Raw genomic sequence first — 72,089 nt, forward strand, 5'->3', positions numbered from 1 at the left:
TGCTGAGAGCATCAAGTGGCCTGGGGAAGCTCACAAAGGCGGCAAGCCTTTGAAGCTTCCCTTTCGTTAATCTTGGCTATCCTGAGGGAGGAGGTTTGGCACCTTGTCCCAGGATGTGCATTGTTTCAGGTCCCAGAGAGAAGCAGGCTCTCGACCCAGGGGTCCAGAAACACTTCTGGTGGTGGCAGCTGAATGCTACCACTACTTCCTGAAATTCGATGAGGCAATACTGATTGAAAGCTTATTGCTGTATGACGAGAACTTTGTTGATTCATCATTCCATTCCTCACTAACCGTATGGATAAGAAGCTGTTAAATTGAAATGTCTTACCTTTGGAATGGTTCAAGTTACCTTCACCCCCTCTTTTTAATTTATTCGGAGATAAATTCTCTTCAAGCAGCCCAAAGTTGTGTGATTGCTTGGTCAAAGAATTTTAATACATAACTTTTTTGACGCTCATTGAATACTTTAGTCCTGATGATGACCGCGTAATTCAACAGTGGACAAAACGCCGTAGACGTTTATGTGGCCAAAAATTACCAGAGGACACATCATTTTTGTATATGTTGTTTCTTTATTGTAACATATTTTATGTTTGCCATTTGTCTGGTTTGTGATATGTATTGTTTGTATACCAGCAATTATTGTTCTGAGCGTGATTGTCTTAACATTTTTACTTATAATAAATTTGTGATACTTTTCTAATAATTTTGCTTTGTTCTTTTTCTTGCATAAGGTTCCTGTCTTTCCCCCATTCTCTTTTCTTCTGAATGAAAACTTGTTTTTTATTGATTGATTTGTGATTTTCATTATGTGTAGATAGTGTGTTTTGTAAATTAATTGTCTCTTGAACTGTTGTTAGGTATATATACTGACTGCCCCTGGTTCAGGCTGGTTGGGCTGCCCCTGTGGTTGTTAAGTATCAGTCAGGATACTAGTGGTAGGTTATTTTTTAGGGGGCATCTCTAAGATGCCCTCTGTGTGCATTTTTCACTAAATCCCACACTGGCATCAGGGTGGGTTTAATGTGCTGAGAGGTTTGATACCAAACTTCTCAGTTTTTAATGTAGCCATTATGGTGCTGTGGAGTTCGTAATGACAAACTCCTGGCACCATATACTCTTAATGGCAGCACTACACTTACAATTTCTAAGAATAGACTTAGACACTGTAGGGGTACAGGGCTCATGCACCTGTACCCTCACCCTTGGTATAGTGCACCCAGCTAGAGGGGTGACCGACCTATGCCAGGGCAGTGGGTTGTAGGCAAGACACACAGAGATGTGTGCCATATCGACTCTTCAATTTGTTCTGCACCAAAACACGCAGCCTGCAAAGGCAGTGTGTCAGTGTAGTGGTACAGGACCTCTAAGGGTGGCACAATACGTGCTACAGCCCTTAGAGGCCTTCTCTGGTCACAGTGCCCTGCGTACCTGTGATACCATTTATCAAGGGCTGAGTTGTGGCCAGAGATGCCAATTGGATTTATGCTTCAATGCAGTTCTAGGTAAAGAACATAGGCCCTGGGTACCTGATTAGCAGGACCCCAGGGCAAACTCAGTCAAAGTACATCAGCAATTCAACAGAACGTGGGGCAACCATGCAGAAAGAGGGCACGTTCTCACACCTTGACAGTGCCCTGTTGCAGTGCCCTTTTCTGCATTAGAATTGTGTCTTTCCAGCATTCCCTGGATGCGTATGCTTCAGGCACTCTGAGTGTTGTTCTTATCATGTGGGAGCACATCCGGTTCGGTGCTCTCTTTTGCTTAGGCTCATGAGCGCTCTTAGGTCGTTTAATTTCAATGCAGACTAGAATGAATTGAGGCATTAATAGTGTTGCTGATTTGGTAAAACATAGTAAGGGTGTTAACCTTAAACCAGGGTCTCCTTCCGTTTTATGTAATAAATGTGCAATGTGCACTGAAAATCGTTGTGAGCCACTAATATCATTAGTGTTGTAACAGTGACCACATTGGAAAAGATTAAAGTAGTGACCACCAAATGCAAGGTTAGCAATAGTGAAGGAAGTGGCTCTTAGGGTCCACCTGGGTTATCTACAACCTCCTGATCGCCTTCCAAACAAATGAAGAGTCGGTCAGACAGTAGAGAATACAAACAGTTGTTTATTAGCAATACTCTGCAGAGGAGTCCAATCTGACCTACACCCTATGATGTCTGCTGAGGGACTGACCCCCCAACAGTCTGCAATGCTAACCATTCCTCCCAATAACCTCAAGCCACGCCCACAGTGGAAAGTTACCGGCTTAGGCCGAACATAAACAGAGGAGTCACAGAAGGATGGGCTACCACCTGCTAGATGAGTACACACAATCACAGTCTCAAGGTTGCCGTGCTGGGTCTCAGCTTCTCCTAACGTGGGAGCAGAGCTACACAGATGGATAGGTATGCAAGGGCAGAATGGCCTAATCGTTAGTAAGTCAGAAGGCAACCTTGAACAGGAAAGAAAAGAATAACTAAATACAGTGTTCGGCTGAGGCAAGCAAAACGAATATCGGGGCTTAGTTCAGACGGAGCCTAATAGGGATTACGAAATACAAAATGGAGTCACACTCGCTAACTGAAGCTGGCACATTTCATGGATAACTCAGTGGGTTGCATAACATAAATACGAATGGTGTCTAATTTAGCTGTACATTGCTAACCTACTATAACACGGAACAAGTGCATAAAGAGAATGAGGTTTTCAAAACTAACAATAGTGATCCCCTCAGTGCATTAGGCAGGGTTGCAAGTAGTAATATAAAAAAGGCTTTGGAAATTTGGAATGACTCTACGTAGCTAATACATTTTAGCCACAACTGAAGTCCCTTGGGCAGGAAAGTAATAATATTAGTAATAAGCCTCCCTACATGATTTATCTCTCAAAAATCAGCTTTAAATATATTTTGGAAAATCTAAATTTTTTCTCCAAACATCAGCTTCGGAGTTCTGAAAATAAATAAATGTTTGTCTTGAATACACAGTTTTGGCATACATATATAAGTTAACCAAGCAAAAGGTTCCGGTTTCATAGACTGGGATGCACACAGGAGAGCTACTTATAGGTAGTAGGAGAGCTACCAGTAGCTCATGAACTACTCGCTGGAGAAGCCTTACTTAAAATAACCAGATCACGACTACAAAATGTATTCAGCATCACCAATGACAACATCTCCCAAGTGCAGCAGGAGGCATAGCTCCCAAAGAGTCACTCTTCATAGGATGGTTAAACAGATCATACCCAGAAGTGGGAAAGAGGGACACAATTAAAAGGAGATAAAGCATTCCTCTTGTCTTTTGAAGAATTTGTTGTGTTTCGATTTAGATTCCCTACGCACTTACCGATTCATGCCCTTATATAGGTATAATTCACATTGCCCTTATATAGGCATAGAAATCCAGTCCTTATTTAGGCACAGCCCATGCTACCCAAATACAGGCATGGCTACTTACATCCGTTCATCTACATCACAACGATTTCTTGCAAAACCAGTCTCTTAAGCCTCCCGCTTGAATATTGATTTCTCTAAGAACTAAGTTATTATACATGAACATCTATTCCTTAGGGGTTCATTCATGACGTTGATATGCCCGACTTTTACGTCACTACTGGCATTCCTAGACACCTCCAAGGTATAAATCTACCTTCACTTGCTATGGAAAAGCACGGTGTGGTTCGATGCAGTTCGACTATCTACTTGCACGACGCAGCTTGCCACAGCAAGTGCCGAAGGAAGCCAACTCCCCAGCTGACACACTGACCAGAAGCTGACATCCTTGTGCCGAGAATCCAGCTCCAGTGTTTCTGACTCCCCTTGCGGGGTGTTGGGAAATCGAGTCCCGGGAAAGAGATACCAACCTCTCTCATTCTAAGGTATGGAGCTGATTAGAACCTAGAGAAACCTTTGGCAGTTCTTGGTAAAACTAAACCAACACCTACTTCTTCCCTCGTACTAAACCTAGGTTAGGTACACTGGGGTTGAGTATTTTAGCCTGTGGTATTTATGTATGTTTTTTATGAATAGGTAATAGCTGCAAACCATGCTATTACAATATTATTTTATATTACTGCTAACGCTGTACACATTCTATTTCGCATTCTGTCTTACGATTGTAGCAGTTTATATCTCTTGCATGAGAAATAAGACTGCTCAATAAACCCTTTTATTGAAAACGCCCGTCTCACTATTTCTATGCAACTCTGTAGAAACGAAGCATGCACGATTGACTGAGTGAAATAGTTATCTGTTGTTTCCACGACTCTGAAGATATTATTCTATATCAGGGGAAACAAAAATGTCATGTTTATGCGGTTGTCGGAGATTAATCCCTTCTTGTTTATTCGAGAAAGTTTTTAGTGATTCTGAGTTAGCTGGCACACACAATTAAGTTTAGCATACTCGATAGAGACATACTGACCTCAGTCCTATGTCAAATCTATAGTGTATATTATTCCAATTCGCAGAGCCTATTAGGGATATAGGAACTACACTACATGGCGCCCAACGGTTTGGTAAGGCACTAATTTAACGCTAGATACTTAAGTAACTCAGTCGTGCTTTTCTCAGAGACCCTTTACTCATAATACTCCAGTAGACGTCTGGAGTGGGTGAAGGATAAATATCCGCCATAGCTGAGTAGGACGGAAAATCCTATGTATTAGCTTTTTGGTTTATTCAACGTTGAAGGATACAGTGTTCAAAAATATTGTGCACCTTTTTTTGTTTCCTTGAAACTTGCTCTGCAAAATTTCTGTCAACAAAATGGCCGACGAGGATACTCCCGGGGCCAGAGGAGCTACAGGCGACAACGCCATACCAGCTCTTAACTATACAGGTTTCCAAGAAACTGACTCGAATGCTATAATCATTCCTCAAAACTTAAGGAAAGTCATCACTATAAAACATATAAAACTTGGCCTAACACTAAGAGCTGGTAGTGCAGTTTTTGTGATAGAGGCCCATGAATATCACCAGACAGAGCTATTCTATTCGTTGATAGTCTTCCCTGAAGCAAATCCAGTAACAAATATGTTTCACTTCTACAAAGAATATGAACCACCTATGGAATATATTCCTTTCGAGGATATTGAAATTCCACTCACATACCAGGAGCATGAGCTCTGGTTTAAAGGCGCCCTAAAACATTTAAATCACATTACCAGGCTCGGTCCACTAGGTAGACCAGGAGCAACATGGCCGATTTTAGCCGGCTATACACCACATCCTGACATTGAAAAAATGTCAGATGAAGATTTACTCACTCACCTCAAAGAGTTAATAAAAATGTATAGACAATTGGTTCAATAGGTCATGCTGACTTTCACAGTCCAACCCCCATTAGTTATTCCACAACAAACCTCTCACCAGGGGAATAATCTAAAATTGACACCACAGACTTTACACGTAGTCATGGGTAAATTGCCCACAAAACGTGAACAAATTCCGTTCTGGATAGCTGAGAAAATTACTCAAATCGAAGCAGTATTTCCTAATACTTCAAACTGCAAAAGAAAAACTTTCCCAATCCCAAGGTAGGTCTCCTCAAAAGGAGCCCTCTGAAAGGAGGTATAACCTCCGGAATAATTTGAGAAAACGTGATAGATATCAAGATACGGATACACGTTCCTCTCGTACCTTTCAGACTTCTTCACAGAAATCCGAAAGAAGGGGACGGTCAGAAAACAAGAAAGAACGTGTGAAGTCCAAAGACGATCAACACGTTCAGAAAAACAAAAAACTTCAATTCACCAAAAAGAAGGTAGCAGGTCTTAAGATCAGACATGCTGAGGATCTTGAGGATACAACTCAAGAATGGCAAATGGGCTCAGACAATGTTGGACAGCGCAGCAGAAGTAACAATAGCTCACCAGAACCTGAAGGGACTTCTGGAGACAGTGGACTTGAATGAAGACTTTGAAGTTGAAACTGCAGACACCAGGGTTAGTTCACCACATAGGTTATATGAAATAACACTCCGGGTGGAGGGAGACATACCACGAAAAGTGAAAGCACTATTTTGGGAGCGACTTTTCAAAGGCTATGATATACTTCAGGCTGAAAAGACTGGCCACCAGAATTTGTCAGGGAGTGCTCACATTGCGAAGACATCATTATGCCAGCCTCCTCTAATCATATTCCTATATATTTAAAGTATACTTATGCCAGGAAATGGGCAGTTGCCCAAGCCCCAGCTTTATATAAAAATCATGTAGGATGGGATGAGGACTCACCTCACCATAAATTCCAACTAAAAAATGAACCAACTGCACAAAGGCAGTATCCAGTTAAGCAAGAAGCTAAAAAACAGGTCAGGGAGAAATTAGATCAACTGGAATACCAAGGGGTGATTGAAACATGCACCTCATCAATGAACAATCCTTTGTTTCCTGTATCCAAACCAGACAATACATATTGTCTAGTATTGGATTACAGACATCTAAATTCTTTTTGCAAAACATTTGCAGTGAAAAATGCACACAGTACAGCATTAATGAATAACATTGTGCGTAAAAAATATAAAACCACATTAGATATTTCTAAGGGTTTCTTTTGTCAAAATATTGCACCTGAAAGTAGGCATTTGACTGCTATCTCAATAATGGGGACACAGCGTCACTTCTGTTGTCTCCCTCAAGGATTCAAGAATAGTCCTAGGTTATTTTCAGCAAGGGTAACAGAGTTACTACAAACTTATGATGACGAGGCATTTTCATATATCGATGATATATATCTGACAGACGATGACCTGGACAGGCACTTGAACAGGGTGAACACCATTATACTGGGCTTCGCCTCTGAAGGGTACAAATTAAATTAAAAAAAATCTAGTATTGCACATCTCAACGTCCTTTTTCTAGGATATGAAGTGACAGCAAAAGCCTGGCAGCCAACTTTCTAGAAAAGCGTGCGCTACTCCACCCTCCAAAAACGCTGAAAAACTTACAGTCGATTCTAGGTTTCCTGAATTTAAGAACTTACAATCTAAATTACGCAGAAAGGGTAACCTCTCTACCAATTGATCAATACTGATTTTAAAATCACACATTGGAAAAAAGAACAGACAGAAATTTTGCGTTCACTCCAAACAGACATGTTAGCAACTAAACATTTGCAAACACGCGTAAACGTACGCAACTTAGTGATATGGATCATTCTGGGTCAATGCGGATTCACCTACTTAACTTTTAATGAAGGTGAAAAAGTACCAATCGAAGTCAAGAGCAAACCTCGACAATTTGCAAACTTTGTCGCAGGTTAAAATTGGGAACTTTGCAAAAGGTCAGCGATGAAAAAGAAACTACGCACACTCCTAGTTGTGGCGTGCCCATCAAGGATCATATGGGCTCTCACTGACTCACAGCTTGTTTTTGGACATTCCTTGGAATGATGGCCTGGTACACCCTATGGAACGGTACTACTGAGTCAAAGACGTATTACAGAAGAGGAGGAGCCATGCTAAGTGTCCCTAGCTGAGAGATGCTCTACTCCCACAGGAGGAACCATAGATCGAGGATGGCTCCTGTAAGGATACCCGCTTCAGAAAAAAAGTTAAAGTAGAAGGTCATTCTCAATACAAACATGCAAACTCTAGAAGACACTATTCAAGCAAAAAATGATGCTCAGCGATCTCTTGAAAGTCAGAAAAGCAATACAACTTGGATCTCCCCTAACCATGACTCCGGCTTTAGAAGGGAGAGGATGTAGCCTTAGGGCTAGAGCAGCCGACCTCTGAAGCTGGGGAACTTGGTTTAAGTCTCGGCAATGACCCCCAACGTCCTGGGATTCGGGACAAATCACTCCATCTTCCGTGCCTAACAGAAATGAATGTGTCCATGTGTAATGAAACTGGTGCTCATGTAAAGCCCTCTGATATTCAGGTCTAGTTCGCGCTATATAAAACTCTGAAAAATAAAAAAAAGAAGACCATATAGCATGTCAAATCAAATGGGGGTAAAAGGTTGCAAGTGGATTATCAGCTGTCCCAAGAAACCATGTCCATGGGATACCAGTAAACTATTGGAGGGTGATCTGTGGAAACAAAAGAACCACTGCGACAACCTATACTTAATAATCACATCTATGAATAACTGGTAATTCCTCACATGCGCTACTGCATCTATGCCTCAAGCTTTTCTGTACCATGTTCTTTTAGGCTACGTTTCATGCCCTTGTAACACCATTACTTTAACTTCACACAAAGCACCCTTATGTTCTCCCACATATGATAAGATAAGACCATCAGAACTTCAGCCATGCCCCCAAAGGGCACCCAGGAAACCGAGGTACTCTTGCGTGCCTTGCACGGCCCACATAATGTTATATAAACAATAGATGTAGAGTAGGAACTTATTCCACTCTCAAGAACATTCTTTAGGTCTCTCAAGGGGTCTGGAAAGTGCTATATAAGTATATCATAACTAAATATAATTAAACAATAATATAATACAACACAACATGAGATACTCTCTCTGAATGAGTGCCTCCAAATTTAATTATTTTCTGAATGCACAGGATAGGCGGAATGTGTTTCATTCTTACTTCAAGGCACTATAAGCTCTCCTTCGGTTTTTTTCCTTTGTGCTTTCAGGTACAAACTATGGACTGGACAAATCACCAATGCAAAAGTGGAGGTGCATAAATTAAAAATGAAGTACACCTGAGAAATAATTTTTGATTTCAAGGATTTATATCACCTGGCTTTAACGTATGCACATACAAAGATCTTTTTAATATGTGTGGAACTACAGCAAACCTGTGAGGCATGAGTAGAAATTGCAAAAGCACAACATTCCAGGTTCCATCCAGGCATATAACACAGGCCCCTGCAGCCCACGTGGCACAATGGACCCCTTAACCATTCAGAGGCCCTCAAACCCTTCAGAGGGACCTCATTCGACATAAGGACAATGAATATGTGTGAGATATGGGAGATTCAAGGACCCCTCCTCACATCCTGCAGGGGGGCCCCCACTATTTTGCAATTCGCCCCTCGCTCCATCGTGTGTCCTGCTGCAATCTTGACTCCGTTGCAAACGTGAAATTTCTCCAGGTATTGTCTGGCTGAGTTTGTGTGGAGAAACCACTAAAAGGTTCCAAGTTTTGAAGTCCTGAACAGGAGAAAAAGCATGGTACTGTCATGGTTTTGCCTGGTACACTGCTGAAGGTGGAATGAGGAGGTAATACATCAAATGCCACACTGGGTAAATACAGGATCCCTCTGTATTGTTTATTACCACTTATCGGTATGGTATGACCTCCCCTAATACAGGGGCACTCGACAAACGGTTAGTAAGGGCCATATTTATGATCCCAATTGCTTCACACTAGCACCAATCAACATGGCACATGCACAATGAAACTGAAAATTTTAATTTCTGAACCCATGCAAGACCACTATGCGTGGCCCAGAGAGGCTTCTTAATTCTTGAGTAAAGGAACGCAGCGCAAATCACTGCGTTACCTTATTCTGCACAAGAGGTGTTCCATTGGCGTTCCCATGCAACTCCCATGGTTTTTTATCTATTCCCAAATGTACCAGAACTGGTAAACATAGGTATGCGCCAAAAAGGTACAATTTCCCAGAAGAGGCGTAACAAAGAGAAATATTTTCATTTCTTCTTGTTACATCCTCTTTCTATGTGTGCTGCATTTTGCAGCACACATAGAAAAAGAAATATGGCACTCAGGATTGTTTTTGGGCAGGAAGGTGGCCGTTCCTGCACAAAAACTATCATTAAATGCAACACAGGTGCCTGTGAGAATGCTCTGGGCCATTTCTTCCAATCAAACTCTGGTCAATCGACCTTTTTAGCAGCCTGAGAGGAAAAGAGGTTAACAACAGTTTAAATCTCCAAGTGCCGTGTGATCATTAGGACCACACAATAAAGGTCTGAGTCTGTAACTTGAAGTTAAAAGTTTTATTACAAACTCAAAGCCAAACTAGTACAAATCAATCTCAAGAACATACAGTAAAAATATAAGATTATATAAGGAATGCCAAATTGGTTCACAACATTGGTCCTCAAAAAGAGAGAGCATATAAGGATCTCTGTTGCAGCAATTAAAAAAAATGAGGATAAGTACTTGATGACTGGATGAATGGTTTCGATCCTTCTCTCCATACATGAAAAAGATTTGTAGCATCAAATGTACCCCACACTAAACTAAGGAAAGGGAAAACACTATTGAATCCAGGTAGCAAGAAAGGTGTCAGCATCAGAACCTTTGTATATGTTCTTTAGGTAAGGAATCATGAATTGTATGAAGCCAAACTATCAGAGAAGGGAAAAGAGGTCCTTACCTCTTCAAGTCTAAAGATAATCTGACTAACCGCAAGCTGAATCCATTAATTAAAATGCACAAAGAACATTTGAGAATCAGGATCTCATACACATCACAGTATCTCTTCAGTTCCCAGGAAAGAACTTGGCGCCTTGAACACTACTCCCATATTCCAGTTCCAATTTCAAAGCTTTCTTTGGTTCCTCACCTCGTCTGATAGTACCAACTGCTAACATTTGTTCTTCATTAAAATTGTTCAACCTTGCCAGTTCTTCTTCACCTCACTATCTCAGAAATACAATGTGCTTTTCACTAAATAATGAATGCCTTTGGTCTGCACCTGCAGTGGAGAAAACATGCAGAAAAATAACGTTCATGTTAGTATTAAATGTCTCAACTGTAATCTTAAGATCCACAATCATTCTAACTTAACAGTTTCCTTTAAATGCATATTAGTTCTGCAACCTACACATAACCCAATAAATGAAATATTTAATATGGAAATCAAACTATATATTTTTATATCCTTGTATTGTGCACTATAACTAATAGATATATTCTTAAACAAAAATGACAACTGGTCACAATTTATAAAATACGCTATGAACACATGTATGATTCATTTTCACTAATCGCTGCTGCATTCACTGCATTAAATGCATTTTATCGCACCACCTTACAATCTAAACCAATAGAAGACATTTCTGAAAAGGAAAACGTTAACATGCTCACACATATAATGCACTTGCTATATATTTGGTGCATCAAATCCCATTGTTATTATTACAGCACACAAGTAAATAAGGCCAAATGTAAATATATATGTGGCCTACCCTAAAGTAAAATGATGGAGTCAAAATGATGTTACTCCACCTGCAGTGGCATTAGGGAGCCCAAACGACACCAGCTCAGGGGAAAGGCAGGCATGTGCTGTATTCTTTCACATACAGCACTTTCCTGCCCTTTCCCTGCCACGCAGCAAGGTGACTTGCTGCGCTGCACTGAGTCACAAAGTACATAAATAAGCCCCAAAGTGTCTGAGGCCAAAGTGTGTCTGATGTGATCTTTGTGTGGTGGCTAAAAAGCTAGAGGCCACAGTGATCAGAGGTGGCTATTAGATTATAATTTAGCATCAACTCAATAAAACAGTAATTGCTGTAGCTTTTTTTTATTAAGGTATGGAAACTAAGAATAACAGTCACAGTGTACATTTCTTATGAAAATATTTTGTTAGTGTAACATCCATATACATTAAAAAAAATATAATTGTCATTATTATTATTACTATCATTATCATTATTATCGTTATTATCATTATCGAGATTTACGTAATATAGTATCCTGAAACATAGTGAATCATGCTCTCAAGGTTTAGAATATCTGGATTTCCTTAGCTTTAATTACAACAGAACAGCGAGAACCAGAAGCATTATATGGAAAGAAGACCTTCCAGAGACCTGGCTTATTTGTTCACCCGGAGAGGCGTTCTTTCTTATATCCCTCATTGGGGAATTCTGAAAATTCACCCATCAATGTCTGTTCGAAACAAGCAAAGGGTGGGAAGATGCAACCTGTTCAACCCCACCAATGAGTAGGAAGCAGAGGACAGGAGCCTTTATATTAATGATCCATCTTTAGCTCAGCTCAGTAGGGAATGACAGGACAGCCTGTGAAAGGAGATGAGGAGAATGAGAATGAGACTGGAGAAGTGTGGCTCAATGGTTAGAGAGGCAGACCCTGATGCAGAGGTCTAGCCCGGGACCGGGGTTCAATTCCCCGCCTCGGCGGGTCTTGGGCTAAAAAATTCCACGGACCTGATAATTCTCGCCTCGGTGCCTATTCCAATCATGGAGTCCCACTCTGCAACTCTGGGCACTAGCTTGCTTAATCTCCACAACGGCCCCCACAACGCTAAGGATGCCTGGCCTCCACCTTGGGGGTGCCCAGGAGTGGACACCTCACAGGGAAAGCCAGGATGGGTTCCACAGCGGTATTCGTACAGGTGAGTAGTGCGCTATACAAGTATCAATTTACAATTTTATAATGAGATACTATACCCTCTTTAGTATGGGTATATTCTAAGATCTTAGCCAGTCAAGGCCCCCGGCCTAACCACAATATGCCAATTGCAGCCATCATATGCTGGGTACAGACTAATATGCTCATATACAGCAAGAAGAGCCTCAAATGAACGGCTATACCCATCAAATGCATTGGAACAGCCCCATTTGCCCAGGCGCAACCTAATGTGCTTTTGTACAGAATTAGTTAGTCCAGTTTAGCCTCATATACCAACGCATATTATATGTGTTCGAGACGCACAGACTCATACGCACAAGAGGAACAGAATTAGGGAAATCCCACATCTCTTTGATCCCCTAGAGGAACATAGGGGCATATTATCAAGGACCGGTGTTAAAATTATCGCAGTTTTATCGGCAGGAAACTGCAGATAAAACGGTGATAATGGGCTTGATAATACGCCCTTATTAATTCCTATAGAAGCCCATGTTAACACCAGAACATGGGTTTCGATGGGAAATAACAAGGGCGTATTATCAAGCCCATTATCACCGGTTTATCGGCAGTTTTCTGCCGATAAAACGGCGATAATTTTAACACCAGTCCTTGATAATATGCCCCAGAATGTGTCCTCCTGGTCAGTAGATGGAAGCGGAAAGTTGTCTACCATTTGAAGGAAGCATGGATGATGTGAAGGTTGTATATGTCAAATAGGATTCAAATCAAGTTTAAATGTTCAATACCGCTGTTGGCTACTCCATTTTATTAACATGCAGCTCATATAGACTAGTTTCTTCATTCAGGTTTAAAAGTTGCCGGTTTTAGCTTTCCATCCTTCCACAAGTGGACTTACACCACTTCCTTCTTCTATTTCGACTATTGTCAGTAAAATTGTGTCCATTCATTAATGGTTGCATTTTGAGGGCATTGCTAAATTATTTGTTGGACAGACCATGTTCCTCGGAGTACCCCCCATGCACGTCTCTCATTCTCAAGTTTGCCATCTCCTTCCAGACTATCCGCCATTAGGAATGTAGCTGAAAAGTTTTGTTTTGACTGCAGATCTTGTTTTTCTTCCTTTGCACTCTGTGAACCTCCTTCCTTGCCACTGAAAGGCACTTTCCGTCCATTTCCTCACTCTCATTTCTTAAAAGCCAATTGTATTGCTCTTAACGGGTCAGCCACATGCTTAGATGACCCTAATGCTTCCAAATGATTATAATTTGATGCATTTATCATGTTTTGCCTGTTAGAAGCACTTTTCCCGCCTTTACCAAGGACTGTCTATAACAGTGTTCATTGATTAAACCATGTCTTATGGACACCACTAGATCCCAAGTGGGCTCAATTTGTTTTGGTTGAAAACAGATTTGGATTTACGATTGAATCTGACAGATTAATTGTGATGAAATTCTGATTTAGCATGGAATGTTGATGCTGACGGTACCACCCAAGGTGCCTATAAACAGATCTATTTCTTGCTTCCTTTACGATGGGAGGGGAGAGGACCACCTACAGCCTCTTTGACCCACACCATTGTATTACTTTTCTAACTCCAAAGCACTCCTGCACCACCATCCAATTTTTTTCTGATGGTAGGACGCCTCTCTAACACCCCCATGCTCTGCCTCGTTCTTCATTTTATCAGTTATCTCCTTTTTACCAATTGACCCCTGCTCCCGTCTTTTATTGACCTTCCTTCTTATTAGTTAAAAAGTGTTTTTTGTTACTACCAACATAGGTATCTCATTCCTTTAAAAAGTACTGTCTACTGGCTTGCAAATACTTCTTTGGACATTCTGAAAGCTTCCCTGGGAATGCATTCTGCCAATTGCTTACCATTGGCTTTGAGGTTTGTAACTCACATTTGCTTGCATTCTAATTGTTTGCTTTATTTGTTTTAGGCTGACCAGCATGTTTTTGTCTCTTTTGTGGTGTATAGCCTGTTTACTGTCTTCTTCCACGAGTATTGCTTTCTGTTAACAAGCCTTTACATTTTTTCTTACCTTTTCACATTTGCTGTGCATTCAAAGACTGGGGTCAAATGTCAGACTCAGTCATCCGAGGGAGCTTGGCATTTACTTTTCTTTCTCTGACTTCAAAATGTGAGGATTTATCTGACAATCTGGTGGTGTGAAAGGAAAGGCTTTTTTCTAGCACACAACAAAATGTCTGTAAATAACCAGTATGAATATTTCAGAATATATCAGAATTAGGAAAACACTAATGAAGCATATTTTATTTGCAATTCTGAAGTGTGGTGGAAACAAATATTTTATTACGATAAAACAAATCAATACCCTAGGTGATGCCATTTCCATGCATTATTGGGTGCATAGACAGAATATCGAGTTTTTTATTTCTACCTTCATTAATATTGAGTTTTAAATATTGTAGGGACAGAAAATCGACATCAAGAATATCGGTGACCAGAATATCGACCTAAAGGTAAGAAATATAATTTTTGTAAATATCGAAGTTAGTAATATCAATAGTGTTAGACCTGGCATGCTTGCCGTGGTTTCCACTGACTTTTTTCCTGTACCTTCTGTATTTTTTACACAGTACTGGATTTTGTTTTTGCTGGTTTAGATGCTTTAGGTATTTTGCCACTGCTGATCAGTTCCAAAGTGCAAGTGCTCCCTGTGTAAATTGTTATTGTGATTGGTTCTCCAAGATTGACTTATTTGTTTTACCAGTAGGTCCCTGGTAAACTGCACTGAGTGTGCCAGGGCTGGTAATCCAAATGCTACTAGTAGGCTTGCGGTAGGGTGAAAATACCTTCAAGGGATTTTACTGCTGTTAGATTTTAAACAAAGTTTCAAACATCAATTAGCGGCCTAAGCAACTTGGTGCCGATAATGCAAAAAACTGCAACAGCAAGTATTTGGTCAATATACATAAGCCACCAAAGGTGATCTTAATGAGAATGAGAGCTAAGAACAGGTGTATATGAAAATGTTTGTATTTAATACTTCACAAGATAAAGGGTACAAAATAGATAGCACTGTTATAAGAAGTACATTTCATGTATATCAATCAAAGAGAACTTCTATATAACAATTCTAGACACTTTTCTACCTATTTACAATTGATTTACTAATCCAGTAGAAAAAGCGTATGTCGACGTTTCGGTCTCTATTGTTGAGACCATCTTCAGGACAATGAAAATCATATCTTGAAAACCCTAAAAATAACAGAGTTATTAATAAAAACAATCTCTCATTTCTAAAAAATAAAACTTCAATTATATATACATAATACACCAAAGCTCTCTATAGAACCTCACAGTAACTAAATAACTGGGATTTTTACCACACTTAATGATAGCTCTAATTAGACAAATAACATTTAGAAACTTGACAAATCAACATAAATTCTAAACCTACATCTGGTTACACAGCTTAGTTTATACATCATTCCTGACAATGCCTTTCGGCATGACACAGTCTGTTTACATTATGCATGGCAATAGACACATCGTATGAAGGAGCACCACAGCATAATCAAATATATACCTTCAATATTTGGAAAAAGGCTGTCACTGATATTTCGTTTATCCAGTCCCTTTCGTGTTCAGTGCATGTAAAACTGGAAGACACACGAAAAACAACTTTTAGCGTGCTACCGTCATTACTCTAGATTTTCTTAGATGTTTCCATTTTTTAGAGCATTATCTACTCGGAAACATATTGGCATCGACATATTATGTTACTCGCTGCACATCCTATTTACAGCTCACATGTAATATCTAAGGTGGAGTCTTTTTGTAATCTAGAAAGACATTGATGTTTTTAATTTATAATCTACCTTTAGGTTGTGGGGCCATGGGCAAACAATTCTGTATATTTGTTAGGAAAAAGCAAGCTGGACATCACAGCATTTGGCAAGTGTTTCAACTGACTAGTATTGTATTGTCTGTTAACCTATTTACAGAGATATGGCCTGCACATTAACACGTAAGATATCTGCCTTTATTTTACTTCACCATTGTCCGTGTGAGTGATTTATTAAAAGCCCACGACTTTGAGGAACTGGTGTTTATAACCTAAGCGATAAATTACATCATAAGGCATAGGTTAGCCTGCTGTCTCAATCAAACAGGTTGGTAAATGTACCTGTCAAGTAAGGGTGTAGTCGCTTTTCTGAATATTTACTGGTGGGTTAAATGCGATCAGTAATGTCCTAAAAAAGAACGCAATATCTCAATCAATGTTAATTCCACTAGAGAGGCAGTCAAATTACCAATCCCTTTGGACACGTACATACCTACTGCGTAAAGCACATGGCAAAGCGTGTTCCGATATTAATTAATTATTTTTTGGAAAGCAGCAGATTTATGAATGAAAAATTATACAAAAAATTATGAGTATATCTCATATTCTCATAGACATGATTAAACAAATTACAATCAGTTGGAACCCGCATACGGATATCCACTAATGATTTACAATTACAGTCATTATATCTCACACAGAGATATCCCAAAAGAGCCATTTCGGTCAAAAACGAACTAAGTAAGGCATTCATTTGATAGAATAGGTACCTGCTGTGCAAAGATCTTCGCAGGGCGTCTTACGCTGCTTTTATATTTATTGAAAAGAAGACGGCAGGTCTATAAATCAAAAAGTAACAGAAATCCATTAGGAGTCTGTTGGGCAATATCATCACCAAGATTAAATAAATGTCATATAGATTCTAGCCCAAAATTTCGGTAAAGTCTCTCACCTGGCTCGAAGTGCTCAGAGAGTTGTCACCACATCAAGGGTTGACTACACAGCAAAAACCAGAGCAATCTCTCACTCGTGTTTTAAAGACTTGTATTTGGAGATCAAAATGGGACTAGCATTACAATGTTGCCAGATCTACTCAGTAATACGGTGGCCATCTTGGAGTGTACCTAGTTTTAACATACTCAAAGGGTAAAATCAAGTTGGACTAATTACATGCCTCTATAAGTTTTTAACAGAATTCGTATTTAAAGTTAGACAGTAAAAAATTATTTTCCGTGATAGTCGAGCGCACATAACATCGCAATTTCATTTATTGTGGGTATATCGTAAAACTTCCTTCTCTATTTAACCTCGATATATTTTCAATGTAACTCAGCGCAACAGGAAACACATTTTAATTTGCTGTAGTTATTTAATGTGAGTAACCCTGATATACAACATCGATATCTTTACATTATTGTCATTCTCGAATCACACTTCGCTATAGAATCATAACATATAACTCGCCTAGTGATTACTTCAAGTGCCAACTTTATTGATTTCGCTACATGTAACCATTCATCTATGAAACGGTAGATACAATATTCATGTATTTCGACCAACTGAGGATGCACAAGAGATTCAATGCTTGTTAAGCCCCCTGCTGGTTTACATCAAAATGGCATTAAACAGAAGACTTCATTCCTGCAGTTAAGAACAGCACATTATGACTGCGCAAATCAATCAACTTTGCCTTGTATATTTAGTTATGTTGCATCAACTGAGTCAACAGAAATATATCATTCTATTTTAGAAGTATACCAGTAGTATATGGTCTACACATAATGATCGAAAATATATATTTATGGGTAGCCAATAGCCTATTGGTGGTAGATCGTATGGGTTGCATTACATTTCCATGGATTAATATCTAGTTTTAAACATTCAGCTAACCTATGCCTTATGATGTAATTTATCGCTTAGGTTATAAACACCAGTTCCTCAAAGTCGTGGGCTTTTAATAAATCACTCACACGGACAATGGTGAAGTAAAATAAAGGCAGATATCTTACGTGTTAATGTGCAGGCCATATCTCTGTATATAGGTTAACAGACAATACAATACTGGTCAGTTGAAACACTTGCCGAATGCTGTGATGTCCCGCTTGCTTTTTCCTAACAAATATACAGAATTTTTTGCCCTTGGCCCCACAACCTAAAGGTAGATTATAAATTAAAAACATCAATTTCTTTCTAGATTACAAAAAGACTCCACCTAAGATATTACACGTGAGCTGTAAAAAGGATGTGCAGCGAGTAACATAATATGTCGATGCCAATATGTTTCCGAGTAGATAATGCTCTAAAAAATGGAAACATCTAAGAAAATCTAGAGTAATGACGGTAGCACGCTAAAAGTTGTTTTTCGTGTGTCTTCCAGTTTTGCATGCACTGAACACGAAAGGGATTGGATAAACGAAATATCTGTGACAGCCTTTTTCCAAATATTGAAGGTATATATTTGATTATGCTGTGGTGCTCCTTCATACGATGTGTCTATTGCCATGCATAATGTAAACAGACTGTGTTATGCCGAAAGGCATTGTCAGGAATGATGTATAAACTAAGCTGTGTAACCAGATATAGGTTTAGAATTTATGTTGATTTGTCAAGTTTCTAAATGTTATTTGTATAATTAGAGCTATCATTAAGTGTGGTAAAAATCCCAGTCATTTAGTTACTGTGAGGTTCTATAGAGAGCTTTGGTTTATTATGTATATATAATTGAAGTTTTATTTTTTAGAACTGAGAGATTGTTTTTAATAATAACTCTGTTATTTTTAGGGTTTTCAAGATATGATTTTCATTGTCCTGAATATGGTCTCAACAACTCAACAATAGAGACCGAAACGTCAACATACGCTTTTTCTACTGGATTAGTAAATCAATTGTAAATAGGTAGAAAAGTGTCTAGAATTGTTATATAGAAGTTCTCTTTGATTGATATACATGAAATGTACTTCTTATAACAGTGCTATCTATTTTGTACCCTTTATCTTGTGAAGTATTAAATATAAGAATGTTCATATACACCTGTTCTTAGCTCTCATTCTCATTAAGATCACCTTTGGTGGCTTATGTATATTGACCAAATACTTGCTGTTGCAGTTTTTTGCACTATCGGCACCAAGTTGCTTAGGCCGCTAATTGATGTTTGAAACTTTGTTTAAAATCTAACAGCAGTAAAATCCCTTGAAGGTATTTTCACCCTACCGTACATATTGCCCAAACCCTCAAGGGTATATTGGGTTGCTCTCTTTTTGGTTACCACTAGTAGGCTTGCAGCACTGATTGTGCCACCCACATGAGTAGCACTGCAAAGAGGTCTCAGGCCAGCTGCCGCAGTGCCTGTGTGCAGTTTGTTAACTGCCATGTTGTCCTGGCCAGTGTACACACTGGCCAGGCCTGACCCTTCCATTTTTCTTACACATTTGACACCCCTATGGTAGGCCCAAAGTACCCCCTTGGGCAGGGTGCAGTGTATGTGAAAGGTAGGAAATGTACTAGTGTGGGTAACATGTCCTGATAGTGAAATACTGCCAATTTCGTTTTTCACTATTGAAAGGCTATCTTACCCATAGGACAGAATGCTGTGTAACATGTTTACCTGCATATCTTCCCATAGAAGCAAGATAGAAAATTGAAATCTGGTACCCCTGAACTCAGAATTTAATAACACATCTTTTAGTAAGGATGGTTTCTAAATTCAGTGTTTGAAAATAGCACTTTTAGAAAGTGGGTATTTTCTTGTTCAACCTTTCTGTATTTGTGGATTGACTGTTTGGTTTGAGAGTGACAGGGGCTGGGGTGCATTTTGAGTGGTGGGAGGAGTAACACCTGGGCCTGAATAGGGCTGTGCCTGCCTTCCACAATGCTAGCTACACCTCCTGTGGTGCGTCTGAGGACCCTGGCCCACACTGACAGAGGAAGAAGTTATGTACTGGGAGAGTGCACAGAGAACTGGTTTGGACCGGGTCCAGGACCCCTCACACATGGAGAACAAAGACTTTTGGGGTATAAATATCAGAGCTGAAACCCCTGCTCTTTAGACTAGGAAACCTCGCGATCAAGAAGGAATCCCTGCCAAAGAGACCAGCTAAAGAAGACTGAGGAGAGGTGCTGCCCTTGCTGTGAGTCTGGGGTTGACCTGCAGTTTGCTGTTTCTGCTAAGGAGAAGACTAAGGGACTTTTTCTGCTGTGTGCTCTGTCCCCCTGCTTGAAGAAGAACTGTGCTGTGTGCTTTGTACCTCTGATGTGAAAACGTCTCCAAGGGCCTGAGAAGAGCCGGCCTCCTATTGTGGAAACTCAGGGTTATAAAGGTTTCCAGGTAATACCCTTCCAAGCTGCTGTGTGCGTGTCTCCGTACATAGACTGTGGCCTCGTGACCTTTGCATCATCTGCCTGTGTTTTGTCAACTCGGTGTTCTGATCGGCACACAGCTGATGCCCATCGTGAAGTCTGCCTTGCTGTTAGCGTGACTGGTCTTGCGTATAGTGTCTGCACCCGAGAGTGCATGTCAGAGCACTGCCTGAGACCTTCAAAGGGGCTGAAATCACCGCCACCAGCCCAATACAAGGACAAAGAGGAGAGAGCATGCTGTAAACCCCGGCCGCGAAGCCTCATCTAGCAACCGGGGCTCCTCCAAGTTCAGTGTCGAGAGCAGAGCTGCACTCGAGTCCGTGAAGTGGCAACGAGGAGAGAACTCCCCTACGAGTTGCCCTGTGGGACGTCCGGTTTCAAGAGCAGTGCTGCGCTCGAGTCCATGAAGCATCAGCGAGGAGAGAACTGCCATAGGAAGCCACCACCGTGGACTGTACATTCACGTCATGACCACAGGTAACGACTCCGATCAGTGACCAGAGCTGGCGCCCAAGACTATTGTTGGTGGGAGCGCTGCAGGCGGGCAGTGTCTTGCTTGCTGGAGAGCTGTGTTCGCTGGCTCGCACTCACACAGTGATTAGAGTGTGATACCGGGGCCGGCTTGAGGTGGCATTACATAAACCCTGCAACTTCACGTTAGAGACAACATCTATAAGCTCAAGAGAGCTGAGGGAGATAATTGATTACGCTTTCTCGCACAGTGCAAACTACCGCATTTATTGCTAACACGAACTTTTACTACGAACCGTATCAAAGGGATTTCAAAGAAGAGCATTAAGAGTGCATGTGCATTTTTCTTACCATTTTGGTCTTGCCTAAATTTATATAAAGAATTCTAGTTTGTTATAAATACCTGTGTGGTGTCCATTTGTGGTGTTTCACTGTTTTACTGTGCGTGTTGGTGCAAATACTTTACACATTGCCTTGGGGATAAGCCTGTCTGCTCGTGCCAAGCTACCAAGGGGGAGAGTAGGGGTTATCAACAGTGTGTTTCCCCCTTACCCTGATTAGAAGCAAGGATCCCAATTTGGTCAAAGGTACCAACCTCTGCCAACTAGAGACCCCCATTTCTAACACATAGCAAAAATATCGATGTTAATAATATCAATGTTTATGTCAGTGTTTTGTATTTTAGTATGTATTTTATAGTGTTTTGTATTTTAGTATGTATTTTATATGTATGTTTTCCACATGTTTTGTTATGTTTTTTTATTTTTTTTAAATATATGTATTCACTATTTAGAAGTTAGTACAATTTTTAAAAGTAAATTTTGAGTTTTAGTACCAAAATGGGTTGTGGGTTTATAGGGGAATAGGGTGGGAAGTAATTTAATTATAGTAAATGAATTCATAATTTTTAGAAGTTATTAATTATTTTTAATGAAATTTTGCATTTTAGTTCTTTAGTGGATTGTAGGTTTATAGGGGAAAAGGGTGGGAAGTAATTAATTGTAATTAAGTAATTATTAATTTTTATTTATTGATATTGATAATTAATTTAGTGTTAATTAATCATTAATTGGTGATTAATTGTTATTAATTACTTGATAAATATGTTAATTGTGTTCATTTAGTTTAGGAGTGGATTGTGTGTTCATAAGGGAATAGGGTGGGAAGTAATATATCATGGAAAAGTAATTTTTTATTAATTGTTATTGGTATTGATAATTAATTTATTAATCCCTACGCTATCCAACACTTGTTGGTCATTGTAACAACCTCGTTGTAATGGCATGCGATCAAATTGCAAGCGTTTTAAGGAGCTATATTCTACTCTAGGCTACTCTACCCCACTCTAAGCCACTCTACCCTTTCTTTGCCTCTCCACTTTATGACACTTTGCTCTATAACACTCCACTCTATGCCACTCTACTCTGTTGCACTCTTTGGAGTGGGAATAGTAATTTATACCCCTACGCTATCCAACACTTTCCCTACTGTTGCACCCTCTGGAGTGAGAATAGTAATGTTATCCCTACGTTATCCAACACTTTCCCTACTGTTGCACTCTCTGGAGTTGGAATAATAATTTTTACCCCTACGCTATCCATCACTTTCCCTACTGTTGCACTGTTTGGAGTGGGAATAGCCATTTCTTTCCCTCCCCTATCCAATTTTTTTCTGTATTGTTTTAGTTAATGTTGTGTATAATGTATTTTAAAAACATTAAAAAGATTGTAGTTTTTTAATTTGTTATAAATATTTTTTATATTTGTATTTATATTATTTTTGTACATGTATAAATGTATTTATAATTTATAAAATGTTTTCAACAATGTATACATTATTAAAATAATTATTTATGAATATTATTAAGTAAGTATATCTATTATATTTAATATGTATACGTTTAGTTTATTTAAGATTATATATATTAGTTATTATTTTTAAATATGTTAAGATATTTGTATCTATTTTTCTTTTAATGATATGTATTATTTACTTTATTTGACATTTTATTCTACATTTAAAAACCAATATTTTTTACAACATATTTTTGACATCCATTTTTTTGTCGTTATTTTTGTACTTACCATGATGTAGATAGGATCCCCACATGCAATGCAGTGCGCGCAACGAAATTCGTTTGATTTATTTAAATGTTTACTTACCTGAAAACCTCCATTATCCATAGATTACTACCCCCACCCTGCCCCTCCCCCTCCCTACGTCACCGCCCTGGCAGGTACTCTACTACCGACTGTGGCTGGTGGGTAGGTGAAGTCTTAGATATCACTGCGACATAGAACAGGCGGCAATCCAGCAAGCCCTTAGAGTCACTTTGGGTTCAAGTGATGCAGGTCCAATCCTTCTCACCCAGGCAACAGAACAGAAAGTAGCAGGGCAGTTTAGCAAGGCAATTGCACAGCAAGCTAAGAGTCCAGCAAAGCACCAGTCCAGCAGAGTGGCAGTCCATCCAGCAGCACAGCAGTTCTTAAACTGGCAGAGTGGTCACAGTTCCAGAAGTGTAGTGAAGTCATGGTGTCAGAGGTCCAGTACTTATACCCAGTTGTGCCTTTGGTACGGGGAGACTTCAAAGAAAGCTTTTAATTGCACAGAGGTCCTCCCTTCCTGCCCTGGCTCCAGACTCACTACAGGAGGATATGCAGTGCTTAGTGTGGGAAAAGAACACTGCCTATTCAGGTGTAAGTGTCAGCCCCTGCCTTCCATCCTACCCATAATGGTCCAACAGGATGTTGATGGCCCATCAGTCACACCTAAGCTCCCTTTGTGTGGGGCTGTCTAGAGGGAATGCCCACAGCCCAGCTATCACCACCCCCCAGATGGATATTCAGAGATAGGCATCAGGCTCAAAATGGTTAAAGTAGGTAAATTCCAGCTTTCCAAAAGTAACAATATAGTTAGAAACCCCGAACACCATAAATTCTTCAATATTTCCAGAGGCCACATAATTACTCCGAGCCTAAACTTTCAACAACCCATAATATATTCTAAATAATTATTATGATATTATTCCACACCTGTACAAAGAACAGAAATGTACTAAAGACATTTATTTGTAAATATAACACAATTGACAAATTAGAGAAGAAAACGTTATAAACAGTTATAGATAAATGACATTACTTAACCTTGTTTTTGGACATATACCACATGCACAAAGGACTTTTTTTGGTCACAGAATGATTGTGATGGTTTCACATAAATAATTAACATAGTCAGGAAATATAACAAACATTTAACCTCAATCCACAAAACTGACATTTATGTTATCAACATATATCTATGTAACATAAATAAGTGTAAAACAAAAATTACTTCAAAAAGAGGGCGGGAGCTGATTGACTCACATCTCAACACTCAGTTCGCCCCAATATATCATGGTAAATGCAGTGCATGATAACACATTCTTCAGTGACAATCTTTAGTTTTTCACCCTTGTTGGTACAGCAAGTACTGTGTATCTCTAGACACATGTTCCAGGATAGCTGTCCTCCTTCAGTAGAGAGTGACATATTCTCTTGGGGGTTCTGAAAATGCTACTCAAAGCCTTCTCAGGTCTGTGTACCACTCACTGGATGCAGGTGCATCAGCCAAAGCTTGTCAGCTCATTACCAATGCATCATGGTAAATGGAATGCATGATAACACTTACTTCAGAGACAGTTTTAGTTTTTCACCCTTGGTGATGCAGCCAGTGCTGTGTATCTCTAGACATATGTTTCAGGATAGTTGTCTTTCTTTGGTAGAGAGCAACACATTCTTTTGGGGGTTCTGGATTTGTTGTCCAAAGTCTTCTCAGGTCTGTGCACCACTCACTAGATGCAGCTACATCAGCTAGAGCTCACCAGCTCACAAGCTCAAGTGAGCCCTGTCACATAAAAAGATGGAGGAGTGCACTGCCTCACATCCCAGCACTCAGCTCGCCCCAATGTATCATGGTACATGCAGTGCATGATAACAATGACATCAGTCTTTATTTTTTCACTCTTGTTGGTTCAGCCAGTGCTTTTTATCTCTAAACACGCATTTCAGGATAGTTGTCCTTCTTTAGTAGAGAGTAACACATTCTTTTGGAGGTTCTGGAAATGCTGCTCAAATTCTTCTTAGGTATATGCACCACTCACTGGGTGCAGGTGCATCATCCAGCGTTTGTCAGCTTATTCGCTCAAATAAGCCTTTACAAACAAAAAGAGGGTGGGAGCACACTGCCTCACATTCCAGCACTCAGTTCGCTCTAATGCTTCATGGTAAATGCAGTTTATGATAACATTCACTTCAGTCACAATCTTTAGTTTTTCAGCCTTGTATTTTGTCCCGGGGAGGTAGGAACGTGGGGGCTTTCGCCGTGTACTGTGGTCTTTACAGGTGTGGCTGGTGAAAATAGGAACACAGGTGCCTTCAGTAGAGGTTTTAACGAAGGCTTTATTGGGATGTAAGTTTTTTTCATGAAACTCAGGATTTCGAAACTGGCTAAAGAAAATAGTCCTCTTGGCTTGGCTTCTGGGTCTTGCGCCTTTAGGGGGGGCCGGTGTCTGCTCCGGGAGTCGTCTTCTGGTTCCGCTCCGGTACCGGCAAAGGAAAGGAAACGAGGGTCAGGACAATATAATGCTGTGACACTCTCAAGGGACCGGGAGTGAGGGATTAACCGACCGTGCACCACTCAAGCTACCCCTAACCAGGGGGGGGAAAAGGAAGTGCTCGTGCCTGGAAGGGGGGGGGGAGGTGAGGCTTGTCTAAAGAAACGTTCACTGGTGTTTCTTTCGCCCGACCCAACCCGCTACCCGTCCCCGTACCTCTTGGAGCCACGCTCCTCCCGTGGGAACGTGGCGGGGCGCAGCGTGAAATCGTTGGCCTCCTGGCTTGTTGTTCTCCGTCTTCTCAGCGTCCTGGAAACACCCGTCGTCTTCCTTGTATGCCTCCGCTCCTCCGACAACTTCCTTCATCTCCGTCTCTGTTGTTCCGGCTTTTGACGTCAATGCGCCTTCAGGGGGAGGAGTCTCGTTACCTGGTTTGGCCGTCTTAAAGGGACCTTGTACAGTATCACTCGGGATCCAAACTGAGTCGTCCTCTTCGTTCCATGTTGCCGGTGTACGCTGTGGGGACAAGGAGCACGGTAAGAGGGGTGTGGCAGACCACCATTCGGCATGAGTCTGAGGTTCCGGCTCCCGTGCCCCTGCCCCGTCACATACCTCCCCCCCTGGCTTCTCCCGTTCGGGGAGAGGAAACACCCTAGAAAGGAAGTCCGCGTTACCGTTGTCCTTTCCTTTCCGGTGTTGAATGGTAAAGGCGTACGGTTGGAGAGACAGGAACCACCGTAAGACTCTGGGATTGTTGCTACTGTTTTGATGTATCCATCTCAGGGGCGCATGGTCTGTATGAAGGATGAATGGTTTTCCTTCGAGATAATATCTCAGCTTCTCTACAGCCCACTTTATAGCCAGGGCCTCCCTTTCAATAGTGGAATACCTGCTTTCTCTTGGAAACAACTTCCTACTTACATATAATACCGGATGTTCAATGCCATCCGTACCGACTTGGGACAGAACAGCACCAATACCTACATTGGAGGCATCTGTAGCTAGAATATAGGGTTTCGCATGATCCGGAGAGGTCAATATTGGTGCCGTAGTCATGATGGACTTTAAACTCTGAAAGGCTTGTAAGGTCTCAGGGGAGGGCTGCCTAAACTCGCTAGGTCTTGTGTCCTTTCTAAGGAGGTTAGTTAAAGGGGCTGATATATCAGCAAAGTGAGGTATAAACCTACGGTAGTACCCTACCAGTCCTAGAAAGGCGCGTAGATCTCTTTTGTTCGAAGGAAACGGAACGGCCGCTATTGCTCGTACTTTCTCGCTTTGGGGGGCTATGGACCCTTCACCCAAGACATACCCCAGGTAGTTAACAGTATTAAAGGCTGCTCTGGATTTCTTGGCATTAATGTGCAGTCCCACTTTTTCTAACGCTGACAGGATGGTGGTCAGATGCACAAGATGTTCTTTCCAATCTCGGCTGTAAATAACAATATCATCTAAGTAGGCCGAGCTGAAAGCAGTGAAGGGCTGTAGCACCCGGTTCATCAAACGTTGGAAAGTTGCAGGAGCCCCGTGTAACCCAAAGGGCAGAACCGTGAATTCGTAGGCTCCTTCGTCTGTTACGAAGGCCGTTTTTTTCGATCTTCTTCCCGAAGGGGCACCTGCCAATACCCCTTTGTGAGGTCGATGGTTGTTATATACCGGGCATCACCGATCTTTTCTATCAAGTCATCCACCCTGGGGATGGGGTAGGTATCAAAATGCGACACCGCGTTCAGCGCACGGAAGTCCATACAAAAGCGTTTAGACCCATCCGGTTTCGGAATCATCACTATGGGTGAGGACCAATGGCTCTGGGATGGCCTTATGACGCCTAGTCGTAGCATATCTTGGACTTCCTTACGGACCGCTTCCTTTCGGGCAGCGGGGATCCGGTACGGTCTTTGCTTCACCACTGTACCCGGTAGGGTCTCTATGCGATGTTCAGCTAGAGTAGTCCTTCCTGGCAAGTTGGAGAAGATGCCAGTAAAGGGTTTCAGTGTCTCCGATAACTCCTCCTTTTCACCTTTGGTCAGCTCTGTATTCACCACCAGTTGGTCCAATGTTGACGTCCGGGCCAACTCCGTCTGTGCAACCAAATGGCCCTGCCGGGGCGCTGTTCCCAGCCATTCCTTGAGCATGTTAATGTGAAAAGTTTGTGTCTTGGATGGGGACATGCGTAACCGGTAGGTAGTAAGGCCAATGGTATCAACTATCTGATAAGGCCCTTGCCATTCATGTTTCTGTTTGTTCATGCTCGAGGGAAAGAGCACCAAGGCCCAGCTTCCGGTGGTCAATGTTCTCAACTTCTTTCCTTTATCGTAGTTTTTTTTGTACTTGTTCTGCTGGACTTCCAGGTTAGAATAAGCCAACTCTTGTAGCTTTCCTAGCTTGGATCGTAAGTGGCTGGTGTAGTCTAGCATGGACTTCTGTTCTTCTGCTTCTTCATTCTCCCACATGTCCTTAGTTATTTCCAACAAGGAACGTGGCACCCTTCCGTACAGGAGTTCGAAGGAGGAACACCCCAGACTACTTTGTTTTTGGGCCCTAATAACATAAAGGGCGATGGGTAAGAGCCTGTCCCAGGTGGGTCCTTCAGCAGACAACATTTTTTTCAGGGTTGCTTTCAGGGTTTGATTATATCTTTCCACCAGACCATCTGTCTGTGGATGGTACACCGAGGTCTTTATGTGTTTTATGTCAAGGGAAGCACAGACCTCTTTCATTAATTTGGAAGTGAACGGGGTTCCCTGATCAGTCAGGACTTCCCTAGGAAACCCGACTCTTGAAAATAATTCTACGAATTTTTCAGCGATGGCTGCGGTGGTGGTGGTTCTTAGTGGAAAGGCCTCAACAAACCTGGTAGCGTAGTCAACTATGACTAGGGCATACAGGTATCCTCGGCTCGATTTTGGTAAGGGGCCTATGATGTCCATGCCAACCCTTTCGAATGGAACTCCGATAATGGGCATACTTTGTAGCGGAGCCATGGGGGGTCGACGGGTATTTTGTCGTTGGCAAACTTCACATTTCGCACAATAGTCCTGCACGTCTTTATGTATCCCTGGCCAAAAGAAATGTCGTGTTATGCTATCCGTAGTTTTTTCCTTCCCTGCGTGACCTGCCGTCAAATGTGCATGTGCAAAGAAAAGAACCTGCTCTCTAAAGGACTGGGGTACCAGCAGCTGGACATCTCCTTCCGCTCTGTTTTGCCTGTACAATAGGTTGTTTTTTATCAAAAAACGCGGATATGAGGACGAGGCTAGATCGCCCGCAGTATGGGCTGCTTCCCTGGCATTGACTAAAGTCCTGTCCTCACTTTGAGCAAAACGGAAGCTTCGATCACTAACCCAAGGTTCGGGGGACAGGTAGGCAGGAAGATCACTATTCTGTTTTGTTCGGGACAGGGTTTCTTCGAAGAGAGACAAGAACTCTGGGTTGTCTGTTCCCAATATCATGTCTTCAGGAAGGGAGTCCACCACCCCTACCCACACCTTGCATGGTTCCCTACTTGGAAGGACTATCGTTATGGAAGCTACAGGGTACGGTTTTACATCTCCGTGGACACACCTTATATAAACAGGCCCCTTTGGATTCATCTGTTCTGGTTTAACAAATCGGGATTGAATCACTGACTGCCTACATCCTGAGTCTAGCAAGGCCCTTACAGAGTAACCATTCATCCTCATACTTACGTAGAAGGTGCTACCCATTTCGGCGGAGTACATCACTGTCCTCGGGAGATAGCCGACTTCCATCGGTTCCTCTGGGGGCTTCCGTTTAGGACACATTCTCGCTATATGGCCCCACTCTCCGCATTCGAAGCACTGGGGCCCTTTGTTGGGTGGAAGGATCATGCTCGTGGGGCATAGCAGGCGGGGTATTTCGGGTCCGCCCTTATGTCTTTTCTCCACTTTGGATGGCGGAAGTACTTTCTGAGTTTTTTCAGGCTCCCACGTAAGAGCCTTGGGTTGAGCTCTAGCATACTGGGAAGCCATTTCGATTGCGTGTTCTACAGTAAGTCCCACATGTTGACGCAACCAACGTTGTGTAGCGTACGGCAGGGCTTCCATGAACTGCTCCAAGTATATTTTCTTGAGAATGTCCTCTTTGTTACAGAGGTCAGGGCGCAACCATTTGTCTGCTGACATTTTTAGTCTAAAAAAGAGAGTCTTTGGGTTTTCCCCAGGAATGCCCCTTTCTTTTCTGAACCTAACACGATAGGCCTCCTGATCCAAACCCAAGTGGTCCAGTATCACCATTTTAATGGTGGCATAAGGGGTTGTCCCCAGGGGATTAGCCGCCTCATAGGCAGACTGGGCTTCGCCGGTGAGAAGAGGGGCTAAGAAAAAGGGCCATTTCTCTTCTGGCCAACTTAGTGCACGTGCCGCTCTTTCAAAGTTAGTCAGAAAGGCGTCCGGGTCTTCGCCTGACATGTATTTCTGGAGGGCCACCCCTGGCGGATGGGGTGCATGTACTCTCACATCCCCTTGGACGACTTGGGGTGCAGGGGTTATGCTCTTCAGACTTTCCAATTGAGCTGTTATCGTGTGCGTGAACATATCCCGGTCTGCCTGAGCGGACGTCATTTGGTTTTCCATGGCTTTTTCCAATTTATCCTGTCCTTTGATGATATGGTCTATTAGGGCCTCCATCTTTTCTTTACAGACGGATGGTGATCCCACTTCTGACACCACTTGTCCCGGGGAGGTAGGAACGTGGGGGCTTTCGTCGTGTACTGTGGTCTCTACATGTGTGGCTGGTGAAAATAGGAACACAGGTGCCTTCAGTAGAGGTTTTAACGAAGGCTTTATTGGGATGTAAGTTTTTTTCATGAAACTCAGGATTTCGAAACTGGCTAAAGAAAATAGTCCTCTTGGCTTGGCTTCTGGGTCTTGCGCCTTTAGGGGGGGCCGGTGTCTGCTCCGGGAGTCGTCTTCTGGTTCCGCTCCGGTACCGGCAAAGGAAAGGAAACGAGGGTCAGGACAATATAATGCTGTGACACTCTCAAGGGACCGGGAGTGAGGGATTAACCGACCGTGCACCACTCAAGCTACCCCTAACCAGGGGGGGGAAAAGGAAGTGCTCGTGCCTGGAAGGGGGGGGGGGAGGTGAGGCTTGTCTAAAGAAACGTTCACTGGTGTTTCTTTCGCCCGACCCAACCCGCTACCCGTCCCCGTACCTCTTGGAGCCACGCTCCTCCCGTGGGAACGTGGCGGGGCGCAGCGTGAAATCGTTGGCCTCCTGGCTTGTCGTTCTCCGTCTTCTCAGCGTCCTGGAAACACCCGTCGTCTTCCTCGTATGCCTCCGCTCCTCCGACAACTTCCTTCGTCTCCGTCTCTGTTGTTCCGGCTTTTGACGTCACTGCGCCTTCAGGGGGAGGAGTCTCGTTACCTGGTTCGGCCGTCTTAAAGGGACCTTGTACAGTATCACTCGGGATCCAAACTGAGTCGTCCTCTTCGTTCCATGTTGCCGGTGTACGCTGTGGGGACAAGGAGCACGGTAAGAGGGGTGTGGCAGACCACCATTCGGCATGAGTCTGAGGTTCCGGCTCCCGTGCCCCTGTCCCGTCACATATTTCTAGACATGTGTATCAGAATACTTGTCCTTCTTGAGTATAAAGCAACACATACTTTTGGGAGTTCTTGCAATGCTGTCCAAATTCTTCTCAGTTCTGTGCTCCACTCACTGCAAAGCCAGACAGTCAATTGACAACCCAACAGAGGCACACAGGATGGCAAAGCAAGAAAATACCTACTTTCTAAAAGTGGTATTTCCAAACACAGAACATACAAATCATCTTTACTGAAAGATGCATTTCTACATTCTGAGTTTAGTCATACTAAACGTCATTTATCTATCTTGTCCCAATGGGAAGATATACTTGTAAAATGTTACAGAATATTTCTCATTCTATCCTAAGCGACAGGTAGCTTTACAACAGTGAAAAACTAATTACACTGTAGTTCACTATCAGGTCATGTCACACACACCAGGACATATCCTACCTTCCACATACACTGCACCCTGCCCATATGGGTACCTTGCGCCTACCTTATAGGTGACACACATGCAATAAAAGGGAAGGTTAGGACTTGGCAAGTGGGTGCACTTGCCAAGTCGACTTGGCAGTAAAAATTGCATGCACACACTGCAGTGGCAGGTCTGAGAACCCTTTGAAAGGCTGCTGCTGCGGGTAGCATAATCAGTGCTGCAGGCCCACTAGCAGCATTTGATTTACAGGCCCTGGAACTCTCAGTGCACTTTACTTGGGACTTACCAGTAAATCAAAAATGCCAATCATGGAAACATCAATCTATAATCCAATTTACAACAGGAGCACTTGTACTTTAGCACTGGAAAGCAGTGATAATGTATGCAGAGACATTAAACCAGCAAAAAGAGAGTCAAAACCAGGAGGTCTGAAAGCAAAAAGACAGGGGGAAACATGCCAAAAGATGCCAGGTCTAATAGCCTCACTATCTCAGAAATAGAATGTTCTTTTCACTAACTAATGAATGCCTTTTGTCTGCACCTGCAGAGGAGAAATCATGCAGAAAAACAACTTTCATGTTAGTATTAAATGTCTCAAATGTATGCTGAAGGCCCACACTCATTCTAACTTATCAGTTTCTTTTAAATGCATATTAGTCCTGCAACCTTCATATAACCCAATAAATGAAATCTTTAATATGGAAATCAAGCCACATTATTATATACCTTTATATGGTGCACTATAACTAAGACATGTATTATTAAATCAAAAAGACAACTGGTCACAATTTATTAAAAAAGTATTGAACTCACGCATGATTAATTTCCACTAATCCATTGCGAATGCAATGCATTAAATAGGTTTTAGCGTACCACTGTACAATCGAAACCTGCAGACATTTCTGAAAAGGAAAACGTTAATATGCACACACATATCAACACACACAAAATAAATGCACTCCCATATATTTAGTGCACCGTATCTCATTGCTATTATTAACCCTGGGCGTAGTGGGGCGTAGTGGGGCTCCGCGGAGCTACGCGGAGAGGGCGAGAAGCTACGCCCACTCCCGCACTCCGCGTAGCCCCACTACGCACCTCCCTCCCGCTCTCCCCTACATACTTTATTTAAGCATTTACACGGATTAAAACAACTTAAAAGCACTTACCTTGTCCGGGGCTCGTCCGGGTCTTCATCTTTGAATAGCGTCCTTTGCCTGGATACCAATGCGCATTTCTCCCGAGAAATGCGCATGCGCGGCCGCCCGCGCATGCGCATTGGTATCCAGGCAAAGGACGCTATTCAAAGATGAAGACCCGGACGAGCCCCGGACAAGGTAAGTGCTTTTAAGTTGGTTTTATCCGTGCAAAGGCTTAAATAAAGTATCTAGTGGAGGGCGGGAGGGAGGCGGGTGGCGGCCGACTCGGCTACGCTCACGGAGTGGGCGTAGTGTTGCCGGCTACGCTGTCTACGCAAAATGCGTAGAAGGCAACACTACGCCTACTCCGTGGGCGTAGCCGATTCGGACGCCCACCCTTAGCTATTATTACATCACATGAGAAAATAAGGCCAAATGTAAATATACATGTGACCTAGCCAAACATAAAGGGATGGAGCCAAAAGTATGCTACTCCACCTGTGTTGGCGCTAGGTAGCCAAAACGGCGCCAGTGCAGGAACAAGGCAGGAATGTGCTGTATTCTTTTAAATATTGCACATTCCTGCCCTTTCGCTGTCATGCAATGCAGCAAGGTGACTTACAACACTGCACTGAGTCACAAAGCTCGTAAATGAGCCCCTAAGTGTCTGAGGCCAATGTGCCTGATCATTTTTATGATGAGATCTTTGTGTGATGTCTAAAAAGCTAGAGGCCACACTGATCAGAGGTGGCTGGTAGAATATAACTGATTGTCAACTCAATAAAAAAGCAATTGTTGTAGCGTGTTTTTTTTAAGGCATATAAACTAAGGATAACAGTTATAGTGTAAATCTCTTACACATGCAGGAGTAAGTCGCTCTTCTACTTGCTGTACTTGCATTTTTTTAAAAAAAGGACTTTAAAGCAGCAGTTTTTATTTATCTTATTTCCCTACACTCTGCGGGTGTGTTATTCTTTCTTCTCTTGCCTCTTGGGGGAACCTTACCTTCTTTTGCTGTTTCTTGGCTCTCTGATCCACTGCAGGTTCTTCCTGTTTGAGTGGAGAAACATCCTCTTCATTTGCTCTTTGTCCCCTAGCTGGCCGCCATCTTTGGGTTGGCGGTCCAGCTTTTTCTGCACTTCCGGGTTATGAGCATTTAAGCCAATGGAATCCCGGGCACGCAGCGGACACACGCAGGAGTAAGTCGCGCTTCTACTTGTTGTGCTTGCATGTGAGAAAAAAAGGATTTTAAAGCTGCAGGTTTTATTTCTCTTATTTCCCTACACTGTGCTGGTGTGTTAATCTTTCTTCCTTTGCCTCTTGGAGGAGTCTTACCTTCTTTGGCTGTTTCTTGGCTCTCCGGTCCGCCTTAGGTTCTTCCCGTTTGAGCGGAGAGACATCCTTTTCACTTGCACTTTGTCCCCTAGCTGGCCGCATCTTGGTTGGTGGTTAGCGGTCCAGCTTTTTCTGCACTTCGGGGTTCAGGCATTTAAGCCAATGGAATGCCTTTGGTGCACCATAGTCACGCCAGCGGCGCACCAAAGGCAAACCCGGCTGTGCCTGGTTGGTGCCAGGGGCCAGGTATGCTGTCCGTCTTTACTCTGGGGACAAAGGTGCCTTGAAAGAACTTACTCAAGGGCCCAACTTCTTCAGTTGCACCCTGAGACGCACCATGGGGCATGTGTCTCAAAGCTTAATCTATTTACAGGGAGGCTGCGTATTGTAGGCAATGTCATATCAGCCCTATCAATGGGGTGGCCATCGTCCCTGGCCCTTTCAGTATGTTCCAGGGGTCGGGGAAGAGAGCGTGACAGGGGCTGTGACTAAGGCTAGGCCCATGGCTAGCTCTATTCGAGAGGCTTTAATTCATGTTCATTCTATGCCCAAACATAAAACTGAAATTGCCTTGACCATTCAAACATTTAGCCTGGACTGCCTTTTTATCACAGCAACGTGGTCTAGGGATGACTCTGGCCTGACTTGGCAGACACTGTTCCCCCCCTGGTTACATTATTCTCAGATGTGACCGTTCAGGTCGAAGAGGAGGTGGCTTGGTCCTGGTAGTTCAGGAGCTTTTCAGTTGTACCCTCAGCCATGTGGAGAATGACTCTGGCATCTTGTTGGAGGCAGCCTCATTTAGGATTAAGATAACCGAGAACTATACCTTCTCAGGCCTTCTGATATACCACCCGTCAGGTCCACAATCTAAGTTCACAGAGACTTGGTGTAAAACCTTGGAACCGTTTGTAACCATTGCTCATCATACCATCCTTGGGGCCTTCAATTTTCACTTTGATAACAATCAGGACAATGAATCAGCTCTCTTTTTAGATCTTATGACTACCCTGGGCTATGAGCAACTGGTGTGTTCTCCAACCCATACAGCCGGTCACACTCTGGATGGTATTTTCACTAACCACAACAATCTGTTTATCGGGGCAGTTCAGGCCCTTAGCTGGATTGATCACTGGTTAATTGAGTTCAAAGTTTTTCTACCACGCCCCATCGGGGTGCTAAGGTTCCCTCCCCAGGCATATACGCTGTAGGGGCATGAATAGAATCACAGCTGGAAACTGGGAGGCTACGGTATCCGATGGGAATAATAGTACACACTCACCCACAGTGGAGAGTTTCGTGAATGGATTAATGAGTCCCTAGACATTGTTGCTCCATATAAAAACTGTGTCATTAAAAGTATGACACCTGGTTTCCTTAGGTGGGAATGCTGTAAACAAGAACTAAAATGGCATGCCAGCCCCTGCCCCAGTGAAAAAGGAAAGCTGAAATCTCTTCTGCAGAAATAAAACCAAGCTATTTTACAGGCTGACAATTCCTCTAGCATGCTGCTTAAAGTCATAAAGGGGATTTCTGAGCCACTGAGTACTCAGTTGCTGAACCCCCCTCAAGAATTCTGTGATAAGGTTGCAGTTTATTTTCAGGACAAGAGCCTTAAGATTGTTCATGATCTCATCCCCACTGGAGGTGAGGAACCAGCCATTGTGGAATTAACTCAGGATACCAGGAAGAATCTCTTCACCACCTTTCCACAGATCTCGGTTCATCAAATGAACAAACTTTTGCTGAGCCTAAAATCAGGCACTCCATAGGACCCTTGTACGCCCTCCATACTCAAATTGGCTTCTGACCTAGTGGCCAAATTTCTGTGCAAGGTGTTCAACGACACACTTCAATCTGGTAGTGTTCCGGCCATCTGGAAGGAAGCCATTGTCTCACTGTTTCTCATAAAACCTAATGCTGACCCCCTGGAACTGAATTTTTTTCGCCCAATTTCTCTACTCCCAACCCCTGCTAAGATCCTGGAGAAATGTATGAATAAAGCACTGATGAAATACGTTGAATCAGAGGAGATCCTGGATCTCTCTCAGAATGGGTTCCCCGCCAGTCACGGTACTGAATCTGCCCTAATGGCGGCTACTGACTGCATTTGTGCGCAGGTTGATGAGGGCGGGGTGGCGGTTTTGACAATGCTCGACCTATTGGCAGCATTCAACGCGGTCTCCTCAGTGCGTATGGTTCAACATCTGCGGCAAGTGGGAAATTCTGGAAATGCCTTGCAGCTTCTCCACTCTTTTATGTCAAACAGGGCCACATCGTCAGCTGTGGAGGCTTTAGAGTTGCGCCTTTAGTCTTCCTTGTAGGTTGCCCCAGGACTCATCTTTGAGCACCACTCTTTTCAATCTCTGTGTGACCCCCTTAATCGATCTGATGCGGTACTTCGGATTTCAGGTGCTTTCTCATGGCGACGATACGCAAATTATCATCTCCATCTCAAATTACCTGCAATCGTTTGTGGAAAAGTTCAATCAGTGTATGTCAAGCATTATCTGCTGGATGAAGGTAAATTCACAGAAGATCAATGTAGACAAGACTGAAATGCTGGTATTTGGGTCGCAGAATTCCATCTGGTCAAACTCTTGGTGGCTTGCAGTTTGTGCTGTCCTGGTTAGGATAGCAAAAATCCTGGGGGTGATTTTCGACAATGGTCTGAGCTTTGACTCAGTACTTGCTTTTATATTCTGAGGATTCTTAGAAAGCTTTTGTCTTTTGTTCCATCCAAACTGCACCAGTCAATCATGATCACTCTAGTCACCTCTTGACCGGTCTATTGCAACTCTCTGTACATGAACATCAATGCGGTCTCCCTTATTAGGCTCCAAGTGGTACAAAACGCGACAGCGCGGCTGATTCTTAAAATTCCCAAGCGTCAGTCAGCCAGGAATGGGATTAATTCCATGCATATCCCCTTTACAGTTCTGTGCATCGTATTTAGGGCCATACATAGTAAGAGTAGGCCACATCTAAAAACTCTTTTTCAATGGTACACTCCTGGGAGGCTCTTGAGATCCACCTCAAAGAAAGAACTGATGACTCCCAGATTTCGCAGGTCCTGACGGTCCTTTTCCGCAACGGCCGCCAAGTTATGGAATTCCCTGCCCGCCTTTATCTCCAAAGCGGACTCTTTTCTGGTCTTTAAAAAACATCTGAAAACCTGGCTTTTTTTCATCTTAGATGGCTGCAGGGGCATTTTCTTTCTTTCTCCTCATCTGTCAGTTCAGCACCTTGACACCCTCGGGTATAAGTCTGCTCTGTAAATAATATTGAATCTTATCCTATCCTAATGAAAATATTTTATTAGTGCAAAATCCATAAACGTAAAAAAAATATAATCCTCACTATCATTATTATGGTTATTATCATTATTAACGAGATTTATGTCGTATTGAAATGTAGTCAATCATGCTCTCAAATTTTAGAATATGTGAATTTCCTTAGCATTAATGGCGACAGAACAGCGAGAACCAGAGGCATGATATGGAAAGAAGACCTTCCAGATACCTGGCTTGCTTTTTTACTTGGAGAGTCCTTCTTTATTTAATCCCTCTCTGGAAAATTCTGAAAATTCACCCATCATTATCTGTTCGAAACAAGCAAAGGGTGGAAAAATGCAGCCTGTTCAAACCCACCAGTGAGTAGGAAGCAGAGAACAGGAGGTTGGGCACATAACTGTACCTTTATATTAATGATGCATCTTTAGCTCATTTCAGTAGGGAATGACAGGACAGCCTTTGAAAGGAGATGAGGGGAATGGGATACTAAACCCTCTTTAGTATGAGTATATTCTTAGATCTTAGCCAGTCAAGGCCTTGGCCTAACCATCATATGCCAATTGCAGCCCTCATATGCTGGGCACCGACTAATAAGCCCATGTACAGCAATCATGTCCAAGTACAACTTCGTATACTTATACGTACAACTTAACGAGATGGATGCTTCTTTCACGTGCAGGATGTGCCTCAAACGACCTCCATGAAACAGCCCCATTTGTCCAGTCGCATCCTCACGTGCTTTTGTACAGAATGAATCAGTCCAGTTTAGCCTCATATACCAAAGCACATTATATGTGTTTGAGACACACAGACTCTTACGCCCAAGAGGAATAGAATCAGGGAAAAAAACACACCATTTTGATCCCCTAGAGGAACAGAATGTGTCCTACTGGCCAGTGGATGGAAGAGGAAAGTTGTCTACCATTTAAACGAAGCGTGGATGACATGGAGGTTGTGTCTGTCAAACAGGATTCTAATCAAGTTTCAATTTTTAATACTACTGTTGGCTACTCCAATTTATTAAAATGTATCTCATATAGGCCAGGTTCTTCATTAAGGTTTAAAAGTTGCCGGTTTTAGCTTTCCATCCTTCCACAAGCGGACTTACACCACTTCCTTTTTCTATTTTGACTATTGTCAGTAAAATGTGGTCATTCATTTATGGTCTGCATTTTGAAGGCGTTCATGATTTTTTTTGTTGGTTAGTCCATGTTCCTCAGAGTCCTCCCCCGCGTGTCTCTCATTCTCAAGTTTGCCATCTCCTTCCAGACTATCTGACATTAGGAATGTAACTGAAAGGTTTTGATTTGACTGCAGCTCTTGTTTTTCTTCCTTTGCACTCTGTAAACCTCCTTTCTTGCCACTGAAAGGCACTTTCCTTCCATTTCATCACTCACATTTCTTAAAAGCAATTGTATTGCTATTACCAGGTCAGCCACATGCTGTGTGTACCCTAACGCTTCCTAATGCTTATAATTTGATGCATTTATAATGCTTTGGCTGTGTTCATTGATTGTTCCCACGAGGGACAGAGTCACGACTGATTTGCATATAGCTTGGTCTGAACTGAGGTGGGGAAGTGAGCTAAAGAACGATGATGGATTCAGCCCATATCTGTGACTGGGGGTGAGTGTCTGAAAAGTTTCAGCGCTCCCCATCTTCTCTTTGTTCTTCATCACCTTGTGCTTGGTTTGTTTTTTATCTAAGTTGGCAGGGTATGCCCAGACGTGGACCCCTTGCTCACTATGCCACTGGATTCAAGCTGCCTGGCTGATGAGGGGTTTGACCACGAAACCGGTCCCAGGAAGCTTGTTTCCGGTTCAGGAAAGACCTGGCTTGGCAGTTTGGGCTGAATTGTTCCCATAAGGCTTAAAACTAATTTGCATATAGCTAGGTCTGAACTGTGGTGATGAAGTGAGATAAAGAACGATGATGGATTCAACCCATTCTGTGACTGGGGGTGAGTCTCTGAAAAGCTTCAGCGCTCCGTCCATCATCTCCTTGTATTTGCAGTGTTCATTGATTAAACCAGGCCTTACGGACACCACTATATCCCAAGTGGGCTCATTATGTCCTGGATGAAAACAGATTTGGATTTACAATCGAATATGACAGATTAATTGTGATAAAATTCAAATTTAACATGGAATTGTTAATGCTGACAATACCACCTCACGCACCGATAAACAGATCTATTTCTTGCTTCCTTTACAATGGGAAAGGAGAGGACCACCTACAGCCTTTTTGACTCGCACAGTTTTATTACTTTTCTAACTCCAAAGCACTCCTGCCCCACCATCTAATCTTAGCTTTTTTTCATGATGGTGGTATGCTCCCTGCTCTGCCTCGCTCCTCATCCTATTAGTTCTCGCCTTCCAACCTAATTGACTTCTGCTACTGTCTTTTATTGACCTCCAATTTTTGTGAAAAAGTATTTTTGTCACTATCAACATCAGTATCTCATTTCTCTAAACAGTGCTTAATTTGAAAAGTTGAAAGTGTTTCTTGGGAACCTGCTACGGGTGCTGCTGAATGCTGATGTTACCAAATATCAAGACTATCTAATCTTGATAGCACTTCTTGTTTCTTTTTCTCACCTTCGTAGGTTCTTTGTTACCCATTTTCCCCATGTAGTGGGAATACATCACTTCCTCTCTCTTTCTCGGTTTTACGTCGAAGTCTACTAGCTTGCAAAGACTTCTTGGGAACGTTCTGAAAGCTTCCCTGGGCATTAATTCTGTCAATTGCTTACCATTGGCTTTGTGGGTTGTAAATCACATTTGCTTGCTTTATTTGTTTTAGGCTGTCCAGTGTGTCTTTGTCTCTCCTGTGGAGTATAGCCTGGCTACTGTATTCTTCCACGAGTGCTCGCTACCTGTAAACCAGCCTTTTATTTTTGGTCTTACCTTTTCACATTTGCTGTGCATTCAAAGACTGGGGTCTAATGTCAGACTCAGTCATCCGAGGGAGCTTGGTGTGTACTTTTCTTTCTATGACTTCAAAATGTGAAGATTTATCTGACAATCTGGTGGTGTGAAAGGAAAGTTTTTTTTTCTAGCACACAACAAAATGTCTGTAAATACCCAGTGCAAATATTTCAGAATGTTTCAGAAGTGTAGTCGAAACAAATATTTTATTACAATAAAACAAATCAATACACTAGATGATGACATTTCCACTCATTATTGTTTGTGCGATGTGTAGCTTCATCAGTAAAACGGAATGTCTGTGTAAATGTAATAGTCATTTCAATAAAAAATGTGTCTGTAATGGCAGTGCACTACCATACCATGCATACTCCACTCAATGACACTTCACTCAACTCTATGCCCCTCAACTATATGACACTCCTTGCTACTCCACTCTACACCTCTCCACTCCACTCCTTACCACTTCATACTACAACACTCCACTCTATGCCATTCCACGTCACACTACTCTATGACACTGTTCAACGCTCCACTCTACGACACTCTATACTAGGACAATCTATGACCCTTTGCTCCACTGTACCGCACTTCATTCTACAACACTCCACTCCACTCAATATCACTACGTTCCACTAGCTTGGCACAGAGCAGTCTGGCTAAACGTAAGAGGCAATGTGTAAAGTATTTGTACAACTCTTCAAAAAGTAACACAGTGAAAACACAACAAAAAGACTCCACACCAGGTAAACAAATAGAGCATAATTATATAAATAGAACAAGACCAAAAAGACAAAAATCTAACATGTAGGATAAGAGATATGAATTTTAAAAAACATGCTTTATCTGGTCGTGCTGGACCAAGGCAAAGTCAAAAGTTCAGACCGCCTATGATGGAGAATGCACTGAGTACAGGGACCCACTTGGACTTGCTGAACCAAAGTACCTTGATCTGTTATGCATTGTTGTCGAAGATGTGGGGTGTTGCCGAAGCGATGCGTCAGTGTCAAGCATGCAGTGGAAGAGATGTGTCCATTTTCTCCACACAACTGCAGCGATGCATTGGTTCCAAGTGCAAGGCGCTGGTTCCAAATGCGATGCATGGCAATGCATGGCTGTTACTCTTGCAGTAGGCGATACATTGAATCCAAAAGCAATGCGCCGGGTTCGCTCGACACAACCATGAGGATGAGCTGGTTCTGGCTTATGCAATGGCAAAGATGTGTAGTTCTGATGATGATGCATGGGTTCTGGATGTAGAAGCACTTTAGGCCTCACTTCCAAGGGTCCAGGACGGGGTTGGCGCAACTTGGCAGGGCAGACTCACATCTTGTAGGTTCTAGGTGCAAATGCAGGTAGTTTAAATTTTTGAAAGCTCTGAGACTTAGAACAGGAGGCAAGCCAGCAAGCCCTTAGAGTCACTCTGGGTTCAAGTGATGCAGGTCCAATCCTTCTCACCCAGGCAGGAGAACAGAAGGGAGCACGGCAGTTCAGCAAGGCAATTGCACAGCAAGCTAAGAGTCCAGCAAAGCGCCAGTCCAGCAGAGTGGCAGTCCAGCAGAGTGGCAGTCCATCCACTAGCACCGCAGTTCTTAAACTGGCAGAGTGGTCACAGGTACAGAAGTGTAGTGAAGTCATGGTGTCAGAGGTCCAGTACTTATACCCAGTTGTGCCTTTAAAATGGGGGAGATTTCAAAGAAAGCTTTAAAGTGCACAGATGTACTCCCTTCCTTCACTGGCTCCAGACTCACTACAGGGGTTATGCAGCCCGGAACACAGCCTATTCATCTGTAAGGGTCAGTTCCTTCTTTCCATCCTGCCCAGAATGGCCCATCAGTATGTAGATGGCCCATCAGTCACACCGAAGCGGGGGCGTGGCTAGCAGCCAACGGAGATGGTCGCTGCCTAAAGCGGCTCCTGACCCCCGCCTGCTAATCCTGGAAATAATCCGCCTCAGGCGTGGGGGTAGCCCCTGAAACTCGGGGGGAGCCCCTACCAAAGACCCCAGTGCCCGCTCTGTGGCAAGCTTTGGCCCGGTGGCCGCTGAGCAACAGAGGGAGATCGCTGACGTGGCGAGGATCCGGATGCGGGCAAGATGGCGACTGCTCCAATACCCTGAAGGGCCGCCCGACTGTGCCCGCTACCTGAGGTTACAATAGCGGCGCTACGGCAGAGCCTCCCCTGACTGCGGAGGGCCCGACTCGGCGAGTGCGCATCCTGCCCCGAGGACCACGGAATTGGCTCTCTGCGTTGGGTGAGTCTGCTGCGCCCCCTCTCCAGGGGGAACATCCACGGGACTCCCCGGCTCCCGGGCCTAAGAGGGCAGCTGCCTCCGAGGGGCGGCCGCCCCCACTTCGCCCCCATTGGAGGACCGGCGCGCTGCGCCCTACATCTGGCGGAGCTCGCCTTGCCGGCGACAAGGAGGATCTGGCCGTCTAGAGGGTGGCGGCCTGCCCTGGCTGCGAGCCTGCCTGCTGGGACGTCCGCCTACGCGACTCCCCGGCTTTGGGCCTGCGACGGATCCGGGCCCTGCAGGCGGACGAGACTCCGACGGGCCCGGCTGTACCCCCCCGCAGAGACCGCTGCGGCACCAATAGAGCCTGTGCCGCGTCCGGGACCCCACCTGGTTGCCTGACTGCCCGCTGACCTTTAGTCATCGTAATTGCTCCTAGGGACCGGAGAGACCCCCGAAACGGCGAACCTACCACCCTCCTACGCGCGCTGAAGGCAGCTTGGAGGTAGAATAAAACGACGACGTGGGGTGCATTTGGCGCCCGGAGGGAGTTGCCGCACAAGACGGGACTCGCCTGCCGACAGGTCTCAGGCACAAGCTGGACATTGCGGGCCTGACCTACCGTGTAACTCCCTCAACCTCTACGGACCTCGGGCCCCCTCTACACCAACGTCTGTTATCTTCCCGGGGGACCGGGATTGCATTGCGACAGAGGAGAGCTCCTGGAAGCGGAATACCCACTGGGTAAACAGCGCACCGCCGCCCACGAGCTCCGCCACCGACGCCAGCCCGGGGGGGACTTGCCTGGACTGTGTCAGCGGAAGGAACCGGTGTGGGGCCACCAGTGAGGTATACGGGGACCATCAGTGCTATTGGGGAGAGCCTGCCCTTGACGGCGACACCGGACCAGCCCGACCAGGCCCCATAAGTGCAGAGGAGCGGGAACATGTTTAGGCCTGAAGAAGCGGAGTGCCCCCGGATCCGACTCGGACTAGTACCGGCCGGCCTACCGCCCTCTAGTTTGCCCAGTTAGGGGAATACCTAACGCCTGCGAGCCTCACTGGGGATCCGGATCAACCACATAGGAACAAGATGGGGAAGCCCAGGGGTGAGAAGGGGGATGGAAACCCCGCCACGGAGACGCCCGAAGGCGGCTTGCAGACCCCAACGGATCTACAACAGATGCAAGACCGCATCGTGGAGGCAATTGCAGCCACGAAAGACGCCTCCCACCAAGACATTGTGCAGGTATCGACGGGGTTGGGGCTCCTCCGGGCAGATCACGGGAAGCTGGCGGACAGGGTCAAATCTACGGAGGTTACCTAGAAGGACATGGTGCCGGCTCACAAGTCCATGGAGGGATGGCTCACGGAGGCGCTGGACCGCATACAAACCCTGGAGAGGCGGGCGGAGGATGCCGAAAACCGCAGTCGGCGGAACAACGTGCGCCTGGTGGGCCTTCCGGAGAAAAAAGAGGGCTCAGACATGGTGGGTTACCTGAGTGACTGGTTGAGGACTGCGGTGGCCCCGGAGGGCCTATCGCCCTTTTCACCCTGGAAAGGGCGCACCGAGTGCCGGCCAAACCCCCTAAACCGGGACTACCACCTCGCCCAGTGGTCATCAAACTGCTACATTATAAGGATAGAGACTGGCTACTGCAGCGGGCCAGGGAAGCAGGACCCTTTCAGGTGGACAATAGCAAAGTCACGCTATTCCCGGATTATACGTTCGAGACTCAAAAGTTGCGTGCCTCTTTCCTCTCCATCAAAAAAGAACTGCGAACTGAAGGCATACAGTACTCACTACTCTTCCCGACCAGACTCCGAATAGTAGTGGGCGAGAAGTCACTGTTCTTCGCTACAGCGGCGGAGGCATGGGCCTGGTGGGACACCTATAAGGCGGGCACGGACGGGGCACGGTTCAGAGCAGAGGAGGAACGGCGGGGGCAACCGGTGAGGAAATCGCAGAGTATCCGAGGGCGCAGACATAGGACCAGGAAGCCAACAGAATCCCAGACGGAGGACGAGCGGAGGGCGGCGCTGCAGGCAGTAATGGACGTCTCGGGCTCGGCGCTTGCCCAGTCGGGGAGAGCCTCGGGCTCGGAAGAACAGGGTACGGGCTCAGAGACGGAGCTCTCGGAACTTGGTAGCACGAAGGGGCCGAAGGTCACGCCACAGACGTCAGAGGAAATAATCGGGAGCTGAGAGCGGAACATGGCACTCCCTCTGGGATGGCGGCTATCGGGGCTGCCACCTTGGACACTGGAGCGGGCAGATGTTAGGCTGAATTATCGTGAGTCAAACTGAGTATTGCGGGGCGGGGTGAACGGGGACTGTGGTTGAAGTTCTTGAGCCTAGTTCACGCTCCTAAGGGCCCATAAGGCCTCTGCAGTGCAGACTGCGGAGTAGGCAGATTTCAGAGCACGTTTGCTCGCATATGGTTTGGATGGGAGTAACTCTAACGAAGTAAGGTCCTGTTCTGGGGGGGGGCCTAGAGAAGTTGGGGGGACTCGAGCAACGGAGAAGGGAGGGGAGGAAGGGAAAGTTTTGAGGGGGGGAGGGAACAATGTCATGCCTAATGCCTGGAAACAGTGCACCACTGGACTAAACCGAACACTATGGGACAATGGCTAATGCAGGATTGATAAAATGTGTGTCTTGGAATGTGAGAGGACTGCACACTATGTCAAGGAGGTACAAGATTCATGCTTATCTGGTTCGACGAGGGGTACATATAGCATTTCTACAGGAAACCCACCTGACAAAGAAAGAGGGAATTGCGCTACAGCGTAGATGGAGGGGACACCTATTCAACACCACATATTCCGCCTTTGCTAGAGGAGTGTTAATCTGGATAAGAGCGGGTACTCCTTTTCAAGTAACCAGGCACATAGTAGACCCCGAAGGGAGATGTGTGGCGGTTGAGGGCAAACTCAGGGGCCGGCACATCGTACTCAGTAGTATCTATGCACCTAACGTAGATCAGGCAACGTACTTCGCAAAGCTCTCTGGGGAACTGGCTAGCTACCTCACAGGTCCCGTTTTAATGGGGGGGACTTCAATTCTATAGCAGATACTGCACTGGATAGATCGCATCCACCACTGCACACATCCCCAATACACAGGCTGGTGAGATGCAGATCGGAATGGCAGGGAAAATGGGAACTGGTAGACGCTTGGCGCACGCAACACCCAGCGGAGCGAGATTACTCGTACTACTCTAGCCTACACGACCTCCATGTCCGCCTTGACACCTTCCTGAGCTCCCAATCGGTGCTTCCTGCGGTGGCCCGGACTGAGTACCTAGCGCGCACAATATCTGATCATAATCCTATACTCCTGACTTTAAACTGGATGACTGAAACGTCGCGGATTCCGACGTGGCGGCTACGGCCGGACACGCTGGATGATCCTCCCTTCCGGGAGGCGTTAGCGGAAAGGATCTCACAGTACTTTGCTGAAAATGAGAGTTCCGCTTCTACCAGAGCAGTGGAGTGGGACGCCTTCAAGACTGTAGTGAGAGGGCACTGTATAGGGAAGCATGCGGGGATACGCAGGACTTTACTGGACGACTTAGAAAAAGCCGAGCACAAGCTGAGGGAGGCCGAACTAGCGCGCCCTAACCGGCCCGAGCTTCAGGAGAGAGTCTGCGGGGTGCGGGAGGCTGTGGCAGTGGAGGTGGTACGCCTTCGCAGCTTTGACTATAGGACGTACCTCACGAAGTCACATGCTGAGGTGGATAAAACTGGAACACCCCTGGCTTGGTTAGCGAACCCCGCCAGGAACAGTCACCCGATCTTGGCCTTACAGGGGGAAGGGGACCGCATCTGCAGCACGCAACCGGAGATCTTGGACAGCTTCAGATCGTATTACGAGGTATTATATCAGAGTGCGTTGGGGGACCAGGGTGAGGCGATAGATGCCTTTTTAGGCGAGCTGCAGTTACCGCGGCTGGACAAGGAACAAGCGGACGCCCTAGGTGGCCAAATAGAGTTGGCAGAAATAAGGGGAGCGGTGAAACGGATGGCGCGTAACAAAACACCTGGCATAGATGAACTGCCTATTGAATTCTACGGTCGATACTTGGAACAATTGGCCCCAAAGCTACTAATAATGTACAATGAAGCCAAGGATAGGGGCCGACTCCCCCAATCTATGTGTGAGGCCATAATGATCCCTCTGCTAAAACCACGAAGGGAGAGTACTGACCCGGCATCTTATCGACCATTATCCATGTTAACGACAGATTACAAGATACTGAGCACGGTGCTGGCTTCCCGGTTACTGACCCACATGCAAGAATTAGTTCATAAGGACCAATCCGGATTCATACCCACCCGTAACACGACGCACAACATTAGACGACTGCTCAGACTGATGGGCGATCCGCCTCCTGGTGCAAGGGCTCCCCTCGTGTTGGCTGTTGATATAGAGAAGGCCTTTGATAGTTTTGAATGGGAGTACCTCTATAGAGTGATGCAGAGTTTTGGCCTAGGTGAGGGGTACATAGGCTGGACAAAAGTTTTGTACTCATCGGCAAGGGCTAGAGTGAGGGTCGGGACTCTGGTGTCGCGCCAATACGAGGTGAGGCGGGGTACCAGACAGGGATGTGCACTATCTCCCCTGCTATTTGCGCTGGTGGTGGAACCTTTTGCAGTAATGGCCAGGCGGGGTGACTATTTTAACGGACTGGAATTCAGAGGGGCCCAGCACTTTATCTCAGTCTATGCGGATGACATTCTCCTGTTTTTGGAGGATGCTGAGGGAGCTGTGGAAGGTGCAGAGAGACTGCTAGCGCGCTTCGGCGACTTGTCAGGCCTGGGAGTTAATTGGTCTAAAACCTGTCTTTTCCCCCTGCGGAAGGAGGAAGAGCAGCCCCCAACTCGTCCACTACTTAGGTGGGAACCTGGCTGTCTGACCTATCTGGGAGTGCATATATACCACGAGGCTGCGAATATGCTGGACGGTAATATAGGACACTGTATCCGCGCTTTGCAGGGCAGTATGTCCTTTTGGGCTACCCTGCCTCTGTCGGTGGCGGGTCGTATATCTCTTCTGAAAATGGTGGCATTGCCAAGATTACTATACTACTTCAGGACTCTTCTCATAGGGGTGCCTGGGGCGATCTTTCGGAAGTTGAGATCGACGATTATATCCTTCCTATGGGGAAAGGGCAGGCGCAGAATTGCGTTAGCTACGCTGATTCGACCTCAGGACGAGGGAGGCCTAACAGTCCCAGATTTCGAGCTCTATTATCTGGCTGCCCAACTGCAGTCCCTTACGCAGGAAATTGCGAGAGTTTACCGCGGGTCAGAACAGGAGAGGGACAACGGTACCCCTCGTCGTGTGCTGGCTTACATTGCCCTGCAGCAAAAGTTAGTACTCAGAGATCTGTCCCAGGAAGAACGGACATTCCGGTTATGCTGGAATCGCTCGCAAAGACGAGCGGGAATCCGGCACCCGTATGCGCCCGAACTCCCATTGGGAATGGTGACAGCACTCCCGCACAGCGGAGACTGGTCGAGACTACAGATATGGGAGGAAGCAGAATTGCAGATGTTAGGGGATTTATACGAAGACGGTGTGTTAACCCCGTATCAGACTCTGCAGGAGCGCTACGATCTCCCGAGGGGAGATTATTTGCTACATGCGGCGGTGGTGAGAGCTATTCAGGCACACGGGGGGAAGGGCTGACTGAACCACCGACAACGCTGGCGTTCCAGTATACCATGATGTCGGCGGGTACCTTCAAGGCAGTTACGTGCCTCTACTCGAGATTGCTGAGTGAAACCCTGCGGCCTCTGGCGACACTGAAGGCCAAGTGGGAAATCGACCTACAGACGGAAATCCCTGACACCACGTGGTCCCAACTGGTGCGGAGGGCTAGAAAGAGCACAAGAAATGCGCGTTTCCAACTGATTCACTTCTATGTTCTCCACAGGGCTTACCTCACCCCGAGTAAGATCGCGAAATATTTTGGAGTGGAGGACGCGGCGTGCCCCAGATGCAATAAGATAGGAGCGGATCTAATGCATATGTTGAGGGACTGCCCTCACCTACGGGATTATTGGAGGGAGATAGGCAACACGTTAAATGAAGTGACGGATAGGGACCTGCAATATGATGAAGCGGTCAGTATATTACACTGGTTCCCACATACGCCCAAAAATAAAATATCTAGCAAATTCATTGACATGGGCCTACTCTTAGGTAAGAGGGAACTAACCAAGGGATGGAAGTCAAAAACGGGGCCGACACACCGGAGATGGCTGAACGAATTTGTAAAATGGGCTGCGGGCGAGAGCACGATCAGGTACCAACTGGCCCGTCGCGGACCGGATGAGCGAGCCCAGGAAGCAGCAATGGCTTGGGAGATGTTGGTGCAGGCACTACGTGATAGCTCAGTGGAGAAAGAGGAGGAGAGGGAGTGCGAGGAACCCGAGGTCCGAACTGGGTCTGCCACGGTGCCGATACCCTCGCCAGACACACACACCCAATAAACACTGAGAAGCTTCTGTCCACCACCACATAGACACATAGTTTTTACAGCGCTAGGCGTAGGCGATGACACTTGGGGGGGGGGGGAAGTTTATCGGTTCTAAATAGACGAAACTGGCCAACTATGGCTAAGTGGTAGAGGGGAGTTGGGGAAGAAACTTGAAAAAGCAGACAGTTATATACCTCATATAGTGACCATAACTATTAGACAATGTAAAGATGCACCATGAAAATGATGACGCCGCCCAGCCTTCGGGATGTGGGCTGAATGGCCATGTAAAATGCATGTGTGTAGGGATAAGAGTGCGACGGATCTGCACAAACAGATCCCATACTGATTCATGTACTGTGTATTTGGTTCTGCAATAAAAAACGTTTAGAAAAAAAAAAAATCAGTCACACCGAAGCTCCTTTTGTGTGGGGCTGTCTAGAGTGAATGCACAAAGCCCAGCTGTCACCCTCCCCAGACGGATATTCAGACATAGGCAGCAGACAGAGAATGGTTAAAGTAAGTAAATGCCAGCTTTCGAAAAGTATCAATACAGTGAGAAACCCCTTACAATTCTTCAATATTTCCAGAGGCCCCATAATTACTCTGAGCCTAAACTTTCAACAACATATATTATATTCTTTAAATATTTGTTATTATACTATCCCACACCTGTACAAAGAACAGAAAAGTACTAAAGACATTTATTTGTAAACCCAAGAAAATTGACAAGTTAGAGACGAAAACATTATAAACAGTTATAACTAAAAGACATTGCTTAACCTTATTTTTGGACCTATACAACATGCACAAATGACTTTTATTGGTCACAGAATGATTATGATGCAGTCACATAAATACTTAACATAGTCAGGAAATAGAACAAACATTTAACATCATTCCACGAAACTGTCATTTATGTTATCAACTTATATCTATGGTACAGTAATAAGTGTCCTACATAAACTACATCAAAATGAGGGTGGGAACGTATTGACTCTCATCGCAACACTCAGTTCGCCCCAATACATGAAGGTAAATGCAGTGCATGATAACACATACTTCAGTGACAGTCTTTAGTTTTTCATTCTTGTTGGTACAGCAAGTGCTGGGTATCTCTAGACGTGTTTCAGGATAGTTGTCTTTCTTCAGTATAGAGTGACACATTCCTTTGGGGGGTCTGAAAATGCTACCCAAAGTCTTCTCAGGTCTATGTACTACTCACTGGTTGCAGGTGCATTAGCCAGAGCTTGTCAACTCATTAGCTCAAGGAAGCCTTTTCAAACAAAAAGAGGGTGGAAGCACACTGCCTCAAACTTCAGAAATCAGTTCGCCCCAATGCATCGTGGTAAATGTAGTGCATGATAACACTTACTTCAGTGACAGGCTTTAACTTTTAATCCTTGTTATTGCAGCCAGCGCTATGTATCTCTAGACATGAGCGGCAGGATAGTTTTCTTTCTTCAGTAGAGAGCAACACATTATTTGGGTGTGCTGAAAATGCTGCCCAGAGCCATCTCTGGGTTATGTACCACTCACTGGGCACAGGTGCATCAGTTAGATCTCATCAGCTCATGAGCCTAAAGTATCCTTTTCAAACAAAAAGAGGCTGGAAGTACACTGGCTCATATTTCAGCACCCAGTTCACCCCCAATGCATCATGGTAAATGTAGTGCATGATAACACTTCAGAGACAGTGTTTAGTTTTTCAACCTTGTTGGTGCAGTCAGTGCTGTGTATCTCTAGACACGTTTCAGGATAGCTGTCTTTCTATAGTAGAGAGAAACAAATTCTTTTGAGGGTTCAAGAATTGTTGTATAAATTCTTCTCAGATCTGTGCCCCACTCACTAAACACATGTGCATCTGCTAGAGCTCGTGAGCTCATGAGCTCAAGCAAGCATTTTTACACAAAAAGGGGATGTGAGCAACTGCCTCACATCCCAGCACTCAGTTCACCCCATTGCATCATGGTAAATGCAGTGCATGATAACAATCACTTCCAAGACAGTGTTAAGGTGTTTTACCCTTGTAGGTGCAGCCACTGGTGTGCATCTCTAGGTAAGTGTTTCAGGATAGTTGACCTGTGGAAATGCTGCAGAAATTCTTCTCAGATCTGTGTACCCCTCACTGGGTGCAGGGGCATCAGCCAGAGTTCATCACCTCTTTAGCCCTAGGAAGCCTTTCCAAGCAAATATAGGAAATGTTGCCTAAGTCTTCTCAACTCACTGGGTGCAGGTGCATCAGCCAAAGCTTGAGAGCTCATTAGCTCAAGGGAGCCTTTTCAAACAAAAAAACAGTGAAAGCACATTGCCTCACATTTTGGCACTCTGTTTGCCCCAATGCATCATGGTAAATGCACTGCATGATAACAATGACTTCAAGGACAGTCCTTAGTTTTTCACCTTTGTTGGTGCAGCCAGGTGCTGTGTCTCTCTAGATATGTGTTTCAGGATAGTTGTCCCTTTTCAGTAGAGAGAAACAAATTCTTTTGTGGGTCTGGAAGTACTGCCTAATGTATTATCAGATCTGTGTACCACTCACTGGGCACAAGTGCATTATCCAGAGCTCGTCAGTTCATTAGCTCAAGGGAGCATTTTCAAACAAAAAGAGGGTGGGAGCCCACTAGCTCACATTCCAGCACCCAGTCTGCCCCGATACATCATGGTAAATGCTGTGCAAGATAACTCTTACGTCAGTGAAGTCTAAGGTTTTTAACCTTTGTTGGTGCAGCCAGTGCTGTGTATCTCTATACACATGTTTCAGGATAGTGGTACTTCTTCAGTAGAGGGTGGCACATTCTTTTGGGGGTTCTAGAAATGTTGTCCAAAGTTTTCTCAGGTCTGTGCACCACTCACTAGGCCCAGGTGCATCAGCCAGAGCACGTCAGCTCATTAGCTCAAGGGTGCCTTTTCAAACAAAAAGAGGGTGGGAGCACACTGCCTCACATGCCAGTACTCAGTTTTCCCCAGTGCATCATGGTAAATGCAGTGCATGATAACAATGCCTTCAGTGACAGTGTTTAGTTTTTCACCCTTGTTGGCGCAGCCAGCGCTGTGTATCTCTTAAACATGTGTTTCAGGATAGTTATTCCAGCACTCAGTTCACCCTAATGCATCATGGTATATGCATAATAACTCTTATTTCAGTGAGAGTCTAACATTGTTAGGTAGAGCGTGAGCCAGCGCTCGAGCGCTGCCCTGAGAAAATCTGTGGTAGTTCAGTACAGAGAAAAGCTTTGCCCACTCCCCCACCCTTAATTTTCGTTGGCTTGCATGTTTGTCCTTTGTAAATGCTGTCTTCTGATTCATTGTGAGGCTTGTTAGTCCCTCCTTAGTACAGCCATGTCGTCATTTGTCACCTCCCATGGCTAGTGGCCCCTTTACTTGGTTGTTACACGGTACATGTACTATGGTATTTATTGAGTTTCTCCTACTTTAATCACACATGCTTTGTTTACATTCAGAGCACTGTGCGTGCTTTTGCTTTTAAAGGAGCCGGGACAATGCGGCCGTTTGTTTGCAATGCCATAGTTTCGCATTTAAATGCGAGACCTATAGCATTGCAAATATTTTTGTAGTTAGAAAGGGGAGCCTCCCCTTTTTCTCTGAGTTTGCTGCTGTGATTTCATGAAGAGCAGCACTGTCGAAATACAGGAGCCGCCGATTTTCTTCCGAGTCTGCTGCTGATGTTTACTGTATACATAAACTAGGTGTTTATTTGGACATATTTTCCAAATGCCACTGAATTTACTTGGGCCCAACCGTGCCGAGGGCCCTTGTATGCCCTCCATACTCACATTGGCTTCTGACCTAGTGGCCTAATTTCTGTGCAAGGTGTTCAACGACACACTTCAATCTGGTAGTTTTCCAGCAATCTGGAAGGAAGCCATTGTCTCACTGTTTCTCATAAAACCTAATGCTGACCCCCAGGAACTGAAACTTTTTTGCCCAATTTCTCTTCTCCCAACCCCTGCTAAGATCCTGGAAAAATGTATGAATAAAGCACTGATGAAATACTTTGAATCAGAGGAGATCCTGGATCTCTCTCAGAATGGGTACCCCGCCAGTTACAGTCCTGAATCTGCCCTAATGGCGGCTACTGACTGTATTTGTGCGCAGGTTGATGAGGGCGGGTGGCGGTTTTGATAATGCTCGACCTATTGGCAGCATTCAACGCGGTCTCCTCAGTGCGTATGGTTCAACATCTGCGGCAAGTAGGAATTGCTGGAAATGCCTTGCAGCTTCTCCACTCTTTATGTCAAACAGGGCCACATCGTCAGCTGTGGAGGCTTTAGAGTTGCGCCTTTAGTCTTCCTTGTAGGGTGCCCCAGGACTCATCTTTGAGCACCACTCTTTTTCAATCTCTGTGTGACCTCCTTAATCGATCTGATGCGGTTCTTCGGATTTCAGGTGCTTTCTTATGGAGACGATATGCAAATTATCGTCTCCATCTCAAATTACCTGCAATCGTTTGTGGAGAAGTTCAATCAGTGTATGTCAAGCATTATCTGCTGGATGACGGTAAATTCACAGAAGATCAATGCAGACAAGACTGAAATGCTGGTATTTGGGTCGCAGAATTCCATCTGGTCAAACTCTTGGTGGCTTGCAGTTTGTGCTGTCCTGGTTAGGATAGCAAAAATTCTGGGGGTCATTTTCGACAACGGTCTGAGCTTTGACATACAGGTTACCACACGGTCAGTACTTGCTTTTATATTCTGAGGATTCTTAGAAAGCTTTTGTCTTTTGTTCCATCCAAACTGCACCAGTTAATAATGATCACTCTAGTCACCTCTCAACCGGTCTATTGCAACGCTCTGTACCTGAACATCAATGCGGTCTCCCTTATTAGGCTCCAGGTGGTACAAAACGCAACAGTGCAGCTGATTCTTAAAATTCCCAAGCGTCAGTCAGCCAGGAATGGGATTCATTTCCTGCATATCTCCTTTACAGTTCTGTGCATCGTATTTAGGGCCATGTATAGTAAGAGTAGGCCCCATCTAAAAACTCTTTTTCAATGGTACACTCCTGGGAGGCTCTTGAGATCCACCTCAAAGAAAGAACTGATGACTCCCAGATTTCGCAGGTCCAGACGGTCCTTTTCGGCAGCGGCCGCCAAGTTATGGAATTCCCTGCCCACCTTTATCTCCAATGCGGACTCTTTTCTGGTCTTTAAAAAACATCTGAAAACCTGGCTTTTTTCATCTTAGATGGCTGCAGGGGCATTTTCTTTCTTTCTCCTCATCTGTCAGCTCAGCACCTTGACACCCTCGGGTATAAGTCTGCTCTGTAAACAATATTGAATCCTATCCTATCCTAATGAAAATATTTTATTAGTGTAAAATCTATAAACGTAAAAAAAATATAACTCTCACTATTATTATTATGGTTATTATCATCATTAACGAGATTTATGTCATATTGTACCCTGAAATGTAGTCAATCATGCTCTCAAATTTTAGAATATGTGCATTTCCTTAGCATTAATGTCGACAGAACAGCGAGAACCAGAGGCATGATATGGAAAGAAGACCTTCCAGATACCTGGCTTGCTTTTTTACTTGGAGAGTCCTTCTTTATTTAATCCCTCTCTGGAAAATTCTGATAATTCACCCATCATTATCTGTTCGAAACAAGCAAAGGGTGGAAAAATGCAGCCTGTTCAAACCCACCAGTGAGTAGGAAGCAGAGAACAGGAGGTTGGGCACATAACTGTACCTTTATATTAATGATGCATCTTTAGCTCATTTCAGTAGGGAATGACAGGACAGCCTTTGAAAGGAGATGAGGGGAATGGGATACTAAACCCTCTTTAGTATGAGTATATTCTTAGATCTTAGCCAGTCAAGGCCCCTGGCCTAACCATCATATGCCAATTGCAGCCCTCATATGCTGGGCACCGACTAATAAGCCCATGTACAGCAATCATGTCCAAGTACAACTTCGTATACTTATACGTACAACTTAACGAGATGGATGCTTCTTTCACGTTCAGGATGTGCCTCAAACGACCTCCATGAAACAGCCCCATGTGTCCAGTCGCATCCTCACGTGCTTTTGTACAGAATTAATCAGTCCAGTTTAGCCTCATATACCAAAGCACATTATATGTGTTTGAGACACACAGACTCATACGCCCAGGAGGAATAGAATCAGGGGAAAAAACACACCATTTTGATCCCCTAGAGGAACAGAATGTGTCCTACTGGCCAGTGGATGGAAGAGGAAAGTTGTCTACCATTTGAACGAAGCGTGGATGACATGGAGGTTGTGTCTGTCAAACAGGATTCAAATCAAGTTTCAATTTTTAATGCCGCTGTTGGCTACTCCAATTTATTAAAATGTATCTCATATAGGCCAGTTTCTTCATTAAAGTTTAAAAGTTGCCGGTTTTAGCTTTCCATCCTTCCACAAGCGGACTTACACCACTTCCTTCTTTTATTTTGACTATTGTCAGTAAAATGTGGTCATTCATTTATGGTCTGCATTTTGAAGGGGTTGTTAATTTTTTTTGTTGGTTAGTCCATGTTCCTCTGAGTCCTTCCCGGCGCGTCTCTCATTCTCAAGTTTGCCATCTCCTTCCAGACTATCCGCCATTAGGAATGTAGCTGAAAGGTTTTAATTTGACTGCAGCTGTTGTTTTTCTTCCTTTGCACTCTGTAAACCTCCTTTCTTGCTACTGAAAGGCACTTCCCTTCCATTTCCTTACTCACATTTCTTAAAAGCCAATTGTATTGCTCTTACCAGGTCAGCCACTTGCTTTGAGTTCCCTAATGCTTCCTAATGCTTATAATTGTGATGCATTTATAATGCTTTGGCTGTTAGAAGCACTTTTCCCGCCTTTACAAAGGACTGTCTATGACAGTGTTCATGGATTGTTCCCATGAGGCACAGGGTCACGACGATTTGCATATAGCTGGGTCTGAACTGAGGTGGGGAAGTGAGTTAAAGAACGATCCGTCCATCATCTCTTTGTATTTGCAGTGTTCATTGATTAAACCAGGCCGTATTGACACCACTAGATTTAAGTGGGCTCAATATATTCTGGATGAAAACAGATTTGGATTTCGATGGAATCTGACAGATTAATTGTGATAAAATTGTATTTTATGTTGACAATACCACCTCGCCCACCTATAAACTGATCTATTTCTTGCTTCCATTTTACAATGGGAGGGAAGAGGACCACCTACAGCCTTTTTGACTCACACCCTTTTATTACTTTTCTAACTCAACAACACTCCTGCACCACCATCCAATCTTAGCTTTTTTTTCCTACCCAATTGACATTTGCTACCGTCATTTATTGACCTCAATTTTTTGTGAAAAAGTGTTTTTGTCACCACCAACATCAGAATCTCATTCCTCTAAACAGTGCTTAATTTGAAGAAAAAAAAAAGTGCAGTGGTTGAAAGTGTTACTTGCGAACCTGCTGCAGGTGCTGCTGAATGCTGATGTTACCAAAAACCAAGACTGTCTAATCTTGATGGCACCTCATGGTTCCTTCTCCCACCACCAAACACTTCTTGTCTCTTTTTCTTACCTTCTTAGGTTCTTTGTCACCCATTTTCCCCATGTATTGGTTTTTTGCTACATCACTTTCTCTCTCTTTCTCGGTTTTAGGTCGAAGTCTACTGGCTTGCAAAGACTTCTTGGAGACATTCTGAAAGCTTCCCTGGGAATGAATTCTGTCAATTGATTACCATTGGCTTTGTGGGTTGTAACTCACATTTGCTTGCTTTATTTGTTTTAGGCTGTCCAGTATGTCTTTGTCTCTCCTGAGGAGTATAGCCTGGTTACTGTATTCTTCCACGAGTGCTCGCTATCTGTAAACCAGCCTTTAATTTTTGGTCTTACCTGTTCACATTTGCCCTGCATTCAAAGACAGGGGTCTAATGTCAGACTCAGTCATTCGAGGGAGCTTTGTGTTTACTTTTCTTTCAATCACTTCAAAATGTGAAGATTTATCTGACATTCTGATGGTGTGAAAGGAAAGGCTTTTTTCTAACATACAACAAAATGTCTGTAAATAAACAGTGAAAATATTTCAGAATATATCAGAAATGTTGTGGAAACAAATATTTTATTACGATAAAACAAATCAATACACTAAATGATGACATTTCCACGCATTATTGTTTGTGTGATGTGTAGCTTCATCAGTAAAAGGGTATGTCTGTGCAAATGTAATAGTCATTTCAATGAAAAACTTGTCTGTAATGGCAGTGCACTACCATACCATGCATACTCCACTCGATGACACTTTACTCCACTCTATGTCCCTCAACGATATGACACTCCTTGCTACTCCACTCTACACCTCTCCACTCCACTCTTTGCCACTCCACACTCTATGCCATTCCACGACAAACTACTCTACGACACTGTTCGACGCTCCACTCTATGACACTCCATTCTAGGACAATCTATGATCCTTTACTCCACTGTACCCCACTTCATTCTACAACACTCTACTCCACTCTATGTCATTCCACTCCACTAGCTTGGCACAGAGCAGTCTGGCTAAACGTAAGAGGCAATGTGTAAAGTGTTTGTACAACTCTTCAAAAAGTAACACAGTGAAAACACAAGAAAAAAACTCCACACCAGGTAAGAAAAGTACAGCGCAATTACATAAATAGAACAAGACCAAAAAGACAGAAATCTAACATGTAGGAGAAGAGGTATGAATTTAAAAAACGCATAATAGAGCTTAGAAGAAATACGCACTTAAATACTTTATCTGGTCGTGGTGGACCAAGGCAAAGTCAAAAGTTCAGGCCACCTATGATCGAGAATGCGCTGGATACAGGAACCCTCTCGGACGCGCTAAAACAAAGTACCTTAATCTGTTATGTATTGTCGTCGAAGATGCGGGGTGTTGCCGTAGTGATGCGTCAGTGTCAAGCCATGCAGTGGACGAGATGTGTCCATTTTCTCCACACAACTGCAGTGATGCATTGGTTCCAAGTTCAAGGCGTTGGTTCCGAATGTGATGCATGGCTATTACTCTCGCAGTAGGCGATGCTTCGCGTCCAAAGGTGAGGCGCAGGGTTCGCTTGACGCAACCATGAGGATGAGCTGGTTCTGGCTTATGAAAAGGCAAAGATGCGCCGGTTCTGATGATGATGCATGGTTTCTGGATGTAGAAGCACCTTAGGCTTCACTTCCAAGGGTCCAGGACTGGGTTGGCGCAACTTGGCAGGGCAGACTCACATCTTGTAGATTCTAGATGCAGATGCAGGTAGTTGAAATTTTTGATAGCTCTGAGACTTATAACAGGAGGCACGCCAGCTAGCCTTTAGAGTCACTCTGGGTTCAAGTGATTCAGGTCCAATCCTTTTCACCCAGGCAGGAGAACAGAAGGTAGCACAGCAGTTCAGCACGGCAATTCCACAGCAAGCTAAGAGTCCAGTAAAGCAGCTGTCCAGCAGAGTGTCAGTCCATCCACAAGCACAGCAGTTCTTAAAGTGGCAGAGTGGTCACAGGTCCAGAAGTGTAGTGCAGTCATGGTGTCAGAGGGCCAGTACTTATACTCAGTTTTGCCTTTAAAACGGGGGAGACTCCAAAGAAAGCTTTAAAGTGTGCAGAGATACTCGTTTCCTGCCCTGGCTCCAGACTCACTACAGGGGTTATGCAGCCCTTTTTGTGGGACAGAACACAGCCTATTCAGTTGTAAATGTCAGTCCATCCTGCCCAGAATGGCCCATCAGGATGTAGATGGCTCATCAATCACACCTAAGCTCCTTTTGTGTGGGGCTGTCTAGAGTGAATGTACAAAGCCAAGTTGTCACTCACCCCAGACGGATATTCAGACATAGGCAGCAGGCACAGAATGGTTAAAGTAAGTAAATTCCAGCTTTCTAAAAGTATCAATACAGTGAGAAACCCCTCACAATTCTTCAATATTTCCAGAGGCCACATAATTAGTCTGAGCCTAGACTTTCAACAACATATATTATATTATATAAATATTTATTATTATATTATCCCACACCTGTACAAAGAACAGGAAAGTACTAAAGACATTTATTTGTAAACACAAGACAATTGACAAATTAGAGACGAAAACATTATAAACAGTTATAAATAAAAGATATTGCTTAACCTCATTGTTGGACATATACCACATGCACACATGACTTCTTTTGGTTACAGAATGATTATGATGCAGTCACATAAATACTTAACATAGTCAGGAAATAGAACAAACATTTTAAATCAATCCACGAAACTGACATTTATGTTATCAACTTATCAATGTTGCCCCATTACATAAAGGTAAATACAGTGCATGATAGCACATACTTAATTGACAGTCTTTTGTTTTTCATTCTTGTTGGTATAGCAAGTGCTGTGTATCTCTAGACGTGTTTCAGGATAGTTGTCTTTCTCCAGTAGAGAGTGACACATTCTTTTGGGGGTTCTGAAAATGCTGCCCAGGACCATCTCTGGTTTATGTACCACTCACTGGGCACAGGTGCATCAGCTAGAGCTCATAAGCTAATGAGCCCAAAGTATCCTTTTCAAACAAAAAGAGGTTGGAAGTACACTGCCTCATATTACAGAACCCAGTTCACCCCAATGCATCATGGTAAATGTAGTGCATGATAACACTTACTTCAGAGACAGTGTTTAGTTTTTCACCCTTGTTGATGCAGCCAGTGCTGTGTATCTCTAGACACGTTTCAGGATAGCTGTCTTTCTTTAGTACAGAGCAACATATTCTTTTGGGGGTTCTAGAATTGCTGTCTAAAATCTTCTCAGGTCTGTCCCCCACTCACTAAAGGCAGATGCATCAGCTAGAGCTCGTGAGCTCATGAACTCAAGAGAGCATTTTCACACAAATAAGGGGATGTGAGCAACGGCCTCACATCCCAGCACTCAGTTCACCCCATTGCATCATGGTAAATGCAGTGCACGATAACAATTACTTCAGTGACAGTCTTTAGGTTTTTTACCCTTCTTGGTGCAGCCAGTGCTGTGTATCTCTAGGCAAGTGTTTCAGGATAGTTGTCCTTCCTCAGTAGAGAGCAACACATTCATTTAGGGGCTGTGGAAATGCTGCAGACATTCTTCTCAGATCTGTGTGCTCCTCACTGGGTGCAGGTGTATCAGCCAGGGTTCATCGCCTCTTTAGCTCTAGGAAGCCTTTCCAAACAAAAATAGGGGGGAACACAATGGCTTACATCCCAGCTTGTAGTTCACCCCAAATCACCATGGCAAATGCAGTGCATTATAATAACTGGAGTAACACTCTTAAGTTTTTCACCCTTATTGGTGTAGGCAATGCTGTTTATCTCCAGACACGTTCATCGGGATAGTTGTCCTTCTTCAGTAGAGAGCAACACATTGTTTTAGGGGATCTGGAAATGCTGCCCAAAGTTTTCTCAGGTCTGTGTACCACTCACTGGGCACAGATGCATCATCCAGAACTTGTCAGCTTATTCGCACTAGGAAGCCTTTTCAAACAAAAAGAGGGAGGGAGCACAGTGCCTCATATTCCAGCACTCAGTTCTCCCCAATCAATGCATCATGGTAAATGCAGTGCATGATAACACTTGCTTCAGTCACAAGCTTTAGTTTTTCAGACGTGTTGGTGCAGCCAGTGCTGTGTATCTCTAGACACATGCTTTAGGATAGTTGGCCTTCTTCAGTAGAGAGCAATACATTATTTGGGGGTCCTGGAAATGCTGTCCAAAGTCTTCTCAGGTCTGTGTAGCAGTCAGTGGGTGCATTTGCATCAGCAAGAGCTTGTCAGCTCATTAGCTCAAGGCAGCCTTTTCCAACAAAAAAAGGGTGGGAGCACACAGCCTCACATCCCAGCACTCAGTTTGCCCCATTGCATCCTGGTAAATGCAGTGAATGATAACACTTGCTTTAGTGAGAATCTATCATATTCTACCCTTATTGGTGCAGCCAGTGCTGTGTATCGCTAGGCATGTGTTTCAGGATAGTTGTCCATCTTCATTTGAGAGCAAGACATTTTTTGGGGGGCTCTGGAAATGTTGCCCTAGTCTTCTCAGCTCACTGGGCAAAGGTGCATCACCCAACGCTTGAGAGCTCATTAGCTCAAGGGAGCCTTTTCAAACAAAAACAGAGTGAAAGCACACGGCCTCACATTTCGGCACTCTATCTGCCCCAATGCATCATGGTAAATGCAGAGCATGAAAACAATGACTTCAGGGACAGTCCTTAGTTTTTCACCTTTGATGCTGTGTCTCTCTATACACGTGTTTCAGGATAGTTGTCCTTTTTCAGTAGAGAGAAACAAATTATTTTGTGGGTCTGGAAATACTACCCAATGTCTTCTCAGATCTGTATACCACTCACTAAGCACAGGTGCATTATCCAGGGCTCGTCAGTTCATTAGCTCAAGGGACTATTTTCAAACAAAAAGAGGGTGGGAGCCCACTAGCTTACATTCCAGCACTCAGTCTGCCCCAATACATCATGGTAAATGCAGTGCAAAATAACCCATACGTCAGTGAAGGCTAAGGTCTTCACCTTTTTTGGTGCAGCCAGTGCTGTGTATCTCTATACACATGTTTCAGGATAGTTGTACTTCTTCAGTAGAGGGCGGCACATTCTTTTGGGGGTTCCAGAAATGACGTCTAAAGTCTTCTCAGGTCTGTGCACCACTCACTAGGCACAGGTGCATCAGCCAGAGCTTGTCATCTCAGTAGCTCAAGGGAGCCTTTTCAAACATAAAGAGGGTGGGAGCACACTGCCTCACATGCCAGTACTCAGTTCGCCCCAATGCATCATGGTAAATGCAATGCATGATCACAATGACTTCAGTGACAGTCTAGAGTGTTTTACCCTTGTTGGAGCAGCCATTGCTATTTATCTCTTCAACACGTGTTTCTGGATAGTTGTCCTTCTTCAGTAGAAAGCAACACATTCTTTTGGGGATTTATAAATGCTGCCCAATGCCTTCTCGGGTCTGTGCACCACTCACTAGACACATGTGCATCAGCCAGAGCTCGTCAGCCTATTAGCTCAAGGGAGCCTTTTCACAAAAAAAGATGTCAGGAGCGCAATGCCTCCCATCCCAGCACTCAGTTCACCCTAATGCATCATGCTATATGCAGTGCATGATAACACTTATTTCAGTGAGAGTCTATAATTTTTAGGTCGAGCGTGAACCAGCGCTCAACCGCTGCTCTGCGAAAATCTGTGGTAGTTCAGTACAGAGAGAAGCTCAGCCCACTCCCCCGCCCTTATTTTTCATTGGCTTGCATGTTTGTCCTTTGTAAATGCTGTCTTCTGATTCATTGTGAGGCTTTTTAGTCCCTCCTTAGTACAGCCATGTAGTCATTTATCACCTCCCATGGCTACTGTCCCCTTTACTCGGTTGTTACACGGTACATGTGCTATGTTATTTATTGAGGTTCTCCTACTTTAGCAATTGAGCAGTTGCGGTAGCCATTGAGTTGGAGCTGGAGCGTGAACGAGGTCGACGGCTAACCGCTGCGGCTGCGGGTGATCTGCGGGTGGCAAATTTGCCGAATTTGGCCGGTGTAGTGTCACAGGGGAGGGGAGCACAGAGAAAGGCAGAGACGCTCTGATCCCCGTGACCTCACGAGGCACACGGCAAGCGGTCCGGCTCTGATACCGCTTGATTGACTAAGAGCCAGGAGCCATGGCGCCGAGCCGCCTAGCCGCGCCGCGCTGGGGGAAGTAAGCCGCGGCTCCTGTACAGACACACCCGCCCTTCCCGCTGAGAGCTCGATTAACAGAGCACCCCCAGAGGTTGCATCCAGAGGGCGAACAACTGGTAACGATGCGCCGGTGCGGCGAATGACCCCAGCGTGATCCCATTGAGACCCCAGCTGTTCACCCTGCAGGTGCAGAGGAGAGAGAAGGCAGAATTAAAGCGGAGGTAAAGCCGAGGCATAGTGAGGTGAGGTGGCAGAGGCATTGTATTTTCTGGTGTTGGTGATGAGCTGTTAAGGAGGAAGTGACCGGTGAGGGTTATCCTAGACCCTAGAGCCTCGAGATTCAAACCTCAAGTTGTGTGCCCTCCAGAAGCCCTCCCCCTGGAATAAACTGTAACGGGAGTAATTAGATCAGCTGCTCGCAGTTGATTCTGAAGTGACTCACTGCGGGTGCCCGGGACTGCGAGGACCAGCATCCTTTGCTCCATTCACAGCTGGTGCCTCTTCCCGGGCGAACCCCGCCTTCCTCCACCAGGTTAATACTGCTCGCGGCCCCCGCTCCGCGGGAGCCGCTCGCAGTTGATTCTGAAGTGACAGCTTGTCTCTCCGTCCATATCGGACTATTTCTGTGCTCTTTTCCTGCTTTGTCTGCCCGGAGGCTTTGGCGCTGCAAAGGACCCTGATTAAAAGGACTCACTGCAGGAGCCCGGGACTGCGAGGACCAGCATCCTCTGCTCCATTCACAGCTGGCGCCTCTTCCCGGGCGAGCCCCGCCTTTCTTTGTACTTAATCCTTGTTCCTTCCGCGCATCGCGGGACGCGCGCAGGACCTACACCGGGGCTAAGCCCGGGCAAAGGGCGGGCCCTCCGAGGCCGGAGAAGACCGGGCTGGGGGCATCCCCTTTAGTGCCATTTGAAGTTTACCAATTTTATCTTGACTGTAATTATCATATGTTTACGGCGCGTTTATGGTAAATGTTGATTTGGGCTTTGGGGCTAGCTGTGTTTGTTCGTGACTACGATAACTCCTTTTTTGCATGCATAAGTTAGAGAAGATCTAATAGGACTAAAAGCTGTTTTTTTTTCTTTCTCTCTTTTGACCTATATTGGTTTCCGCAGCCTTGTATTGATAAACTGATACTTGTAATGACTGCTAAAAAATTAAGGTCTGGGCGACTATTGGTGGGCAGGACTTGCTCCAAGACTAAATCAAATCCCCTACGAAATAAGGATGTTTCTGTTACGCTGTTAAAAGGAAAATGTCAATTATATAGTTTATGGGAAAGGGGAAAGGACAAGGTCCACACAGAGGAGTCAAAGTCTGAAGATAATAAGGAAAGAGGAGAAGAAGAGGGCCAAACTACCATGAGGGGGTACAGCAATCATGTTGTTCCAATTGATTTGGAAAATAAGGTAGAGGTTGCTGATCTTCTCACTGCTGGGGTGGGTGGGCCCTTAGACCCTCTGAAATCCTCGGTGCTTTCAACGCAAATTCCCGAGGATAAAAATAAAAATAGTACTTTGACCCTCCATGGACCATTTGGCTCTATTTCTAAAACAGTGGAGGTGACAATGCACAGTCCCTTACTTTCCCCCGGTGAATTATTATTAAAAAAATCCCTTTGTCCATCCCAGTCTGCGGAAGCTCGAAGTAATGATTTTACCCTTCCAGATCTAGATATAGAGCTCTGTAAGAGATATATCACTTACGATTCTAGTAAGATCATAGGCCTAGAAAACACTCCAGCAGCAATAGCCCCTACAGGGCTTCAATTATATAGTAGTACTCCCTCTAATAAATCCCAATTTTTCATATCACAGTCAAACATTTCTACGAGCCCTGATCTTCACATCACAGACATCCATCTTAACCAACCCACTACGCATGATAAACCGGTTTCTGATTCTTTGTCAGCTTTAGATCATCTGCTTTCTTCTATTTTATTGTTACTGGAAAAATTTGTTGGTGGCTCAGATTGTGTGCTGAAAACTGTAACCCAAATACTTAAGGTATTACTAAACTGTAAACATGGGAAGGAATCTAGCTTAAAATATGAGTCTACTCCAGTAGGGCTGAAAGTGATGAAAGATAAGATGGCAGAGAATAAGCTTGAGAATGCCCCCCAAGACTCAGTCCTAACTGGACATGATGAGAACCACCTACCTACTGATAGAAAGAAAACAGTAGTAATGTTGGGGAATACCCTTGTAACCCCATCAAAAGCCCCTGTAGCTAACTGTGTTATTGAGCTTGATCAAGAAATAGAAACCATGACTGACTCTGAAAAAAGAACAGATAAGGAGCTATTCCCTATTTTTAAACCCCAGATAATTGAAGGGAAAGAGGGTGTTCTGGACTTATCATATGAGGGGAAAAAGGAAAAAACAGGGAAATTTAAAAAGAACAGAGGAAAAAAGAGGAAACCAACTCGAAGATTTGCAAAAAAGAGGCAGAGGAAAATTAATTTTGAAGATCATTTAGACACCTCCATTGGAAAAGACCTTTCTCAAGTATCTATGCTTAATGCCTCCCAAGATGTGATCCGGCAAGTTAAATTAGACCAAGAGATCCTGAATCCTATAGATCAGGCGGCTGATCTATTATCGATTCATAATGATTTACCCCTTAGTTCTATACCCCCATATCAGTTGCCTATAATATCGTAACAGGGGGGGCCTCCAACATTATTCCATCTGTGGAGCAGATGAAACCTGCTAGTCTTGCAATAACAGCCCTCAATCCCCTAGCTAAGTCGTTCCCTGACTGGATTGGAAGAGAAAAGGCTCCTGAAAGGCCAAATGATGTCCCTGAAAAGGAAAGTATAGATACTTTCCATTTAGATTTTTTCCCTCTGTTTGACACGGATCTTATACTAAATAGATCTTCGCTCCTCAAATGTTTTTGGGAGATCGAAAGTCTGAAACTTATTCAAACTAATGACATAGATGTAGTTACTATTTTAAAAACAGAGGTTGGGAACTTAACAAGGGTAAACTTTTATTCTAAACTTATTGTAAATCTTATCCTTCAATGGTCAGAAGGGTTACAAAGTAGGGGGATTGATGTTATCCCATTTCTAGAGAAACCCCGAAATGGAAGACTTGTTAATAAGTCCTTGCTACCTCAGACAGTCTTGGGTAGCACAGATTGTCCAGCTGAAATTGAAGACCTAAAAATCTGTATTTCAAAAAATGTACGTCATGTGACATACATAAATCCCCTCTCCTTCCCTTCCCAACGAAATGCTGCAGAAGAGAGTCTTCAATGGAGTTGGTTGCCAGGGGTCTTGTCGAGCAAATCTAATAATAATCCCAAACCATATTACCATTTTTAGCAACGATTTAAAAATAATATCGTGGAATGTCGCCGGAATAAAGAATAGCCCAGAAAAATTACAATTCTTACACACATTAGAAGCCAATGTGATCTGTCTCCAAGAAACTTGATGTGTGGAGAAATTATTTGCGGGAAAGGATTATTTTTTGTTAGATGGCAGAGCTACTCCCTCTAGGAGAGGCCATGCAACGGGCGGATTGGCCTGTTTGCTGTCTAATAAGATAACATTGAATTTTGCTCACTATATAGATCCTAGCAATCTTTTCCAGGCAGTAACATTGTTCAATTTTGACAATGTTGAAACCTGTAAACCAATTATTTTGATAAATGCTTATATTCCCCCAGATGCTTGTCATAATGTACTTTTAAAGACGGTCTTTTCCTTTATAAAGAAAATTTCCGATATAGAACCTTCCCCCCATATAATTTTGTTAGGGGATTTTAATTGTAAAATCTCTAACTTCAGCCTAGAGTTGTTCAGAAATAGGCACAAGGAGAAATCCTTGCAGATTCCTCAAGCCCTTTTTCCAGGCAATATTAAGACAAACAAGAGAGGGAAATCGCTTCTTGAGGAACTGACAGAAGTTGATGGAATCATAGTAAATGGAAGGCTTTCCTCAGATACACCGGCGAATTTCACCCATAAATCAAACAATAGTGAATCCATTCTAGATTATGTGATGGTGGGAAGTACCTCTTTCTCCCTCCTGAAAGATCTTACTGTCTCCAATACATTACATAGCGATCATAAAGTATTAACTATCACTGTAAATTTAAAACCGCTTAAGACGGATCCATGGTCATTAAACAGTGAATTGGTCAGCTTTGGAGAGAAATCAGGGAGATGCCATTGGGATATTAGGGCAATTAGCGGCTTGGAGAGTATTCTAGAGGCTGCTGTGTATAATTTGGTTAACTGGAAAGGATCTGAAATAATATGTTTCGCTGATTTTATGAACGTGGTGATCTCCATTGCAAAAAAGCTGAATCAAAAAGGAAATACCAAAGTAATTCCCATTTCTCTTCGTTTACTTAATACTGAAATAAACAAATTAGTAAGGGCACAGTATTTGACTTATTCACCCGAAAGATACCATAGAATAGTTTTATTAAGAAGAAGGAGGAGTAGGGTGAAGGCTAAATTGAAAAAAGAGAGGGAAGATACCTTATGGATCAAACTGCGGGAAGCTGCATTTAAAGGTCAAGTAAGAACATTTTGGTCGTTTATTGGCGAGGGATGTGGAGTAAGATCTAGACCCCTCCCAGTACCCATTGAAGAGCAAATATGGGTTGGTTACATCGAGAACCTGTATGCCAGTAACGGAACGGTGGTTGACTGTAGTAGAACAAATGATGATAGCTCTTCATATGGTCCGCCTTCTGAAAAGGACATCGAACTGGCTATTAAGGGTTTGCGTTCCTCTGGGGCTATGGGTCCGGATGAGCTTCCCATCTCGGTCCTAAAACAAAATAGCGATACGTGGAGCAAAATTCTTTTTCCGGTGTTTAGTTTTTGTTTGTCACACAAAACCGTTCTCCCTTCTTGGAAGGGGAGCATATTAGTCCCCCTTTTCAAGAAGGGAGACCGTGATGCTCCACAGAACTACCGACAAATTGCCCTTTTGGATGCCATAGGCAAAGTCTTCGCAAAATGCCTTCTGAAGCTATTAATGATTGGGTGGTTAAGGGTGAAATTTTACCCCTCGAGCAGACTGGGTTCAGGCAAAGGTATGGAACCATGGATAATCTAACGGCATTGCAAGTTATATCTGAAAAATACATCAAGGTCCGAGGAGGGAGAGTCTATGCAGCCTTCATAGACTTCTCCACAGCATTTGATAAAGTAGACCGTCCTTTGCTGTGGAGGAAATTATCAGACCTTGGCATGCCGACTATGCTTCTGGAGCTAGTCCGGGCTCTCCACTCTGATACCTGGTGTAGAGTCTTGTTGGGAGGGGAAAGAGGCCTTTCTCAAGCTATTTCTTCAGCTAATGGTTTAAAACAAGGTTGTTTATTGGCCCCTGTATTATTTTCCCTATACATATCTGACCTCCCCTATGCCTTGTCTATGAGTGAAGGTATCACCCCAGTATTGGGGGGTAAACCGATTGTCTGTCTGATGTATGCAGACGATATATTAATACTGTATTTAACACCAAGAGGTTTAAATAATCGTCTGCAGGCATTACATGAATACGCAGTGGCTTACCACCTGAAGATAAATGTGTCAAAAAGTAAAGTAATGTGCATGACGGGAAGGAAAAAGCTGAAATATGGGAGTTTCGCTTGGTCTGTAGGTGGACAAAAGTTGGAAGTGGTAAATCTTATGTCTTCCTAGGAAAAACAATAGTTGGCAATTTAAGTGATAAGGCCCATATAGCAAATAATACCCGGAAGGCAACGGCACAAGGCAAAAGTTTAATCTCTCTTTATAGATCTACAGGCAGAAGACACTTCGCCTTTTTGCTAGAGGTCTTCCGTGCTAAAATCCCAGCTTCCCTACTGTATGGTATTGAATTAGTTGATCTAGGAAAATGTTTTTTTTTAAATACTACGGAAGGCAAAATCTTGCGGTATTTAACCACAGTTAACACTGCCTGTACTGTGGCCGCTCTTAGGCTGGAATTTGGCCTGCGTAGTAGTTGGGTTCAGGGGCTCGCAGGGATAGTGCGATGGGTTTCCAGCCTTGCAAAGGGAGAACCTGGTACTCTAAGACATCTTATTCAAAAAGAATTACTTGGAACTCTAAAAGAGCATTCTCTAATTGTAAAATTTTTTAGAATTGCAGTTGATCTTTTACAATTAGATGAATCAGTACTTTTTACACTATCTGCATACCAGCTGAAGTTCACTCTGAAACTGGCTTCCTGGAAATTAAGTTTTAAGATGGATAGGGAAGCCCGTATCTCAAAGAAAGGTGTTTCTCTGGCCATCGACTCCTGCCTAATAAGTAAAGTACAATCTGATGTTACTTGGAATCTCCCTCATGGTGTACGCCGTTTCTGGTTTTTATTGAGGCAGGATCTTCTCCCTTTGAATAATTTATTGTCCAGATGGTATGGTTCCTCAGATATGTGTAATCTTTGTAATAATTCAATTCCGGATATGACTCATGTGCTTTTTGTCTGTCCGGCTCTACTTTCACATCGGCGTAAGTGGTTGAGACCAATTTGTCTAAAATTAAGTATCTTGTCTGCCACCACATTCATAGACGCCATTTACAATCCACCCAATGAAATGTTTTGTCACCAAATTTTTTTACTTTTTTTAAAGCTTTTTAGATATATATTAGTGGTCTATAAAATGTTTTCTTCTTTCTGTATTTTTTATTGTGATTGTATGAAAATGTATATTTTTCTTTTTTATTCTCTTATGTGGATCTCATCAGAGTTCCAAGATCATAAATAAATAAATTGGAAATCCTACTTTAATCACACATGCTTTGTTTACTTTTAAAGCAGCAGCGCTTTCACTTTTAAAGCAGCTGGGACAATGCGGCCTTTGTTTGCAATGCCATAGGTTTTGTGTTTAAATGCGAGACCTATAGCATTTCAAATATTTTTGTAGTTAGAAGTGGGAGCCGCCCCTTTTCCTCTGAGTTTGCTGCTGTGATTTCTTGAACAGCAACACTGTTGAAATACAGGAGCTGGCGCTTTTCTTCCGAGTCTGCTCTGCTGCTGACGTTCACCCACATGTCCACTACTCCAGGCGAGAGGAAAAAAAGAGGGCTGAACAGTCATGTGCGCAGCATCATTGGCAGAGCGAAGGTGATTATCAGCCCAGAAGGGAATGCAGATGATGATGTCAGAAAGTGCGCTCTTTATTAAGGGCTGCCCCACGAGGAAGCGCCTTTTTCATTAGGCGAGAGGAGGCGAGCGTGGTCGTCCCGAGCACAACTTTTACCGCTTTTATTCACTTCTTGCAGACCCCAGCAGCAGCCAAAGTTTTACTGTTTTTTGCTCCAATATTCACTTTGAGGAGAGACAACCCTCATTGAGGTGTCAGCTGAAGATACCAGCACTGATTTTTTCACCCCCAGATAGCCACGTTCCAGGAAACCAGATTGCAGAAAGCTACCAATGTAAGTAAAGTTGTCTACAGTTTTGCAAGTATTTACGAACCTGTGCTGGCATGGAGAAGGTGTGTAGGTATTTTAGAGAGGTGTTTAAACGTGAACCGTTCACACTGCACAATGCTTGGATATGTTCACCTGTGGCTTGAAGGGGAGCTACCTGCCATAGAGTTTAACGGGCCAGTTTGTTGCCTGACAGTCTCTCGTGGGTGCGGGTGTCTGGTGAGCACCCGGGAGGACTGGTGTTGATTGCAATGTGTGCAGAGAAGGTTGTTTTAACTTGCTTGCAGTGCAATAAGTTTGTTTTTGTAACTTACGTTAACAGTGCCTTTGATGCACATAAATCTAGCATGGAAATCGATTTTAATGAATATATGACGTTACAAAGTGAAAACAATTACAACGCATGCTTTTACGACACAATTTTTACATCGCAACTACCATTACATCGCATGATTTTATAACACATGTCATTACAACGCATTTTCAAAAACTACCATTACAACGCATTCCATTACAACACATACCATTACAACACATAATACTTTTAGGGCAACAGTAGAGTAAGTGTTGGATAGTGTAGGGGTAAAAATGACTATTCCCACTCCAGTGAGTGCAACAGTAGGGTAAATGTTGCATAGGGTAAGGGTAAAAATTACTATTCCCATCTACCCCAAAACCCATACCCATCCTAAAACTAAGAAATCTCCATTACTTACCTTATAATACGTTGTAATGGCATGCGTTGTAATGGTATGCGTTGTAATGGCATGTGTTGTAGTGACATGCGTTGTAATGGCATGTGTTGTAATGGCATGTGATGTAAGAGCAGTTGCGTTGTAACAGTTGCATTGTAAAAGCAGTGCGATGTAATGACTGCGTTGTAGTGGATGTTTCCCATTTTAATGGCACCCAGCCATTGACATGACGACCAGATGTGCTTTTGATAATCTATTATAAAAACAAGTTATTAAGACTTTCAAATCCGTGTGCTGGGGGGGTGGTGTGAATGGGAGACGGCATGGGGTTGATCTGCTCCAGTGCTGAGCCTGCAGCTTTTGTTCCATTTTCCTGGGTACGGCTGTCCATCTGTGTAGTGTTATTGGAAGACAGATTCCCGGCTGTTGCTGACGCTCTATGTGAATTTATGCAAAACACGTTTGAATCGAAACATTATATATCTCATTTAAGAAAATTGCTTTGACAGCCTTCAGAATGTATTCTGAAGGGGCGGTCCTTCCAGCCAAAGGAGATGGGTTTCCGTTAGAATCGGTATAAACAAAACAGAAATACAGTGCCTGCATCACACCTATTCAAAAGCTGCTTGTGCCATTTTAAAACACAGACCGTGGGAACCTCTTTGAGAAAGGCACAGATATCTACAGATAAGTGAAATGAGCGCTCTGTCAATATCTGTTATTGATCGAACTATTATCATACAGTCAACGTGTACGTACAGCCCCCTGCTGGCTTTCCAGCAACAGGTAGTTGTGTTTTATAGATCGGCTGTGGGCACACTTCATAGCTTTTTAGGTTGAGCGTGAGCCAGCGCACAAGCGCAGCTCTGTGAAGATCTTTGGTAGTTCAGAACAGAGAGAAGCTTTGCCCTTTCCCCGCCCTTATTTTTCATTGGCTTGTGTCTTTGTCCTTTGTAAATGCTGTTGTCTGATTCATTGTAAGGCTTGTTAGTCCCTCCTTAGTACAGCCATGTCGTCATTTGTTACCTCCCATTGCTACTGGCCCCTTTACTTGGTTGTTACAGGTACATGTACTATGTTATTTAGTGAGTGTCTCCTACTTTAATCACACGTGCTTTGTTTAAATTCAGTGCACCGTGCGCGCTTTCACTTTTAAAACAGCGGGGACAATGTGGCCGTTTGTTTGCAATGCCATAAGTTTCGCATTTAAATGCGAGACCTATAGCATTGCAAATATTTTTGTAGTTAGAAGTGGGAGCCTCCACTGTTCCTCTGAGTTTGCTGCTGTGATTTCATGAAGGGCAACATCATCAAAATACAGGAGCCGCCGCTTTTCTTCTAAGTCTGCTGCTGATGTTTACTGTATACATAAAATAGATGTTTATTTGGATTTATTTTCTTTCCAAATACCACGGAATTTACTT

At 44.0% G+C, this 72,089-nt stretch overlaps 1 long non-coding RNA gene across 1 annotated transcript; it reads right to left on the reverse strand.

Annotated features, from left to right (window-relative positions):
• Nucleotides 1-9,905: 9,905 nt before the first annotated feature.
• On the reverse strand, nt 9,906-17,073 carry LOC144754982 (uncharacterized). Its single transcript, XR_013594816.1, has 5 exons — nt 17,035-17,073; nt 16,853-16,921; nt 15,825-15,897; nt 14,313-14,431; nt 9,906-10,624 (listed from the first exon to the last, which is right to left on the reverse strand). It is a non-coding gene; the product is annotated as an uncharacterized LOC144754982 (long non-coding RNA).
• Between the last annotated feature and the right edge of the window lie 55,016 nt (nt 17,074-72,089).

The sequence above is a fragment of the Lissotriton helveticus genome, chromosome 1_1 (assembly GCF_964261635.1).
Source record: "Lissotriton helveticus chromosome 1_1, aLisHel1.1, whole genome shotgun sequence".
Lineage (NCBI taxonomy): Eukaryota > Metazoa > Chordata > Amphibia > Caudata > Salamandridae > Lissotriton > Lissotriton helveticus.